The sequence below is a fragment of the Rutidosis leptorrhynchoides genome, chromosome 3, assembly GCF_046630445.1.
Source record: "Rutidosis leptorrhynchoides isolate AG116_Rl617_1_P2 chromosome 3, CSIRO_AGI_Rlap_v1, whole genome shotgun sequence".
Classification (NCBI taxonomy): domain Eukaryota; kingdom Viridiplantae; phylum Streptophyta; class Magnoliopsida; order Asterales; family Asteraceae; genus Rutidosis; species Rutidosis leptorrhynchoides.
The window spans coordinates 323,778,469-323,850,557 of NC_092335.1; the positions used below are offsets into that span (position 1 = coordinate 323,778,469).

General features: G+C 36.2%; 1 long non-coding RNA gene and 1 other non-coding gene across 6 annotated transcripts; both read right to left on the reverse strand.

Annotated features, from left to right (window-relative positions):
* Positions 1 to 17,131: 17,131 nt before the first annotated feature.
* On the reverse strand, positions 17,132 to 17,238 carry LOC139903061 (small nucleolar RNA R71). Its single transcript, XR_011777908.1, has one exon. It is a non-coding gene; the product is annotated as a small nucleolar RNA R71 (small nucleolar RNA).
* Positions 17,239 to 38,325: 21,087 nt separating this feature from the next.
* LOC139897485 (uncharacterized) lies at positions 38,326 to 42,129 on the reverse strand. Of its 5 annotated transcripts, none has more exons than XR_011776589.1 (9): positions 41,422 to 42,129; positions 41,194 to 41,315; positions 41,039 to 41,110; positions 40,287 to 40,416; positions 40,047 to 40,111; positions 39,491 to 39,576; positions 39,249 to 39,340; positions 39,013 to 39,090; positions 38,326 to 38,573 (listed from the first exon to the last, which is right to left on the reverse strand). It is a non-coding gene; the product is annotated as an uncharacterized lncRNA (long non-coding RNA). The 5 variants fall into 5 exon arrangements; XR_011776590.1 differs by having other exon boundaries at positions 40,287 to 40,459; XR_011776591.1 differs by having other exon boundaries at positions 39,013 to 39,085; positions 41,039 to 41,315.
* Between the last annotated feature and the right edge of the window lie 29,960 nt (positions 42,130 to 72,089).

Genomic DNA, 72,089 nt, shown 5'->3' on the forward strand with positions numbered 1-72,089 from the left:
CAACACCACAGCTAACTAAGTGTGGGGAGAATCAAGTCTTTAAAGGATAATATGTATTTCTCTTAGAGTTAGATTTTCTGTTTTTGTATAGTTCTCGGAAATGGAACCCGAATGGTCTTTCCCTAGCAGACCCTAAAGAACTAGTCTTCTCCCCTCATTCTGAATTTTTATTTTTTTAGGTTTTTCGAAATGAAGACTTCCTGTGAATTAAACCATGGTCTAATGCTACACGCTTTGATTACTAAACGTAATAATGACACCCTTCCAAGTGAAATAGTATCATTAATCAGAAGTAAATTGGACGGAGTAAGAAAAGAATCCAGATGTGAAAATAATAAGTTACAATTTGGTAAAGGAAAATCAAAATTCGCAGCGAAAAGAAGAGCACGACACCTTGAAAGATGTCACAAATGCGGAAAATGGTCACACGAAGGTAAATGTTCAAATAATCAAACCTATTCAGACACCGAATTTGTTACTTTATGCAGAGACGGACCGTTCATATGTTTAGAAGAAAAATCGATAAATGCTCGAGGTTACACCTATGTAGCTATGGAAAACCAATTAGTCCGACTATCTTATGAGTGGGCTAGAGCATATCACTAAGAAATCTCTTTCACAGGTAAGTTTGTACAGTTTTCATTTTTATTTTTATTTTTATTTTTAACCTTTTGATAATAAACGCTAATTTGTTCGCTATAAAGTATTAAATTGGTATTCGATAAAATTAGGTCTTGCGACCGAAATTATTGATATCATACAAAAATTTATTACATCACTGTGAAATTTAACGTTTATTCTTAAGGTATAAATATCTTTAATCAATCAACCAAAAATATTTCAAAAATTCGTCATGAGTTAAATTAGGTCATGGAACCGAAATTACTTTACCGAAAAGAGGGGCGCATATTTTTGATAATATTTGATTGATTAAAGTGGGATAAAAGCCAAAAAGATTTTCAATTTTTTTTTACCATGTTTTTAAAATTAATATATAAATATTAAATTAATATTGTAAACTTCTTTAAAATTGTAAATATCTGAAAAATTAATATTTTTAATATAAGTTTGTATGTATAAAAACAAAAATATAATTTAAGTTTGGTGTGAATTTTTAATATGAATTTTTAATTTTATGAATTTTAAATTTAAGTTTGGTGTGAATTTAAAAACAAAAATTTACTTTATTTCGCTAAGTTAAAAATATGATTTTTAAAAATTCGCCGTGAGTTGAAGACTAGGTCTTTGAACTTGATGTGCGTAGAGGCATATATGAAATAGCTTATATTTTACTAGGAAAAACTATTATATACGATACAATTTTACACAAGATATTTATTTATTTATAGAATGGATATACTTAAACCTTGCTACAACACTTATAGGCAGTGTACCTAATCGTACAGTAGTGTAGTTTTTAGTAAGTCCGGTTCGTTCCACAGGGAGATCTTTAAACAAAGCTTAAGGCTATATTAGTTTTATTTTATAAAAATACAAATATATATAAGTAATATTATTATTATAAAAAGGGGGGTTTTTACCGTTTAATGACCGGTTTGTCGATTTTTAAAACTTTAGTCGCAGTTAAAACCTAATGTAAAATATTAAATAAATAAAAGACTTAATTTAAAGCGTAAAGTAAATAACGATAATGAAATTGCGATAAATAAAAGTGCGATAAAATAAAATTACGATAATTAAAGAGTACGAAAATTAAAAGTGTAATTAAATACAATGACAATAAATAAAAGTGCAATTAAATACAATAACAATAAATAAAAGTGAAATAATTAGAAGTGCAATTAAATATGAAAATAAAAAATTATGCTTATTTAAACTTCCATAATCATGATGTTTGACGTGTTGATTTTAGTTTTATGCCCATGGATTAATTGTCCTTTGTCCTGGATTATTTAATATGTCGGTCTGGTTTTTGTCCATAACAGTCCATCAGTCATAAATATAAAGCGCGAGTATCCTCGTCAAATTATCCTTATACCCGAAGTCAAATATTCCAACTAATTGGGGACTTAAACTGTAACAAGGTCTTAATACTTTGTTTAATAATTACACCAGGATATCGACTGCGTGTAACCCAAGGTTTTAATACTTTGTTATCAATTATGCCAAGTGTCCTTGTACATAATTTCACCCCTGTTTTAATAATTCCATAGACTATTAATCCATTCCCGTATCCGGTTAAATGAACGATTATTCGTACATATAAATATACCGCCCATCGTGTCCGATCGAGTGTATGTGGTTATTTATAGGTACATCCAATTGTAAATCTTTATATTAAAATTAACAAACTATCATTTAGTTAAACAAATATAAAGCCCATTAATAGCCCATAGTCTAATTTCCAAAAGTGTCGTTCTTTTGTCCAAACCCCAATTATGGTACAAAGCCCAATTACCCAATTTTAGTATTTTAGCCCAACATCATGATTACTTCGTTTTAAATAAGCATAATAATAACTTAGCTACGAGACATTAAATTAAAAAGGTTGAACATAATTTACAATGATTAAAAATAGTGTAGCGTTACACGGACAGAATTTCGACTTACACCCTTACAATATTCGCTAACATACCCTTATTATTGGAAATTAAAATTAAAATTAAAATATATATACATATACGTTGATGAATGAGGAGAAAAAGATGTCCAATAATAAGGGTATGTTAGCGCATATAGTAAGGGTGTAAGTCGAAATTCTGTCGGTGTAACGCTACGCTATTTTTAATCATTGTAAGTTATGTTCAACCTTTTTACATTAATGTCTCGTAGCTAAATTATTATTATGCTTATTTAAAACAAAGTAATCATGATGTTAGGCTAAATACTAAAATTGGGTAATTGGGCTTTGTACCATAATTGGGGTTTGGACAAAAGAACGACACTTGTGGAAATTAGACTATGGGCTATTAATGGGCTTTATATTTGTTTAACTAAATGATAGTTTTTTAATTTTAATATAAAGATTTACAATTGGACGTACCTATAAATAACCATATACACTCGATCGGACACGATGGGCGGGATATTTATATGTACGAATAATCGTTCATTTAACCGGACACGGGAATGGATTAATAGTCACTAGAATTATTAAAACAGGGGTGAAATTATGTACAAGGACACTTGGCATAATTGATAACAAAGTATCCAGAACCGGGACCAGAGTCAACTCTCAACGCTCGACGCAACGGACTAAAAATTACAAGTCAACTATGCACATGAATATAATATAATATATAATTAATTCTTAAAATTAATATATATATTATATTATATTATAAAACCATCGGCAGAAGAAAATAATCACATGTGAGCTTCCCCAGCTGGCCATGCGATCGCATGGCCTTGAAGGGCAAAGCTCATGCGATCGCATGAGCCCCTTTTTCTGGTCACAGGCCTATAAAACTCGCGTTTTTGGTGATCATAAAACACATCTTTTTCCTTCTTCATTCATCAACGTATTATATATATATATTATAATTTTAATTTTAATTTTAATTTTAGTTTCCAATAATAAGGGTATGTTAGCGCATATTGTAAGGGTGTAAGTCGAAATTCTGTCCGTGTAACGCTACGCTATTTTTAATCATTGTAAGTTATGTTCAACCTTTTTACATTAATGTCTCGTAGCTAAATTATTATTATGCTTATTTAAAACAAAGTAATCATGATGTTGGGCTAAATACTAAAATTGGGTAATTGGGCTTTTTACCATAATTGAGGTTTGGACAAAAGAACGACACTTGTGGAAATTAGACTATGGGCTATTAATGGCTTTATATTTGTTTAACTAAATGATATATAGTTAATTTTAATATAAAGATTTACAATTGGACATACCTATAAATAACCATATACACTCGATCGGACACGATGGGCGGGATATTTATATGTACGAATAATCGTTCATTTAACCGGACACGGGAATGGATTAATAGTCTATGGAATTATTAAAACAGGGGTGAAATTATGTACAAGGATACTTGGCATAATTGATAACAAAGTATTAAAACCTTGGGTTACACGCAGTCGATATCCTGGTGTAATTATTAAACAAAGTATTAAGACCTTGTTACAGTTTAAGTCCTCAATTAGTTAGAATATTTGACTTCGGGTATAAGGATAATTTGACGAGGATACTCGCACTTTAAATTTATGACTGATGGACTGTTATGGACAAAAACCAGACGGACATATTAAATAATACAGGACAAAGGACAATTAACCCATGGGCATAAAACTAAAATCAACACGTCAAACATCATGATTATGGAAGTTTAAATAAGCATAATTTCTTTATTTTCATATTTAATTGCACTTCTAATTATTGCACTTTTATTTATTTTTATTGTATTTAATTGCACTTTTATTTATTGTCATTGTATTTAATTGCACTTTTAATTTTCGTACTCTTTAATTATCGTAACTTTATTTTATCGCACTTTTATTTATCGCAATTTCATTATCGTTATTTACTTTACGCTTTAAATTAAGTCTTTTATTTATTTAATATTTTACATTAGGTTTTAACTGCGACTAAAGTTTTAAAAATCGACAAACCGGTCATTAAACGGTAAAAAACCCCCTTTTATAATAATAATATTACTTATATATATTTGTATTTTTATAAATTAAAACTAATATAGCGTTAAGCTTGTTTAAGTGTATCCCTGTGGAATGAACCGGACTTAGTAAAAACTACACTACTGCACGATTAGGTACACTGCCTATAAGTGTTGTAGCAAGGTTTAAGTATATCCATTCTATAAATAAATAAATATCTTGTGTAAAATTGTATCGTATTTAATAGTATTTCATTGTAAAAATAAAGCTATATCATATACACCTCTACGCACATCAAGTATTTTTGGCGCCACTGCCGGGGAACAATTTCTGCTTAAACGCCGGAAGCGCAACGCTAATATAAAAAAAAGATTTTTATTTTTAGTTACTTTTATAAAAAAATACGCTTTTGTAAAAATACGTTTTAAAACCAAAAATATAAAAAGAAAAACAAAAATTATTTTTAAGAGTTTGTTAAATATTTAAGTTTTATAAAGTTTCTTTATTTCTATTTTTAGTTTGTAAAAATATAAGTTTTATTTAATTTATATAAATATATTATAAATATAAATATAATTCAGCAAAACAGAAAAAAAAAATATTAAAACTCTCGGCTTGGTACTGTAGCAGCCCGTAACCTGGCCCAAAACCTTAGCTCATACGATCGCATGAGCCCGAAGGCAAAATCTCATGCGATCGCATGAGTGTGTCTGACACGCCAACAGGAAACCCTATTCTGCATTAATTACGGAGTATATATTATTATTATTATCTAAACCCTAATTAGGGTTGATTTTTAATATTATTATTTAGTTTAGTTTATTTATTATTTGTATTATTTAGTTTAATTAGTTTAAATAAATTACAAAATTAATACTTTTATAAAATAAATAATATAAAAATAATATTTTTATAAAAATTGTAATTTTTATAACTTTTAGTATATTTTTATATTTTGTATCTTTTTAATTGTTTTAGCGTAATATTTGTATTTTTCGCTTGTACTTAGTTTTAAACATAGTTTTTGACATAGTTATTTTTTTTTACTTCTAGATTTTTAGGCTTTGCCGTAAAATCCCTTAAGTGCTTTTTCTTTAGACTAAGATCTAGGTGCTTTAAAATTTTGCGACACCGTTTTTAAAATTTTAGTACCTTTTTAAGATATTGCCATTTGGGATATAGTTTTACTTGTAAGCTTTAATATTTTTAGACGCAACTTTTAATTCTTAGTTTTTAGTTCCTTTTTAAGTTTCAACGCGCTACTTTCTTATTTTTATTTTTCTACGCCTTTTACCTATGTATCAATTATCACTCCAATTAGTAATCTCAATTTGAAATTTTAATTTTAAGTTAGTGATAATAATAAGGTTGGGTTAGTCGAGTGTTTTAAAGTTTTATAAGTCACTCTTTTTCTTTCTTATTTCTCCAATTTTAATTTTAATTTCGACGCGCTCTTTTTCTTTCTTATTTCTCGCCATTCTAGTTTTTAGGACTTAGAATTTTTTCTATTTCTTATCTAAATTTCTTTAAATTACGAAAATTTATTTTAAGTGGTTAAATTGATAGACATCAAAATTTTCTGGTTCGTAGTAATAGTTGAATTTGTACGTGGTTAAATTACGAAAATTTATTTTGAGACGTTTCTTATCAATAATTGGAACCTCTTTGATTGTACTTTGTACTTTTGAGCTTTTTGGTCGTTTGCGTCTTCAATTCATCGAATCTGTCTTTTGTCTTCACCCTTTATTATTTAAACGAATATCACTTGTAAATAGAACAATTGCAACTAAAAGCTTGTCTTTCTAGAGGGATAATGCTATGAAATATATGTTCGTTTTTAGCATTATCAAATATTCCCACACTTGAGCGTTGCTTGTCCTCAAGTAATATAGTCTTGAAATATACTAGAATCACTTCTTTATTCTTCACACTTTGTATATCAGTGATTTCTATACGGCGGTATAAACAATGGTAGTAACGATGTGGTTTACAGTCCCACATAACTATAAAAATTTAGATAAGTTTTGGATCTTTATTAAAACATTTGATCTTTTGAAAATTAAATCTAGCTTTTACCCTAGATAAGTTTTCCGGAATAACCCTTCACCGGTGTTTGCAAATTCTTTTTGTGGGTTTGGTGGGTTTTAGATTTGAAAATTTTAGTTCAAAACTTGCGGTTTTGTGTCACCCACTTGCTAACCTTGTATTGGGAAAGCAACACGTCCAGTATACTTGCTTCGTATATTACCTTTTGGTAAACTACCGTCCGGTTGTAAAGGAAAGCGTTGAACAAGCAATTGTTAAGGCAATGTCCCCTGACATGCTTTTAATTATGGTCTATAACATGTCGGACGCAATTAATATCCTTGGTAGGAGCAATAGTAAAGCTCACCCTTATGATTTTTTGGTCTGGCACAAGTTCCTGTCTTCGACCATGCTATGCAACCACCGTTCTTACGTTTGACACCCGATTTGGTTCAGGTGACCTAATGAATTCCAGGTGAATTTCTAGGATTTTACGTTCAACGGTAATGAACGCATTGAAAATGGATTTTTAGAAAACAAATCGGTTTGTATTTTGATCAAAATATTTTCTCGTTCAAGCTCTAGTTTAGATATCATCGAATTCCATGAGTTTGTAATTCTCAATCTTTAAGGTCAATCTCTAGGATTGAGTAATATCAGTCTTAATAGCTGATTTTTGATCTTTTAAAGGAGATTATCCTTTCTGGGGATCTGATTCATTAGTCTTATCCAGCTAATTTGCACGGCGTCCTCCCCATTTTACAAGACAGATCCTCTCATGGTTAGGATAAGTCTGACCACTTGGCGACCCTGTTTAATGCTGAGGTCCGTAGATTTCCAGCTGATTTTAGAGATGACTTTTCTAGATTTTTCGTCAACCTACAGCTGGTCTGGATGACAACTTCATGACCTAAATCAAGAAGCGCGTTTCTTTTTCGGAAAACTTTACTTCCTTTTAATGATGGAATTGATTCATCGTGTAGATCCATCTTTCTTACAGTAAATCGGGTAAAACTTTTTAGAAATTGTCCAAAACAAAAGTATCTTCAGTTATTTGTACAAAAATATGTGATATATGTTTTAAATAACTTGGTAATTTTTTCCACACTTGGCTTTTTATTTTCCTTTTTATTGTCCTCTATTCCATTTTAAATGAATTCTAACATTTTGATTTGTTTCTCAATTTATGTCCTTTCCGAGGTAACAATAATTTCGGTGTTAACACCTAGTTTTATCATTCATAAATATGTATAAACATGATTTTGAATTCATTTAATTGAAAATTTTGAAAAATTTTACTAGAATTGGGTAGTCAGTATATAAGACTAGGGCTGTTCTTTATTATCAGAGAGCACTAGATTCTAATACAACTACTGCTTTACTAGTATTTTTAATGGTAACCAAGTTTCATTTGGCTTCTGTGTAAACGTAACAATTTCTCCTTGAAGTCTTACGGCTTTAGATGCCGGAAAGAATTGTTTAAGAAATTTTTCAACTAAAACGTCCCATGTATCAATCGCCCCTTCAGGTAATGATTCCAACCAATCTTTGGCTTCTCCCTTTAAAGTCCAGGGAAATAACATGAGATATATCTGTTCATCCTCCACTTCTCTTATTTTAAATAGAGTGCAGATCCTATTAAAGGTACGAAGATGTTCATTTGGATCTTCCTTCGGCGCACCACTAAATTGGCATTGATTAGTCACCATGTGTAGGATTTGTCCTTTGATTTCATAATCTGGCGTATTAATGTCTGGTTGAGTAATTGTGTGACCTTGGCCAGTGCGTTTAGCTCTCATTCGGTCTTCCATACTTAAAGGTTCCAGATTCTCCATGATTGAATTTGTTGAATCTGAATCACTATAGGATTCTGAATTAATGGTTGGTTCCTCAACAATCTCTGTTTGAATGATTGATGTTATGCGAGGTGTATATGAAATAGCTTATATTTCACTAGGAAAAACTATTAAATACGATACAATTTTACACAAGATATTTATTTATTTATATAATGGATATACTTAAACCTTGTACAACACTTATAGGCAGTGTACCTAATCGTACAGTAGTGTAGTTTTTAGTAAGTTCGGTTCGTTCCACAGGGAAATCTTTAAACAAAGCTTAACGATATATTAGTTTTAATTTATAAAAATTAAAATATATAAAAGTAATATTATTATTATAAAAAGGGGGGTTTTTACCGTTTAATGACCGGTTTGTCGATTTTTAAAACTTTAGTCGCAGTTAAAACCTAATGTAAAATATTAAATAAATAAAAGACTTAATTTAAAGCATAAAGTAAATAAAGATAATGAAATTGCGATAAATAAAAGTGCGATAAAATAAAACTACGATAATTAAAGAGTACGAAAATTAAAAGTGCAATTAAATACAATGACAATAAATAAAAGTGAAATTAAATACAATAACAATAAATAAAAGTGCAATAATTAGAAGTGCAATTAAATATGAAAATAAAGAAATTATGCTTATTTAAACTTCCATAATCATGATATTTGACGTATTGATTTTAGTTTTATGCCCATGGGTTAATTGTCTTTTGTCCTGGATTATTTAATATGTCTGTCTGGTTTTTGTCCATAACAGTCCATCAGTCATAAATATAAAGTGCGAGTATCCTCGTCAAATTATCCTTATACCCGAAGTCAAATATTCCAACTAATTGGGGACTTAAACTGTAACAAGGTCTTAATACTTTGTTTAATAATTACACCAGGATATCGACTGCGTGTAACCCAAGGTTTTAATACTTTATTATCAATTATGCCAAGTGTCCTTGTACATAATTTCACCCCTGTTTTAATAATTCCATAGACTATTAATCCATTCCCGTGTCCGATTAAATGAACGATTATTCGTACATATAAATATCCCGCCCATCGTGTCCGATCGAGTGTATATTGTTATTTATAGGTATGTCCAATTGTAAATCTTTATATTAAAATTAACAAACTATCATTTAGTTAAACAAATATAAAGCCCATTAATAGCCCATAGTCTAATTTCCACAAGTGTCGTTCTTTTGTCCAAACCCCAATTTTGGTACAAAGCTCAATTACCCAATTTTAGTATTTAGCCCAACATCATGATTACTTTGTTTTAAATAAGCATAATAATAATTTAGCTACGAGACATTAATGTAAAAAGGTTGAACATAACTTACAATGATTAAAAATAGCGTAGCGTTACACGGACAGAATTTCGACTTACACCCTTACAATATGCGCTAACATACCCTTATTATTGGAAATTAAAATTAAAATTATAATATATATATATAATACGTTGATGAATGAAGAAGGAAAAAGATGTGTTTTATGATCACCAAAAACGCGAGTTTTATAGGCCTGTGACCAGAAAAAGGGGCTCATGCGATCGCATGAGCTTTGCCCTTCAAGTCTATGCGATCGCATGGCCAGCTGGGGATGCTCACATGTGGTTGTTTTCTTCTGTCGATGGTTTTATAATATAATATAATATATATATATTAATTTTAAGAATTAATTATATATTATATTATATTCATGTGCATAGTTGACTTGTAATTTTTAGTCTGTTGCGTCGAGCGTTGAGAGTTGACTCTGGTCCCGGTTCTGGATTTTCGAACGTCCTTGCGTACAATTTATTATCTTGTCCTTTGCGTTTCGTGTCTCGTACTCTTGTAATTTTGAGACGTTTCTTATCAATAATTGGAACCTCTTTGATTGTACTTTGTACTTTTGAGCTTTTTGGTCGTTTATGTCTTCAATTCATCGAATCTGTCTTTTGTCTTCACCCTTTATTATTTAAACGAATATCACTTGTAAATAGAACAATTGCAACTAAAAGCTTGTCTTTCTTGAGGGATAATGCTATGAAATATATGTTCGTTTTTAGCATTATCAAATATTCCCACACTTGAGCGTTGCTTGTCCTCAAGCAATATAGTCTTGAAATATACTAGAATCACTTCTTTATTCTTCACACTTTGTACATCAGTTATTTCTATACGGCGGTATAAACAATCGTAGTAACGATGTGGTTTACAGTCCCACATGACTATAAAAATTTAGATCCTTTAAGGAAATTGGATCTTTATGAAAACATTTGATCTTTTGAAAATTAAATCTAGCTTTTACCCTAGATAAGTTTTTCGGAATAACCCTTCATCGGTGTTTGCAAATTCTTTTTGTGGGTTTGGTGGGTTTTAGATTTGAAAATTTTAGTTCAAAACTTGCGGTTTTGTGTCACCCACTTGCTAACCTTGTATTGGGAAAGCAACACGTCCAGTATACTTGCTCCGTATATTACCTTTTGGTAAACTACCGTCCGGTTGTAAAGGAAAGCGTTGAACAAGCAATTGTTAAGGCAATGTCCCCTGACATGCTTTTAATTATGGTCTATAACGTGTCGGACGTAATTACTATCCTTGGTAGGAGCAATAGTAAAGCTCACCCTTATGATTTTTCGGTCTGGCACAAGGTCCTGTCTTCGACCATGCTATGCAACCACCGTTCTTGCGGTTGACACCCAATTTAGTTCAGGTGACCTAATGAATTCCAGGTGAATTACTAGGATTTTACGTTCAATGGTAATGAACGCATTGAAAATGGGTTTTTAGAAAACAAATCGGTTTGTATTTTGATCAAAATATTTTCTCGTTCAAGCTCGAGTTTAGATATCATCGAATTCCATGAGTTTGTAATTCTCAATCTTTAAGGTCAATCTCTAGGATTGAGTAATATCAGTCTTAATAGCTGATTTTTGATCTTTTAAAGGAGATTATCCTTTCTGGGGATCTGATTCATTAGTCTTATCCAGCTAATTTGCACGGCGTCCTCCCCATTTTACAAGACAGATCCTCTCATAGTTAGGATAAGTCTGACCACTTGGCGACCCTGTTTAATGCTGAGGTCCGTGGATTTCCAGCTGATTTTAGAGATGACTTTTCTAGATTTTTCGTCAACCTACAGCTGGTCTGGACGACATCTTCATGACCTAAATCAAGAAGCGCGTTTCTTTTTCGGAAGACTTTACTTCCTTTTAATGATGGAATTGATTCATAGTGTAGATCCATCTTTCTTACAGTAAATCGGGTAAAACTTTTTAGAAATTGTCCAAAACAAAAGTATCTTCAGTTATTTGTACAAAAATATGTGATATATGTTTTAAATAACTTGGTAATTTTTCCCACACTTGGCTTTTTATTTTCCTTTTTATTGTCCTCTATTCCATTTTAAATGAATTCTAACATTTTGGTTTGTTTCTCAATTTATGTCCTTTCCGAGGTAACAATAATTTCGGTGTTAACACCTAGTTTTATCGTTCATAAATATGTATAAACATGATTTTGAATTCATTTAATTGAAAATTTTGAAAAATTTTACTAGAATTGGGTAGTCAGTATATAAGACTAGGGCTGTTCTTTATTATCAGAGAGCACTAGATTCTAATACAACTACTGCTTTACTAGTATTTTTAATGGTAACCAAGTGTTTAAGATAAAAATTTTAAAAATCCGAAAGAATTTAACCCCTTCCCACACTTAAGATCTTGCAATGCCCTCATTTGCAAGAAATCAGTAACAATTTAAATTATTGAGGGTGATTAGCGTAGAAAAATGATTAAATTTTACCAAAGTTTCCAAACATATTGGCGTTTGTTTGCTGAATGATAAATGGTGCACATCATTTGTTCATTTCATCTTGTTGTTTCATCATGTTTGTTTTTCGTTTTGTCGTCAAAATTAGCTTTTGCTGAACTTAATGCCAGTCTTTGAAAATGCGCTGTTTTACCCTGTTTTGTACAATTAACAATATACATACATACAAATATAAACATGCATGGCAATATGAAATGGGACTTAAAATCTCACTTTCAAATCCTAAATGTGAAATATTAGTACACAATAATAATAAAAATGATAAAAATTACATAAATATATCCAATAACATAAGTTTAAACATGAAAAAGTAGAAAGATAAAAACATAAGAATCATAAAAATAACCAATGGAACTAAATCAGTCTGGATAGGGGTTCTAGTTCATCTCGTCAGGTGGGTTCCATTGTTGGTTATAGGTGTCCTGATAGGCTTGGTTATAGTCATACCGGTTAAAGGGTGGTCGGATCTCGGGGTTGTGTGGCGGAAAATGAGCAGGTCGAGTAGGTACGTAATTATTTGGTACCTGATATGATAGCTGGCTCATGATTTGGTGCTGATGAACTAACCAGCTATCGTGTTGACATCGCCTATAATCCTCGCATACTCGCTCGGAGTTCCACTGCTCATACATACTATGTCTGGCCGCGCTCGTCATTGATTCCTCATCTATACGAACGTGGACGTCAAGAATAGCATCTCGAATGACATCCCTAATGTCTTCCGCCTCCTCCATTTCTTCATCTGAACCCCTTTCTACCTGTAGATGATTACCTTCATAGGGTAATGCCTGGTTGCGTCTACTCTTCAATACCTTAGCACCCACATAAACTCGCAATCCTATGGTCTCATCCTGTTCTCTACAAATCTGTAATTGACCCCCTTGGTTCTTATCAACACCTAAATACTCTCCAATGAGAGTAACAAAAATACATTCTCCTATTATAATCCCGTCCTGCATTCCTTCTACCATTTTAGATAAATAAAGAACAACACAGTAAGGGATATTAATAAAGCTTCTCGGGTCTCGAATACACTTTAGGTAAAATAAATCATGTAAGGTCATTTTCTCCTTATTGTGACCTCTCTGTGTAATCGAGTTAGCCAAAAATCTATGAATTACACGAAGCTCGGCTTTGTTAATATGTAAGTAGGAGTGTTTTCCTCCCAGTGTAAAAACATTATAGTTTGACATACGCCTCCAAACGGTGTTCGCGTTAAAGTTCCTATCTACCCTTTCACCATGATAAATCAAACTCATACAATCGGGTAGTAGCAATTCACTAGGAGTATAAATCTGTAATGCCCTGGCCATGTCCATCATGGACATTCTGTACATCCTACCGCCAAGGATAAATCTAAGAAAACTTCTATCATCTAACCTATCTACATCTACATTTAACGCTATAGTACTCATCAACTCAACACACCATTCCTTATATACAGGTCTACAAATGGTGAAAAGACGTTCCCAATCTGTAAAAGAAGAACTGCCATACCTTTGTACCAAATGCTGTCTAACACGGTCAGTTAGATGGACCGTTTCCAAAGGATTCTAATCAATTACCCTCGGCACCTCTACATCTTTTGTTACCAATTTAAATTTATTACTTTGATATGCCGGGTAATCTCTCCATCGTCTATCGAATCTCAGATTAGGATGTAACGTGTGTTCCAGAATTGTTGGGTATTCAACAGGCGGATGCGGGGGAAATACTATGAATTCATTAGGTAACTGTAGCTGATCATAATAAGGTACGTACTGATCAGGCTGATGTTGTGGTTCCTGTTGTGGTTGTTGTTCAGGTTCATATTGCATTTCTGGTTCTGGTTCTGGAGCTGGAGCTGGTTGTCTAGATGATGATGATCCTGAACCTCCAGTATCGGCTTTCTGCAAAACACATTAAACACAAAATTTGTGCATCCAAATATGCATTAGTGTTAGCAAAATAATAATTTAAAACAATCACAATAACATGTTAAATCAAAATTAAACTTATACACATTTTCACAATTTTTCACAATTCTACACTTTTTCAAATAAGCACATATGAAAATGTATACAAAGTTCATAAGCATTTAACTCAAATAACATGTCAAAATAGTCATTACTAATAATTAAATAAGTCTCAAATGGCAAATATATCAAATTAATCAAGTTCATGAATTTTGTACCTAAAAGTCCTCTTTAATCTTTAAAAATCATGTTTAGGATCAATGTTTGGATCATTTAACTACCTAAACATGTTACACTACTCAATTTAGCAATAATTCATGATAAAAATTGGCCATAACCTGTTTATATCAAAAAGCCCCAAATTGCTCAAGAACACAAACCCTAGATTTCTATAAATTTTGAAGTTTTTGGCTTCAAATCATGTTAAATAGCATCAATCTAGGTTATACATGCATAAAATACTAACAATTTATCACTAATTACACTAGAAATTAACAAAATTGCATTAGGTAAAATATTGGTAATTATCACAAAAACTAGGAATTTATAGAATTTAGGGGTGTAATTTTTACCTTTTTGCTGAAGAATGCGAATCTAGGCATGATTAGAGCAAGAAATTTGACGAATTACGGTGAATTTTGGTGAAATTTGGAGAGAATTTGAGTGTGTTTTCGTATGTGTTTGTGTGTTGTGGTGTTGAAGAACAGCTCGCTGCCCTTTTGTGTCTGGCCTGATTTCCAGCCTCAAGCGATCGCATGAGGTTGGAGTGTAAACCCCATGCGATCGCATGGGGTGCCGGCTACAGTGTTTTGACTTTTATAAAAAATACGCTTTTGTAAAAATACGTTTTAAAACCAAAAATATAAAAAGAAAAACAAAAATTATTTTTAAGAGTTTGTTAAATATTTAAGTTTTATAAAGTTTCTTTATTTCTATTTTTAGTTTATAAAAATATAAGTTTTATTTAATTTATATAAATATATTATAAATATAATTCAGCAAAACAGAAAAAAAAATATATTAAAACTCTCGGCCTGGTACTGTAGCAGCCCGTAACCTGGCCCAAAACCTTAGCTCATGCGATCGCATGAGCCCGAAGGCAAAATCTCATGCGATCGCATGAGTGTGTCTGACACGCCAACAGGAAACCCTATTCTGCATTAATTACGGAGTATATATTATTATTATTATCTAAACCCTAATTAGGGTTGATTTTTAATATTATTATTTAGTTTAGTTTATTTATTATTTGTATTATTTAGTTTAATTAGTTTAGATAAATTACAAAATTAATACTTTTATAAAATAAATAATATAAAAATAATATTTTTATAAAAATTGTAATTTTTACAACTTTTAGTATATTTTTATATTTTGTATCTTTTTAATTGTTTTAGCGTAATATTTGTATTTTTCGCTTGTACTTAGTTTTAAACATAGTTTTTGCCATAGTTATTTTTTTTACTTCTAGATTTTTAGGCTTTGCCGTAAAATTCCTTAAGTGCTTTTTCTTTAGACTAAGATCTAGGTGCTTTAGAATTTTGCGACACCGTTTTTAAAATTTTAGTACCTTTTTAAGATATTGCCATTTGGGATATAGTTTTACTTGTAAGCTTTAATATTTTTAGACGCAACTTTTAATTCTTAGTTTTTAGTTCCTTTTTAAGTTTTAACGCGCTACTTTCTTATTTTTATTTTTCGACGCCTTTTACCTATGTATCAATTATCACTCCAATTAGTAATCTCAATTTGCAATTTTAATTTTAAGTTAGTGATAATAATAAGGTTGGGTTAGTCGAGTGTTTTAAAGTTTTATAAGTCACTCTTTTTCTTTCTTATTTCTCCAATTTTAATTTTAATTTCGACGCGCTCTTTTTCTTTGTTATTTCTCGCCATTCTAGTTTTTAGGACTTAGAATTTTCTCTATTTCTTATCTAAATTTCTTTAAATTACGAAAATTTATTTTAAGTGGTTAAATTGATAGACATCAAAATTTTCTGGTTCGTAGTAATAGTTGGATTTGTACGTAGACCGGGTTATTGGAGCCAAACAGTACTCAATTATATTGAGACCAAACGAATCCTGCCCCTCTGTTGCATCTTTTGGCTATTCGAAACGTGGGCAAAATCAGAAAAGTCTATTAATTGGATAACTTATATAATTTTTCTTTCTTTTTAAAAACTAATAGGATATTCAGTGAATGCACCGAGCAAAACGTTCACCATCGTTTGTACGTTCACCACCTGTAACTCGATCAAGACATCTAGCAAATATTGTTGCCGTTGATTTTTCTTTAAAATCGTCATCCAGTCGACCAAGTACTCCAATTCAAATTTCCGATAATCCATTTTTTGAACCCGACCTCACAATTGAGAATCCGGAGAATATTCAGGGACGATTCATAGATCCTGAACCACTAATTTTTCCTCCGGAACCACCAATCATTCAAACAGAGATTGTTGAGGAACCAACCATTAAATCAGAATCCTATAGTGATTGAGATTCAACAAATTCAATCATGGAGAATCTGGAACCTTTAAGTATAGAAGACCGAATGAGAGCTAAACGCACTGGCCAAGGTCATGCAATTACTCAACCAGACATTAATGCGCCAGATTATGAAATCAAAGGACAAATCCTACACATGGTGACTAATCAATTCCAATTTAGTGGTGCGCCGAAGGAAGATCCAAATGAACATCTTCGTACCTTTAATAGGATATGCACTCTATTTAAAATAAGAGAAGTGGAGGATGAACAGATATATCTCATGTTATTTCCCTGGACTTTAAAGGGAGAAGCCAAAGATTGGTTGGAATCGTTACCTGAAGGGGCGATTGATACATGGGACGTTTTAGTTGAAAAATTTCTTAAACAATTCTTTCCGGCATCTAAAGTCGTAAGACTTCAAGAAGAAATTGTTACGTTCACACAGAAGCCAAATGAAACTCTATATGAGGCATGGACAAGATTTGAAAAGTTATTGAGAGGATGTCCGCAACATGGTTTAGACACCTGTCAAATAGTACAAATATTCTACCAAGGATGCGACATCACTACAAGGAAAGACATCGATATAGCAGCTGGTGGTTCCATTATGAAGAAAACAGAAACTGATGCTTACAAAATTATTGATAACACTGCTTTCCCACTCACATGAGTGGCACCAAGATGTAAGACCCAAATATTTATTGTACATAATGTATTTATGGTGTACGGTGCGTGTATGAAGTGTACGTGTTGCTTGCTCGAACGTCGAAAGAAACTGGACGTTGTCCGAAGTGACAAGGTGTGTACGTATCTTTTCAACCCCAAATAAAGTTTGAGTTGATGTTTCAAAGCCTTACCATTGGATAGAATATCTTATTACGTTTCCAACGATATTTGATTCATCGAAAACGGAGTTACGGTCGAAAAGTTATGGCCAAAACAAGTTGCTGAAACCTGTTTTGGGCTCGACCACAATTTCCAGTTATTTGGAGCGGCGCTCCAACTTCTGGCGCGGCGCGCTGATTGCTGCAGAGGCAATTTTCAGCCTTTTTAAAAGGTTTAAATGAGGGGTACTTTGGTCTTTTCAATTAGGGTCGGTTTGGGGTCATCAATGTAGCGACCCCGACAAATCGTCAAGTGACGGCGTCGACTACGTAGGTCCCATTACATGGTCATAAGTCTTTAAGACAACGTTTGACCAAAATATGTCGCATTCATTTCAATGTAAAAGGGTGTTTCAAGTTTACAAAAAGAAGTTCGACGGCTAGTTACATTACAATGTTAAACGTACAATTGAAACCTATGCGACACAATTTAAAAGTAGCCAAAAAGATGCTCCAAATATGCATGTATACTCGACATCCAAGCAAGTATCAAAAGAGTGCGGAAGCATGTATCACTTAAGCATTCAAAACCTGAGAAAAACATAGAAGAATCTGTCAACGAAAACGTTGGTGAAATCATAGGTTTAGTAAATGAGTATGTAAGTAAAATAAGTTGAACCACAAGTTATAGTATAAGTCGATTTTCCGAATCGTTTGAATTCCATAAGTATTGTTGTTTACCGAGCACCCAATTATCAAAGCTTAACTGTATCATTTACCTCAGCATAAAAGTGTTAGAACATACACCGTACCAGAATATATTTCATTCGCTTAACGGTAGCGAGCCGTCCGAATGAGGGTTAGTCAAACCCGTATGGATCCACACAACATAGTCTCGCTTACACCATCTGATGTAACTAATGATAATTGAATTGAGGATTTTCGTTCAAACTCATCCGTATCTTTGTATTCACAATTGTGTTCAATGTATAAAAGTATGAAAAATATATATACGTGTGAAATGTATATAAGTACGTAATGTATATGTTTCTCAGCCCACGATTTAAAAGTATAAAAGTTGTTGAAAAGTGGGACTATGATCTCACCTCGAGTGCACGAGTATAAAAGTACTTCACAAAGTAAACGTGTGCATGAAAGTTGCTTAGCCTTGACCTAAACAAGTAAGTTGTATCAATTTACCGGTTACGACACAAGGTCGGGTGAAATGTGCTCAATTAGTCCTATGGCTCGTTACGACTCGATTATGTAGCATGTGAATCAAATTGTCAAGTTTCATGCAAGATACAAGTACAGAAACAAGTTAGGAAGGTTGCATAATCATTTGGTTAAGTTTGACAAAAAGTCAAACTTTGGTCGGTCAAAGTCAACGAAAGTCAACACATTCGGGTCGGGTCCCGAACTATTTTTCTGAGGTTTTTATTCATATATAAGCATGTTAGAACAAATCTCATGTGAATCGGAGGTCTAGAACGGGCCAAACATTTTTCACATTTGGGACAAGGAGGTCAGAACCTGGCCCCCTTATATGTCGCGCCGCGACAGAAAAGGGCCGCGCCGCGGCAAAGGCCGGGTGCTGGTGCCTGGCCAGTCCCAAATGTTCAAGTCTCAATCCAAAACCTTTTTGTGCATAAAACACAAACCGCTAACACTTAGGACTCGCACCTTATATCGTTGGAAAGCTCTTTTGACGTAGAATGCAACTAAACACAATTCATCAATCAAAAACCTCATTTGTAACAACCGAGTTTTCAAACCAAGTGATCATTCAAGGTCCATTTTCAAAGTTTCAAGTTCTTGAAATGCATTTCATGATTCGGGAATCCAATCCACACATATGATATGCCGTTTCGAAGGTAATTACTCATGCAATACAACTAAACACTTACTAACAACATTTCATGGCATCCAAAGTATCAAAAGTTCATTTCAAGTTCATCAAACCCTAATCAAAATTCACAAAAATCACGAATCATGTATTTGAAGTTTTCTTAATCAACCTACGCATCAAAACGAAGCTAGTGATACTAGTAACACAATTAAAACATGAACTTTAACAATTTAACAACATTTAATCTTCCAAAATCAAAGATTAAGCAAACCCATTTTCAAGTGTTCAAACTAGTTACTCAAATCAACAAATCGAACAAACAAAACATATATTCATGTTATACACGAGCCATAGACACTAATTAACACTTTTATAATTCAAAAACATCAAGAACACAAAATCTAGTGATTTTAGAAAGTTACCCAAATGAGATGAAATTGGTATCAAGTCGAAGAGGATGAAGAGAGGATTCCAAATATGTAATTTGTTTTGATGTTAGCCTCCAAATCCGAAATTAGATGATGAATCTTGTTTGAGTTCTTGAGAGGAAAAATGGAAGTATGAAAAGAGAGAAAGGGAGAAAATGAGAGGAGGAGGTTGAAGGTTTGACTAGTTGACCTAGTCAAATCTTTGGCCTCTTTGCAAGTTTAGTCCCTCTAGTTCGGGTGCGGGTGCGTGAATTAACCAAACGAATTATTTTGAATTACACGAGAGTACGAGAGATGTTATAATCCAATAACGAAAATATTTTAAGAATGTTAGCTAATGGAGGATACGAATCGAGATACTGAGGATATTATTAAAATAAAAAGACGGGCGTTAAAATAATTTAATGGAAAAATGCGGGATGTTACATTACCCACACCTTAAAAGAAATTTCGTCCCGAAATTTAGTTGGAAGCAATAGTCGTGGTTTCTTACTCGAGACCTAGTGTTGTCAATGCTGTGAATAAGTGAAGATACGTCCTCGGACATTCCCACAAATTTTGACAGTCGAGATCTCAGTTTGTATTAAGACTTGGTTTTACGATCCACAATTTCAACCAGTTTCCCATGAAGGGGAGTTTGCCATCAATAGTAAGTTTATCTAGGAGAGTAGCACGTTCCTGTTCCGTAGGACACGTCTCTAAGTTTGTTGCATGGAACGTAGGGTAAACGGAAACTTAATTGAGTCGAAAGTTCTAAACGGTAGGAAGCGGTTCCAATACGCCCCAAGGGTTCAATAGGATCTATATTGCGGGTATAACATTCCTCAATTTCCCGAAATGGATTACACCTTTCCAAGGTGCGGTTTCTCAATATTATGCGGTTACACACTGGTATTTTGTGAGGTTTTCATCTAAGTTTGGTATAACTCTTTTGGCGACTACGGGTCGTCTCGAGCCCTGCTCGGACTTGAATGATCTCAGTTGTTGTTTCTTAAATGGGTTAGGATTCGGTGTTTGTTTGCCACATGCGTTGGTCCAACGAATAGGGGTATGACATTTGCGGTCATATAAGATTTCGGAAGTGCGTCGTTAGTATACGAATGGTATTACCGTGGTGAGAGGAATCAACTAAAAGCGACCATACAAGTTTGAAACATGTCTTTCCAAGATGTAAATCGTTCGTTTGCTCGGTTCATCAGTTTGTGGAAGATACGCTGTACACATGTCTAAGCGGGTTCCCAAGGTTTCTTGCAAAACCAGAAACGATACGAGTATTTTGATCCGAGGTAATTGGCAATGGTACACCGTGTTAGAATAGGATTCCTTAAGATGTGTTTGAACAAGTTAGTTAGGGTTCGAAAATGTTCGTTAGGACTATTCACCCTCGTGGCGAATACTAATGTAATATGAAGGGTTTTCTCTATCCACTGAGAAATGTTACAAGAAGTTTCCTTATACGGAAGCGCGAGCGATAAAGATAGGAGTGAAATGAGAACTTAGAGTAGAGTGAGTTTACACCTCGAGGTTGCCATATCGAGCATCTAGTTGTTAAAGGGCGAGGTTTGAATAAGAAATGAGATAGTATACGTAGTTGTATAGTTCGGGGTTGAGTAGCAGTCGGCCGATTATCCGAAACGCAAGGACGTTAAGTCAAAGAAGAGTGAAGTATCCTTGGATTGTGTGTTATCTTAAGTTCCAGTAATATCAGATGGTAACGGTGAAATAACAGAGGTATGTGATGGGGTATGTGATGACAAGAAAACTGATCGGGTCCACAATTTAAGTATTCGAATTCGTCGTGCAAAATAACGAATTTCAGTTACGTCGATTTTGAGTCGAGAGAGTATGCCTTTCAGCGTTCAAGTAGAAATATTTCCATATTTAAGTTCCATCTGGCGCTATACGAATTTAGCTAGTAATGTTGGTGTGAAAAATCACGCTTAAGGTCCGGGCACGGAGAGGTTTAAATTTCTAACTTAATGAGTTATCGAGGGTAAAGGACGAGCATCACGAGAAAAAGTCGGAAATTAACTTTCGGTAAGGATCTAAGATTTTACGAACACAAGTCGGAGTTGTGAGGGTTTCCCGATTACGTATGGCTTGATTTCGAGATTGATTGTAATGCCTTGACCATTAACATCATGGTCTAGAAAATTGGACTTCATTTAACTAAAATTCTCACTTGGGGACTTTCGCATAGTGTTGCTCTTTTTCTCAACATTTCGAGCGTAAGACGGTGATGTTGTTCGTTTTCCTTCTTTACCGGAATAGGCTAAGATATCATCTATAAATACGATAACGGATTCGTCTATATAAATTTGCATACGCGGTTCAGGAGGTTTATGAATACGGACGGAGCCTTAGATTAACTGGACGGTACTAAGAGAGATTCACAACTATTGTAGCGAGTTCGGAAAATGGTTTAGGAGACATCGTCTCCCTCAATCCGCAAGTGATGATAACAAGGATGGAGATCGATTTGGTATACACACGAGATACTCGTACTTGATCAAGAGGTCGTTGGTAAGGGGAAAAAGAATATCGGTCCTTAACCGGAAGTTATTTAGTTCACAATAATCAATACATATGTGGGGAAAACATTTCCTTCCTAACGATTAGGTTTTGGGCTCTCTATTATCCACCCAATAAGTTTAACGTATATCCTCCGATAAAATTTATAGGTACACACTATTATTCCGTTGGTCACTTGAATGGCACAAGTAATGTCTAGGGAGGGGTGGTGGAGTGCATAGAGTACGAGTCAAAGTCTCGGTTATAAAGCGTCTAACGGTACCCGCATCGAATAAACATGAAATATAAGGTTGTTGAGAAGAAACGTACCCGTGACTAGTTGTCATCTCGGGCTCCCTCGATGTTAATGTTGAAATTTCGGCCGCGTGCATTGGGGTTGGTCTTCTTCTCTGGGCACGCATTCTTAAAATGACCCGGTTGGCCACATTCGAAACAAACGCCCGTCCGGTGTGCATTGGGCGCCTTTTGGGCGACGGGGGCGGCACTCCTACAATCGTTGGCCGTATGACCACTTCCTTGGCAACGGTGGCAAATTAACTTACCACATTCACCATAATGACGGTTGCGGCACTTGTTGCAAAATGGTTTGCTACATTCGCCATAATGATGTTTGTGGCACTTGTTGCAAGATGGTAGACTACCGGCATAGCCTTTCTTGTTGTTGGAGGTGAAAGGTTTCTTGGCGGGATTGTTGTTGTAGTTGCTCGATTGGGGGACCTCCCATTTTCTTTTGTTGTCACCCGACTCATCCTCGGTTTTAGATGCCGGCACTTCAATTTCGTCTACCGTTTCGATCAATTGACGGGCCATATTCAAGGCCTCTTGGTGAGTAGTGGGTTTGGATGACATTACTCCTTGTTTGATGCTCTTGGGGAGACCATCCATGTAAAGTTCCACTCTTAATGATTCGGTACTCACGAGGTTTGGGCACATCAAGGCTAGCTCATAAAATCGTTGATTATAGGCCTTTAGGTCATTCCCGACCGCTTTTAAAGTTCTTAGTTCGTGTTCAAGCTTACGGGTCTCTTCACGCGGGAAGTATTCGGTGATCATCTTTTTCTTTAAGTCGGCCCATGAGAGAGTGTGGGCTTCATCGATACCCACCGATAGCACATACGTATTCCACCATGTGAGGGCGATACCAGAGAAAGTGTGGGTGGAGTATTTGACCTTGTCTTGGTCCCGACAACCGCTTATGCTAAAAACGGCTTCTGTTTGCTCAAACCATCGGGTGAGCAAACCGGTCCTCCGGTCCCATCAAAAGTGTGAGGTTTGCACCCCATGAAGTTCTTATAGGAGCACCCTTCATTTGAATTACCGGCTCCATTGTTGTTGTTGTTGTTGTGATTGTTGTTATTGTTGTTGTTGTTGGATAAGTGACCGGCCATGGCCGCATCCACGGCGGTGGCTATCATACGTTGGAGGGCTTGTTCAGGAGTTTCGATAGGAGCGCATCGACGAGCCATTGTTCCTTCCAAAACACAAGAATATCGTTGGTTAGTATTCTCAATAATACTAACCGTGATATGGAATAAGGATAGAGAGACAATTTTTGCTTGACTCGCCTTAAATTCTTTATGTCATAACGTCAGAACGTCCATGTGAATCACCGTAATATAATCCCGGAAATTATATTACCCTGATTTACATGTGCATTTAACATTACATCATAAAGTCAAGGTGGCGCGTCAACAAAATTTATCAACGTAAGATCAAGATCGAATACGAGTTAGATATGATGGAAGAGTTCGAGTATAACGCACAAATAGTCAAGTAATTCCTACTCCAGTCTATATGCCGGTTGTAGTCTAGATTCACCTATGTACCCTATGACTCGGGGTGGACACAAATGAACTCTAAATCCCTACAACCAATGCTCTGATACCACTTGTAGCGACCCCGACAAATCGTCAAGTGACGGCGTCGACTACGTAGGTCCCATTACATGGTCATAAGTCTTTAAGACAACGTTTGACCAAAATATGTCGCATTCATTTCAATGTAAAAGGGTGTTTCAAGTTTACAAAAAGAAGTTCGACGGCTAGTTACATTACAATGTTAAACGTACAATTGAAACCTATGCGACACAATTTAAAAGTAGCCAAAAAGATGCTCCAAATATGCATGTATACTCGACATCCAAGCAAGTATCAAAAGAGTGCGGAAGCATGTATCACTTAAGCATTCAAAACCTGAGAAAAACATAGAAGAATCTGTCAACGAAAACGTTGGTGAAATCATAGGTTTAGTAAATGAGTATGTAAGTAAAATAAGTTGAACCACAAGTTATAGTATAAGTCGATTTTCCGAATCGTTTGAATTCCATAAGTATTGTTGTTTACCGAGCACCCAATTATCAAAGCTTAACTGTATCATTTACCTCAGCATAAAAGTGTTAGAACATACACCGTACCAGAATATATTTCATTCGCTTAACGGTAGCGAGCCGTCCGAATGAGGGTTAGTCAAACCCGTATGGATCCACACAACATAGTCTCGCTTACACCATCTGATGTAACTAATGATAATTGAATTAAGGATTTTCGTTCAAACTCGTCCGTATCTTTGTATTCACAATTGTGTTCAATGTATAAAAGTATGAAAAATATATATACGTGTGAAATGTATATAAGTACGTAATGTATATGTTTCTCAGCCCACGATTTAAAAGTATAAAAGTTGTTGAAAAGTGGGACTATGATCTCACCTCGAGTGCACGAGTATAAAAGTACTTCACAAAGTAAACGTGTGCATGAAAGTTGCTTAGCCTTGACCTAAACAAGTAAGTTGTATCAATTTACCGGTTACGACACAAGGTCGGGTGAAATGTGCTCAATTAGTCCTATGGCTCGTTACGACTCGATTATGTAGCATGTGAATCAAATTGTCAAGTTTCATGCAAGATACAAGTACAGAAACAAGTTAGGAAGGTTGCATAATCATTTGGTTAAGTTTGACAAAAAGTCAAACTTTGGTCGGTCAAAGTCAACAAAAGTCAACACGTTCGGGTCGGGTCCCGAACTATTTTTCTGAGGTTTTTATTCATATATAAGCATGTTAGAACAAATCTCATGTGAATCGGAGGTCTAGAACGGGCCAAACATTTTTCACATTTGGGACAAGGAGGTCAGAACCTGGCCCCCTTATATGTCGCGCCGCGACAGAAAAGGGCCGCGCCGCGGCAAAGGCCGGGTGCTGGTGCCTGGCTAGTCCCAAATGTTCAAGTCTCAATCCAAAACCTTTTTGTGCATAAAACACAAACCGCTAACACTTAGGACTCGCACCTTATATCGTTGGAAAGCTCTTTTGACGTAGAATGCAACTAAACACAATTCATCAATCAAAAACCTCATTTTTTAACAACCAAGTTTTCAAACCAAGTGATCATTCAAGGTCCATTTTCAAAGTTTCAAGTTCTTGAAATGCATTTCATGATTCGGGAATCCAATCCACACATATGATATGCCGTTTCGAAGGTAATTACTCATGCAATACAACTAAACACTTACTAACAACATTTCATGGCATCCAAAGTATCAAAAGTTCATTTCAAGTTCATCAAACCCTAATCAAAATTCACAAAAATCACGAATCATGTATTTAAAGTTTTCTTAATCAATCTACGCATCAAAACGAAGCTAGTGATACTAGTAACACAATTAAAACATGAACTTTAACAATTTAACAACATTTAATCTTCCAAAATCAAAGATTAAGCAAACCCATTTTCAAGTGTTCAAACTAGTTACTCAAATCAACAAATCGAACAAACAAAACATATATTCATGTTATACACGAGCCATAGACACTAATTAACACTTTTATAATTCAAAAACATCAAGAACACAAAATCTAGTGATTTTAGAAAGTTACCCAAATGAGATGAAATTGGTATCAAGTCGAAGAGGATGAAGAGAGGATTCCAAATATGTAATTTGTTTTGATGTTAGCCTCCAAATCCGAAATTAGATGATGAATCTTGTTTGAGTTCTTGAGAGAAAAAATGGAAGTATGAAAAGAGAGAAAGGGAGAAAATGAGAGGAGGAGGTTGAAGGTTTGACTAGTTGACCTAGTCAAATCTTTGGCCTCTTTGCAAGTTTAGTCCCTCTAGTTCGGGTGCGGGTGCGTGAATTAACCAAACGAATTATTTTGAATTACACGAGAGTACGAGAGATGTTATAATCCAATAACGAAAATATTTTAAGAATGTTAGCTAATGGAGGATACGAATCGAGATACTGAGGATATTATTAAAATAAAAAGACGGGCGTTAAAATAATTTAATGGAAAAATGCGGGATGTTACAATCAAGACTGACCTAGAACTCCATTGGAGCTCATTTCTCACCCACAAACACTCCCATCCTCAAACCCTAGAGAAAGATTGAGTTCTAGTGAAAGAGAACTCCATTTGGAGAAGAAGGAGGTTGTTTCGGGTCAAACCTCAAGCATTAAAGTTGTTCTACTCGTCAACGGCATCATTTTGGCGGTATTGGTAAGTTCTAACTCCGAATTTCATTGTTGATTTTGCTATTCAAAGTTAGGGTTTGAACTTGATTTGTTGATAAACCCATTTAGACTCATGAAGTGGGTTTAGTGATGCTAGTAATCGGGTTTATTGTTAGTGTTGGTAGATTTTAGGTTGGTGAACAAATTGGTTATGTTTAGAACTTGAATTTGGGTTTAATCACTAGGTTTAGTGATTATGGAAGTATTGGAACCCATTTAGGGTTATTTGGTTGACTAATTTTGACTATGGGTCAAAATTAGGGTTTGGTGACGGTTATGACCCAATTGTCGATTTAGTAAGGTTTATAAACTTAAAATGGATTAAGTTGAAGTATAAAACCGAGTTAAATATGTTTTGGTGTCAAAACTTGCTAATGGCGTGTTATTGACTTCTTATGGGTTAAATTAGGGTTTAAGTGTCTTTATGGGAAAGATAGGTGTTTAACACCTATGATTGGGTTTAATTGGCGTATTAAGACCATTCTCACTTGTGTTAGTGATTATTGGTTAATTTTGGGCGCGGTTTGTACTTGGAAGTGCATTTGGGTCAAATTTGCACTAAGTGTCAAATTGGGTTGGTTTGTAAATCGAATCTAAGTGTGTTGTTGAATTTGTGATAATGGAATAGGTACTTTCCATTGACGAGTTGCAGATTATTCGGTAGCATTCTTCAAGGCGACAAGGTGAGTGGAATAATTATATATGTAGGTATATAATGTATCTATTTGTTGTAGCGTGAAATGTGTAGTGTCGAGGTGTTAAGACACCACGTTTCACGTGAAGGGTGTAGCATCGAGGTGTTAAGATGCCACCTAGGAGTGTAGTGTCGAGGTGTTAAGACACCACTCCGTAAAAATAATGAGTGATGCATCGAGGTGTTAAGATGCCACTCAGGGTGATGTGCCGAGGTGTTAAGGTGCCACCCTAGGGGTTAGTGGTGCGAGGTGTTAAGTGCCCTAACGGATGTTATGAACACCGATGGCGTTTTCGCGAGTGCCGTTCCCTTGTACTATTGGTTAACCATGGTTATTTGTGTTGTAAGCGTATTATATTATTCGAGTTATATTCATATGCGGTTGTTATGCTAGCTTGTGGTATTGGAGATTTATAGCTTGTTATTGTGACGATAAGCTAAATGTGTATGCTAGCGTGTTTGCGGTTTGGTGTGTAAGTGTATGCAAGTAGGTATAATTATATATGTATTCGTATAATTATTGCATTCACTAAGCTTTGCTTACCCTCTCGTTGTTTACTATTTTTATAGGTTCGATTTTGGACAAGGGTAAGGGCATTGTTTTGGACTAGAGATCCCGCTTGATGCTAGGGGACGCTTTTGGCTTTAGTAGCTCTTGGAGTTTGACCGATAGTTGGGTAGTTTAATCCCAAACGCCATGCTCATTGTGTAGTTTGGAACTTAAACTTTTTGGTGGTCGAAACTCGTAAATTGTATTAAACTCGTAAAACGGCCGATGTGGGCCCCGCTTGTAAAACATTGATTTTATATTTGAAACAGGTTAGTTTTACATATTTGGAGGTATGGTAAAAAGCGTTTCGTCTAAAAGTGTCCGGAACTAGTCAATCTTTTTCGCATTTTGAGACTTTCCGGACAGACCCGAATGGCGCGCCGCGCGACCATCCTAGCGCGCCGCGCCAGTTCACTGTGCAGCAATTTTTTTTTTATTTTGTATTTTCACGTGGTTTGTTCGCGGGTTGGTTTGGGTTGTTACAAGTGGTATCAGAGCATGGTCTAAGGGATTTAGGTGACTTGAGATAGGCGCCTAGACTTAGACTTTTTGTGTGCGCGTTATGCGGAACTTGTAGGACTTTGAGTCGGAACGGGATTGGTTAGTGCATAGGTTAATGTGAACTAATCATGTACTAATTGTTTGTGTTGTGTTTAGTAATCATCAAGCGAGATAGACGTTGTACTAGCGAGTTAACGCGACATGCTAGCGTAACAACGACTAGCTACCGTTGTTACGGGTGCAAATCATGTCAAACAAGCAATGTACAACGATTGTTGAGCAAGATGGGGTAGTGTGGTATATGTATATATATATATATACATACGTGTTATATCTTTTCGTTCCATTGGTTAATCTATTTCATTTCTTAAGAATGAAGACGGAAGATGAATACGGAACGGAAGGGCCTACTCATGAAAGGAAGGGCGAGTTAGCGGTAATGGTTGACGCCGCGATTGAGCAATGCGTCTTGGGTTTCGCCAACGGAGTTGGTCAAGTAGTCAAAGAGTCAATCGAAGGACGAGTAACCGAAATGGTCCGAGACCAAGTGACTAAGGTTATAAGGGAAGAGTTTGAGAAGAGGTTTTCTAAACCTCGAGGTAGTAGTAATGAGGATGTACTTGCAAGATTGGAGCCAAGTGCTATTGGTAAGAGGACAAGAAGTGCGCCTGAAGGCGTCAGAAACGTGAAGAAGAGGAGTAAGGGAGGTCATGTACCTACGTGTTATAATTGTGCTGAAAAGGGTCACCTGTCGCGTGATTGCACGCTTGCGCCTCCTAAAGACGACATATGCTTCAAGTGTCGAAGAAAGGGACACCGGAAGTCGGAGTGTCCCGAGTTGTTTAATAATCAAAGTAGAGGTGTAATTGAGGCGGCTAGTAGCATGAAGAAGGGAGCGTCGGGCCCCTGTGGGTTGAAGTGTTACAAATGTGGGCAAAGGGGACATAAGGCTCGCGAGTGCCCGTCGGGAAAGAAGTTATGTTTTTACTGTTGGAAGGAAGGGCACCAAAAGCCAAAGTGTCCTAAATTGATTGCTAAAAGAGATTGTAAGTTGGGGGATTTCGCGCCTACGGGTTATGATCATCTACAACGAGGTTATATGACACGCGATTGTGCAAATATGCCTTCAAGTACGATCATGTGCTTTAATTGCCGGAAGGAGGGACACAAAAGGTCGGAGTGTTCCGAATCGTTCGCCGATCGAGTTAAGAGGTTAGAGCGCGAGTATTCGATGGATAGTGAAGCACAGAAGTCCAACGATGATGTTTCAGATATTTTCGTCTTTGGTACAAATATGCCTTATTATTGTTTATTGTGTGCCGATGGATTCATGTATGTATTAGAGACTTAAACTTTGTTTCGTGGTCTAATTAGTCTCAAGTGAGTGTATGTTTCAAAGGTACCCATAAGGGTGCGGGATTAGTGAACTCGGAGAAGATTCGGTTTGTTAGCGATTTTGATGATAGTGCACCGGGGTAGCTTTTGAGTCGTTGACTCGTGGAAATGCGCCCTGGGGACGAATGCATGGCAGTAATATGTAGTATTAGTATGGGTGGCATTCCTAATGGAAACACCCTATGATGACGTTTGGTTGTTGGGCGAAGGGCGTAAGACTTGGTGCAACCAAGCATTCTTTAGTGTTAGGAAATGTTTCTACCAAGCCATAGGTATGTGCATTGGTGTTTGATTATTAGAACGTTTTGCTTTCGTGTTGAAGTTGTTGAACCATGAGGTTCGACGGGTGGATAGAACCCTTGAGATAGAGTGTTTTGGGTCTCGATGTATGTTGGAAATGGAGTCTACGGGACGCAACGTTTGGTGCGTCTTTCATACCTACTAGTGTGGTATTCGACTCCGATGGTGTTGCGGTTACATTGTACTTAGGGTACCGGATAGAAACCCTTAGGTACATGAATGACTAGGTGGAAATTTGACAAACTATAGCAATTGGATTATTGCAAGTGTAAGGTTTGTGTAAATTGTGGTAGACTCTTCGTTCAAAGAGTTTAAGGATAGGTTAAATTCCTTCGTATGCTCAAGGTTGGAGCAAGATTATGGTAACGTGCGTATTAAGAGATGCAAGACGGGTGAACCTCGTCTCTCTCATAGGAGTTACGGTAATGCGATTTGGCGCATTAGTTGTTAGGTTAGTGGTCATTCTTTCTGCGAAAGTGAGCATGTGTTTATCGTCGGAATTTATTGTTAAGGACGAATTCGCGAGAATTCAAGGACTATGACCAATGAGGATATTGGTTGTGTATGTTGATAAGTGGTCATTCCACGGGATGCTATTGTTCGATGATGTGGTTACGAAGCAGAGTTCTAAGTGGGGGAGTTTGTACTCTTGCACGAAGGTGTTCTATTGTAGTGATATTTAGATGATGCTCGTAGGGATTCGAAGCTAGTGTTGAGACCTACATTGGTCGATTGTGGTAAAAGTACGATTTGGAATAAATTGTACTTATGGTTTTTGGATTTAAATTATCACCGAGGTGGTAAGGTGGTAAATCTCATTGGGAGATAAGTTACGTGTTCGACGAGCAAAGTAAGATCCCTCGGTTAAGGGATGTGTATGCCGGATTCTCTTCTAGGGAATTATTGTTGTGTCTATGAGTAATATGGGTGGTTCTTGGCTCGATTGTGATAGCCGTGTGGTTACCTTTGGGAATAGAGTAATGGGACTTTGAGAAAGGTTACGATGCCTCATTATCATATACTTTGGGTGGTAGTTACACAATAGCCATTTTGTGAACTACAAGGTGATTATGTGGTGTTTATTTGGGGTTATCTCTATGTTGACCGTGTTTGACTTATGATAGGTGACGAGGGATATCCGGAAGGATTAGCTCTTCGTTAACCACTCGTGGTTGTGAGTGATAGCCGATTTTTACTCACACGTTGATAAATAGTGATGCGATAGCCGTGTTTCGCTCACATATGGTTGGTAGTGTTGCAATAGCCGTTTTTGCACACTACGGATATATCACGATAGCCGTTTTTGTACACCATGGGTTTCGTGTGAACTAACCTTCGCGTTGTTGGACTTGAGAACCACTGGTTGTTTTAAGCTCTGATGGTTCGGTCGTAAGGACCATGTTGTGTGATTAGTGATGTAATAGCCGTATTTTGCTCACGTAATTGGGTAGTTGCGTATTAGCTATGTTTGCGCACTACTAAGGGTGTTAGATGGTAAGTGTTATCCGTAAGGATTCGTCTTTACTTGGTCTTCATCGTTTGGGTTGTTGACCTTAGGTCGATATTTGGTTGTTTTTAGCATTGTACGTGGAAAGGGTACACTATAGGGTTGATATCTCGGTACGAGATCGGTTGAGTTTTCCTGATGTATGGGGGATTGAGCAGGTTTTAGTGCTCGGATTTTAGTTTCGATAAAATCGCGGGTGACGATTTTAGTTGTTAAAGGCGATTCATTGGGAAGAATTGCTTAGAAAAGTCGGATTGGGACTTATAATTGAGGACCGTTGAGTAGTTCCGAACTGGTTAAGTGGAGAAGATCACGAGGACGTGATCGAGTTTAAGTGGGGGAGAGTTGTAAGACCCAAATATTTATTGTACATAATGTATTTATGGTGTACGATGCGTGTATGAAGTGTACGTGTTGCTTGCTCGAACGTCGAAGGAAACTGGACGTTGTCCGAAGTGACAAGGTGTGTACGTATCTTTTCAACCCCAAATAAAGTTTGAGTTGATGTTTCAAAGCCTTACCATTGGATAGAATATCTTATTACGTTTCCAACAATATTTGATTCATCGAAAACGGAGTTACGGTCGAAAAGTTATGGCCAAAACAAGTTGCTGAAACCTGTTTTGGGCTCGACCACAATTTCCAGTTATTTGGAGCGGCGCTCCACCTTCTGGCGCGGCGCGCTGATTGGTGCAGAGGCAATTTTCAGCCTTTTTAAAAGGTTTAAATGAGGGGTACTTTGGTCTTTTCAATTAGGGTCGGTTTGGGGTCATCAAGACTGACCTAGAACTCCATTGGAGCTCATTTCTCACCCACAAACACTCCCATCCTCAAACCCTAGAGAGAGATTGAGTTCTAGTGAGAGAGAACTCCATTTGGAGAAGAAGGAGGTTGTTTCGGGTCAAACCTCAAGCATTAAAGTTGTTTTACTCGTCAACGGCATCATTTTGGCGGTATTGGTAAGTTCTAACTCCGAATTTCATTGTTGATTTTGCTATTCAAATTTAGGGTTTGAACTTGATTTGTTGATAAACCCATTTAGACTCATGAAGTGGGTTTAGTGATGCTAGTAATCGGGTTTATTGTTAGTGTTGGTGGATTTTGGGTTGGTGAACAAATTGGTTATGTTTAGAACTTGAATTTGGGTTTAATCACTAGGTTTAGTGATTATGGAAGTATTGGAACCCATTTAGGGTTATTTGGTTGACTAATTTTGACTATGGGTCAAAATTAGGGTTTGGTGACGGTTATGACCCAATTGTCGATTTAGTAAGGTTTATAAACTTAAAATGGATTAAGTTGAAGTATAAAACCGAGTTAAATATGTTTTGGTGTCAAAACTTGCTAATGGCGTGTTATTGACTTCTTATGGGTCAAATTAGGGTTTAAGTGTCTTTATGGGAAAGATAGGTGTTTAACACCTATGATTGGGTTTAATTGGCGTATTAAGACCATTCTCACTTGTGTTAGTGATTATTGGTTAATTTTGGGCGCGGTTTGTACTTGGAAGTGCATTTGGGTCAAATTTGCACTAAGTGTCAAATTGGATTGGTTTGTCAATCCAATCTAAGTGTGTTGTTGAATTTGTGATAATGGAATAGGTACTTTCCATTGACGAGTTGCAGATTATTCGGTAGCATTCTTCAAGGCGACAAGGTGAGTGGAATAATTATATATGTAGGTATATAATGTATCTATTTGTTGTAGCGTGAAATGTGTAGTGTCGAGGTGTTAAGACACCACGTTTCACGTGAAGGGTGTAGCATCGAGGTGTTAAGATGCCACCTAGGAGTGTAGTGTCGAGGTGTTAAGACACCACTCCGTAAAAATAATGAGTGATGCATCGAGGTGTTAAGATGCCACTCAGGGTGATGTGCCGAGGTGTTAAGGTGCCACCCTAGGGGTTAGTGGTGCGAGGTGTTAAGTGCCCTAACGGATGTTATGAACACCGATGGCGTTTTCGCGAGCGCCGTTCCCTTGTACTATTGGTTAACCATGGTTATTTTTGTTGTAAGCGTATTATATTATTCGAGTTATATTCATATGCGGTTGTTATGCTAGCTTGTGGTATTGGAGATTTATAGTTTTTTATTGTGACGATAAGCTAAATGTGTATGCTAGCGTGTTTGCGGTTTGGTGTGTAAGTGTATGCAAGTAGGTATAATTATATATGTATTCGTATAATTATTGCATTCACTAAGCTTTGCTTACCCTCTCGTTGTTTACTATTTTTATAGGTTCGGTTTTGGACAAGGGTAAGGGCATTGTTTTGGACTAGAGATCCCGCTTGATGCTAGGGGACGCTTTTGGCTTTAGTAGCTCTTGGAGTTTGACCGATAGTTGGGTAGTTTAATCCCAAACGCCATGCTCATTGTGTAGTTTGGAACTTAAACTTTTTGGTGGTCGAAACTCGTAAATTGTATTAAACTCGTAAAACGGCCGATGTGGGCCCCGCTTGTAAAACATTGATTTTATATTTGAAACAGGTTAGTTTTACATATTTGGAGGTATGGTAAAAAGCGTTTCGTCTAAAAGTGTCGGAAACTAGTCAATCTTTTTCGCATTTTGAGACTTTCCGGACAGACCCGAATGGCGCGCCGCGCGGCCATCCTGGCGCGCCGCTCCAGTTCACTGTGCAGCAATTTTTTTTATTTTGTATTTTCACGTGGTTTGTTCGCGGGTTGGTTTGGGTTGTTACACAAGAAAAAGATATCGTTAGATCATCTAAAGCAGCTAGAGCCGATTCTAGTCATGACTTAGATTCAATTTCCGCAAAGATAGATGATGTCGAGAGACGAATGGAAAAGATGACTAAAGATATACACTCAATACGAATTAGTTGTGAGCAGTGTGGAGGACCACATTTGATAAAAGATTGTCTCAGTATTGAACTAACAATGGAAGAAAGAGAGAATGTTTCATACATAAACCAAAGGCCTGGAAATAATTATCAGAATAATTATCAACCGCCAAGATCGATTTACAACCAAAACCAGAATTATAACCGAAATGTGCCATACAACAACCAACAAGGTCCTAACAATCAACAAGTATCCAACAATACTTACAACCAGCAAAGACCTAATTTTCAAAACAAACCACCACAAACTGATGATAAAAAGCCGAATTTAGAAGATATGATGACGAAGCTAGTTGAATCTCAAACACAGTTTTTCACATCTCAGAAACAAACGAATGAACAAAATGCTCAAGCATTTAGAAATCAACAAGCTTCTATTCAAAATCTGGAACAAGAAGTGAGCAACCTAGCAAGGTTAATAGGTGAAAGAAAACCGGGAAGTCTACCTAGTGATACAAATGCTAACCCCCATAATGAAACAGCTAAAGCTATTACCACAAGAAGTGGTATTACACTTAAACCACCTGAAATACCTGTAATTTCTAATGAAGATATTCCTACTCCACAAGAACCACAACCTGATCAAGATAAGGAAAAAGAACCGGTAGTTGAAAAGGTTAATGAAGATAACACAGTTAAGGCTAAACCTTATGTTAAACCATACCAACCACCACTTCCTTACCCGAGTAAAATGAGAAAAGAGAGACTCGAAGCCGAGCAATCCAAATTCTTGGATATGTTTAAACAGATAAATGTAAATCTTCCTTTCATTGATGTGATTTCAGGAATGCCTAGAAATACTGTAAACCACATCGTTACTACCATTGTTTATACCGCCGTATAGAAATCACTGATGTACAAAGTGTGAAGAATAAAGAAGTGATTCTAGTATATTTCAAGACTATATTGCTTGAGGACAAGCAACGCTCAAGTGTGGGAATATTTGATAATGCTAAAAACGAACATATATTTCATAGCATTATCCCTCAAGAAAGACAAGCTTTTAGTTGCAATTGTTCTATTTACAAGTGATATTCGTTTAAATAATAAAGGGTGAAGACAAAAGACAGATTCGATGAATTGAAGACGCAAACGACCAAAAAGCTCAAAAGTACAAAGTACAATCAAAGAGGTTCCAATTATTGATAAGAAACGTCTCAAAATTACAAGAGTACAAGACACGAAACGCAAAGTACAAGATATTAAATTGTACGCAAGGACGTTCGAAAATCCGGAACCGGGACCAGAGTCAACTCTCAACGCTCGACGCAACGGACTAAAAATTACAAGTCAACTATGCACATGAATATAATATAATATATAATTAATTCTTAAAATTAATATATATATTATATTATATTATAAAACCGTCGGCAGAAGAAAACAACCACATGTGAGCTTCCCCAGCTGGCCATGCGATCGCATGGCCTTGAAGGGCAAAGCTCATGCGATCACATGAGCCCCTTTTTCTGGTCACAGGCCTATAAAACTCGCGTTTTTGGTGATCATAAAACACATCTTTTTCCTTGTTCATTCATCAACGTATTATATATATATATATTATAATTTTAATTTTAATTTTAATTTTAATTTCCAATAATAAGGGTATTTTAGCGCATATTGTAAGGGTGTAAGTCGAAATTCTGTCCGTGTAACGCTACGCTATTTTTAATCATTGTAAGTTATGTTCAACCTTTTTACATTAATGTCTCGTAGCTAAATTATTATTATGCTTATTTAAAATAAAGTAATCATGATGTTGGGCTAAATACTAAAATTGGGTAATTGAGCTTTGTACCATAATTGGGGTTTGGACAAAAGAACGACACTTGTGGAAATTAGACTATGGGCTATTAATGGGCTTTATATTTGTTTAACTAAATGATATATAGTTAATTTTAATATAAAGATTTACAATTGGACATACCTATAAATAACCATATACACTCGATCGGACACGATGGGCGGGATATTTATATGTACGAATAATCGTTCATTTAACCGGACACGGGAATGGATTAATAGTCTATGAAATTATTAAAACAGGGGTGAAATTATGTACAAGGACACTTGGCATAATTGATAACAAAGTATTAAAACCTTGGGTTACACGCAGTCGATATCCTGGTGTAATTATTAAACAAAGTATTAAGACCTTGTTACAGTTTAAGTCCCCAATTAGTTGGAATATTTGACTTCGGGTATAAGGATAATTTGACGAGGATACTCGCACTTTATATTTATGACTGATGGACTGTTATGGACAAAAACCAGACGGACAAATTAAATAATCCAGGACAAAGGACAATTAACCCATGGGCATAAAACTAAAATCAACACGTCAAACATCATGATTATGGAAGTTTAAATAAGCATAATTTCTTTATTTTCATATTTAATTGCACTTCTAATTATTGCACTTTTATTTATTGTTATTGTATTTAATTGCACTTTTATTTATTGTCATTGTATTTAATTGCACTTTTAATTTTCGTACTCTTTAATTATCGTAATTTTATTTTATCGCACTTTTATTTATCGCAATTTCATTATCGTTATTTACTTTACGCTTTAAATTAAGTCTTTTATTTATTTAATATTTTACATTAGGTTTTAACTGCGACTAAAGTTTTAAAAATCGAAAAACCGATCATTAAACGGTAAAAAACCCCCCTTTTATAATAATAATATTACTTATATATATTTGTATTTTTATAAATTAAAACTAATATAGCGTTAAGCTTGTTTAAGTGTATCCCTGTGGAACGAACCAGACTTACTAAAAACTACACTACTGTACGATTAGGTACACTGCCTATAAGTGTTGTAGCAAGGTTTAAGTATATCCATTCTATAAATAAATAAATACCCCACACTTTTGTGGTTGCTTTTAAATTTTTTGTCTTTTTGTGGTTGCTTTTATTTTTTCTTTGGGCAGATTTTAAAACCTTAGTGTACCTAACCAACCACCTAAGTTAACAAATATACTAATTAATAAAAACATGAAATAAATATTTTTTAATACAAAATTATCATTATCTGTCTTAAATTGTTTTCTTATTAATTGTTTTCTTTTTAAGTTTTACTTATTTATCACTAATGATTTCCCACAATAACGTGTGATTTTACTCGCTGCAATGCGGGTTTTGTTAATGTAAATAGCTAAAGCTGCGTAGCCAAAAAACACTGACAATATCAAACAGTATTAACTTACCGTGCCCATTTTGTTACTGTGATGTAAGTAGCTAAAGCTACGTAGCAATAATAGCATAAAATAATATTAGCTAATTTTCAAAATTAGCAAACCAAAATGGAACCGTAACAACGTTAGCCATTCCGAAATATAGTTTTATACAATAACATGATATTATATCAACAAACAAACCATGTTTAAATAAATACAAATATAATAAATTATAAATATAAATAAGTTATAAATATGAATATAAATAAAAACGGTTGAATTTTGACGTATAATTGGCCCGCCTTCTATTTGGCGATTTGGATTTAAAGAAACAAGGTCGTGTTTTATAGGAAACTAGATTTAAGAGCTCGTGCACTGCACGGGGACTCTTCCGCAAAGGATTGAGAGTTTTAAAATGATATAGCATTAACCATATCATATATTCATTAGCACAAGTAATTTTGTGGGTGAATTCGTTAAGTACGCTTTTTTAAACTAAACACATAACCAAGAGTTGGATAACATAGACTTTAGCTTAGTAATTACATATACCTGAAGAAAATAGAATAGAACATGTTCATTACTTTTTTCTGAAAGAAATTTGAAAATTGCATAATAACATTTTGAAAAGTGACCAGTAGTTTCATGTTCTAAGTGACAAAATGGGCAATTAGTCGTATTGACTGCAACTCCTCGAGATGCAAGGTTAATCCTTGTAATACCTGCCATATGAAAACATTTATTTTTTAGAAACTAACTTTAACCATTTGAAGCTAAGAAGGGTCCCACCAGCTTCAACAGTTTTTCTTCTAGAAGAGATGATAATTTTGATACCATGAACTTACCATTTTGACACACAATCTATGACCAACTATCGGGCCTATCATTTAAAGTTGTTTCTACCATTGTATATAAAAATCTCCCTTCTATGTAATATTTATAGAACTGCATCATTCAATTCATTTCATGTTCACTTAAAAATTTGGCCAAATTCCAAACTAATAATTAAGATGAAACACAAATTGTACCATAATGACATGTTTAGTACGCAAGTCAATTTTTTTTTTTAAATATTAGTATGTTCTTTATCTGTGTTTGCAGTGTGTTTGAGAGTAGCAAAACCTCTTATTAAATATCACTTTCGAAGCAAAAATAAACAACCTGAACCGTGGAGCCCGAAGTATTAAACGGCAACCGAATCACTCACGATGCAAACTTCACGAAAAACCCACATCTGTTCTGTGGGCAGTCAAGAAATTAACGGTTAAATATGAAAACACTTGAGGGAATTTAAAATACAAAATCCTAATGGTTCTTTCAGTATGTGTGTCCAAGCTAATTATTAGGTACTACCAAATGTGTATTCAATAGTTAAAATAGTAATTAAATGTTTATACCTATTTCGGGTTCAACAGGTACTCATATTGGGGTATTTTCTTAGCCCTTGTTACCAGCAGAATAGGATTATCCAGCGGTAGTTCCAAATAGTCTCAATATGAAAGATGTAATAAAAAATAAATACAAATAAGTTGAAAGGATAAATGATTTGTTCCATGTTGTGCATATTGAAAAGTAACTTCTTAGATAAACACCATCAGTTAAGGTAAGAACTTTTAAATACGAAAACGAAAACACTTACATTGGGCAATCAAAGCACACAAATGGAAAAGCATGATCAATGTATGCAGTTGAGTTTTCAGGAATGTTTTTCCTGCTTTCTTCATCCTAACATAAAAGAATCAAGTTAATGGGTTTTAGTAGAAAAAAATGATCAATTAAGGTCCAGAGCTCGGTACAAATAGAGCAATTAAGTCCATCTTGATATAATACTCTTTCAAACTTTTTGAATTCTTGTTTTCATCTTGTTGTTGTATACCTCCTATAACAGTTAGATATAATTGTCATCTAACTAAAATACAACCCAAATCAACTAATCCCACGAGAACTCTAAGATAACCTCACTACCCTCGACATTATACGTAGTACTACACTTCTAAAAAAAGAGAGACGACCGAATGAAAATACATGAGAATTACCATTTGCACAAATACAATAAAATCAAATTGCACGTTGACGTTGAACTATTTGTGCATACTAGCTTCCAAGTACACATGTTAAACTTAATGCTAATTGAAACCAAATTGAATGAATAAAAAAATTGCTCGATTGTGAGTTATATGTTGTATATAAGTGACCTTCACAACTCAACAAGCGTTTCAATTGCTGCCTCTCCAACGTTACACCATTTTTTAAGCTCAACCTACAAATTAGAAACATATATGATCATTGTGGAAGTTTCAATCCACCCATTTTTTCATCTACACAACATAAAAACGTACGTAAAAACATAAAAATAAATTGTACCTTACCTACCATTGAGTTCAAAGAGAGATCGTCAAGTTGACTTAATACATTCAAACATAAAGAAAACATACCCATGTGCACCACCATTTGAAGTCAAAGAACAGACATTCTGTAGTTAGGATGGAAGATTCCCTCCATTGTCTTGATATATACATAGAGATGAAGCAAACCCCATGGATGAGAGTATCTCTATAGACTCATCTGCAGTTTGACGCAATCTCTTAATTTTCAAGTCAATGATGATCTACAGAATAATCAAAGAATATAAGAATTCTTAGATCTGTTCAAGAAGTTTAAGTGTATTCAATTATACCCGAAATGTATGTGTATTAGTTTTATTTTAGAATTCAAATAAGAAAGAACCGTTATTCTAATAAAGAAAACTAATCATCATTGAATCATTAATTTACATCAAACCCTAAATCAAATTCACGAATTTAAGAACATGTTTTTAAATACACATTCAATCAATCAAGAAAATTTATAAAATCAGCTACAATCATCATTATAGTAAAATACATAAACAAACATCAATTCAATGCCATGATTGTGCAGAACTAAAAAATAATGATCTTTAAATGGAGAGTATCAAAATGCCTTATACTTTTAGTAGTTGAAATAACTAAAACCACAAATTAATGAATAACATTATACTAGTGACATAAACAAAAGCATACATGTCTTACACAGGGTCAGAATTAGCAACAATATTTCTAATCGAAAAAGGAAGTTTCTACATCAATAACTCGGCTCAATACAACGCGAAAATTTCCAAATGCGGAAGGTAAGATGAGATTGAGTAGAAGAAAGTTAAGATTCTTACTTGTACGATTTCATGACGTATTATGTATATCACTGTATATGACGGCCGTAATTCTTTCCCCTTTGGAAAGGCCTGCATTATTCTCAAATTAGAAATTAAAATTAATTCATAAAGTACAGGTGGTCTAATAGTGTTAACTACACATCACAACTTACATAAACTAAATTAGAAATCGAAAAAGGCACTTCCCAATTGCAAAATCAAAACAGCGAAAGTAGATTCAAACAGATGCATTGCACTTATAGTTCCAGATGACATTTCTTTTTATCGAACAGCCCTATTGGGAATTCGACAAAAAAATTAAAAATCCAGCCAACTTAATACCAAAAGACACTACTGTTAGAGAAATGTAACCATTAACATTTACATTTGATTGCACTTACATAAATCGTCCTTGTAAGCAGCTCTGCAGTATCTTTGTTAGTGCTTATTCATCAAGATGTTTTCAAAAAACAATGCAGCCAACTTAATACCAAAAGACACAGCTTTACCATATTCGACATAAAATTAAAATCAATGAAAGGGGTCAGAGAGACAAACAGGGATTTACTATCAAGAAAATAAATTAAACAGAAGAAAGATAGAAATAACAGAACCCCTATTTTCTGACAATTTAACATTAACAGAAGCAAAGAAAACCCAGTTTTGAAGAACTCAACAACAAACAAAAAAAAAATTAAAGAATCCTAAAATCTAAGAATATTTAAACAAAAACCCCTAGTTTTTTTTTATATATTCTAACACTATCAAAAGCAGAAACCCTAATTTGGTGTGAGAAGATAACGAAGTCAAAAGAAACAAAAAATCCCAAAATTTAAGGAAAAAAAAAACAATATTTCAACAAAATCAAAACAACAAACCCTAGGTTTTTATACTTTAACACTATCACAAGAAAACAAACCCTAATTTGATGCGAGAACTTAACAATATCAAAATAAATTTTTGATATAAAAAGAAAGAGAGTACATATCAGTGGAATGAGGGCGGTTTCGTGAAGAATTTCTGCCATCGGTAGTCTATAAGAAAAAATTATGAGAGACCGATGAAACTTGGTAACAAAAACTAAAGAATCCTAAAAGATAAAAATGAAAAGAAAAAAAACGAACGACCTGTAGCGTAAACCACCAGAGATTGAGATAACACTGGTAACTTCACCTAATATAACCGCATAACAACCATCTAGAAAGTTAAAAAAACAGAAAAAGTGAATATCAAATTGCTCTTCTCCTAAGTATGATTAATATATCTACTTTGAATTTGCACAATCAGAATTAACTATCAGTAGCGTACAAAGTGTACATTTTTAACGGTAAATATATGTATGATAGAAGTAGCACGACCTAACCGGTAAGTCAATAAAAGTAATACCTAAATCAATAGTTTATGGTATATGATTATGATGTAACAATAATGCAGAGTAAAGGTTTAATTCACTATAATTGCTGGAAAGTGCCACATTAGCTGCTTACGAAAAAGTCCAGCTGCAAAAGAACATGACTCAGGGCCTGTTTACTTGCAGCTTAATAAGCTTAATTGTCTGGAGGGATTATTCGGTCAGTTTTTTTCTTGTTTACTTAGGACTCATTAATTAATCAAAACTTAATAAAAGGCTTTGTGACTCACCCCAAAAACCTATCTATATATTTTTTTTTCTTGACTTTATCTTTAAAAAACAACAAAATACATAAACCAAATCATTTCCCCCAAAATTGCTTCATCTGATGCTCCGACACACCATTTCCATCAAAAATTGATCTCCAACTTTAACTCGAAATCACCATCGATCCGGCAAACGCCAACCCAAATCAAACACCGATGCAGGTCCGTTTATTGTTAACCTTCTGTTACTCTGGCGACATCACCCCAACCCACTCAAACCCCTTCTGTTACTCCGGTGACGACATGCCGCCCCTCTATTACTCCAGCGATGGCACCCGACACCCCATCTTCTGCTATTAACAATCGTTTGGATTAATTTTGAAAGTTGCTTCTTTGGCTTCTATTTGCAAAGCAATTGTTAGAATTATATTCAACTTGTAAGTCCTCATTTCTGTAGATATAAATAATGGTTCATAATATTTGTTAGGTGTAATAGCTGTAAAGTAATTGTGTCGATTTATATTTTATTTGCACGTCATTTATTTATATTTTATATTAGGTGTAATAGATTTTAATGGAAACAATCTTTGAGCAGTTGTTTGATTTGTTAATATATGTGAATATTATTGATTGATTTTATTTTGGTTCATGGGTAAATTTGTAATTTACATTATTAAGATACTTTATTAAGCAAAAAAAAGTAAACACCATTTTATTAGTATTGGATTATTTCATATTGTCATCCATATCCATATGTCCATCCATATGGATAACATGTCTTAATGAAGAAAATAGTAAACAGGCCCTTAGTCCCATTATTTATAATATAAAATTTATTCTCAATTATCATCAACTATAAATATTCGAATAAATTTATTAAAAAATGTAGCGGTTTCATATGACCGTGATGTGTCGCACCAAATACTCTTAATTATAACTAGATTCAAATTCTACGAATAAGCAAACAACTAACGAGCAACTAAAACCCGATCATTATAGCACTTTCCATGTAAGCATTAAAGTCAAGTTCGTCCTAAGAGAGTAGGTCAACTGAATATCGAGACTAATAATCGTCCTAGTTTAATTGGGGTTTTGATTGATTTTAGACTAATAACTAAAACTTCGTAACAACAAAGAAATAACTAAATATCGAAATGTAAATCAGGTAACTAATTAGTGTCTGCTTATCTAATCCACACTGATGCTTGGATTGCCCCATTTTATCCCAATTGCTATCACATTCGTTGTTGAACTATAAGATGTTTAATATCACTACTAAACCTTAATCAAGTTATACTTTGCAAACTCACATAAGCATTGAATTACAAGATCAAGTTGAACCATGAGAAGTCATTGAGATTATGCTTGGATTAAAACCACTTAAAATCCCTTTGTAATTAAAATTACTTAAGAAAACTAAGCACCACTAGCTTTGACTAAGAATACTCTGACAACCAATTCAATTAGAGGACACAATCACTTGTAATCATTTCCTTAATTGTCTAGATCATGCAAACATGTTGAAGTATATATTGAATCTCATTTGAAATCACTTAGAAATGATCAACAACTCATATAATCAAAGTTAGGTTCAAAACAATAACTAGCAATGAATCATTAGCTAATTCAACAACATTTACTCAAGTATTTCACTCAAACAACAATTATCCATTTGATTTGGGGCAAATCCTTACATTAGAGTTTCATAGATAAGCAAACACAATCAAATTAGCCAAGCATGGCTAAGCTAGCACTAATCAAAGAAAAAATATCACTAATAAACTTCATGTTCCAAATATGTAAGACCCTAATATTTATTGTACATAGAGTAGAAATGATGTACTTAAGGTGTGTGAAGAGTGGTGCAGGTTTAAAAGCTGACAGATTGTTCAGAGCATCGTGCACGCTGCGCACAATGAGGGGTGCGCACCGCGCACACTACCTGGCGACAGATTCCTGCTTTTTCTAATTAGAGTTAAATGAGGGGCTTTTTGGTTATTTCACTTGAGGACGGATCTCAGGCCATATCAGCTGGATCATATTTCACATCCACAAACACTCTCAACTATCTTAGAGAGAGAGAGAGATTTCTAGAGAGAGATTTGGGGTTTTGGAGAAGAAGAAGCTTGAATCGATCAAAAGCTCAAGTGTTAAAGTTATTCATCTCGTTCCTAGCTACGTTTTGGTTGTTTTGGTAAGTTCTAACTCCGAATTTCAATGTTTGATTTGATATTCAAAGTTAGGGTTTGAACTTGAATTATAGAGAAACCCATTTAAACTCTTGAAGTGAGTCCATTGATGCTTGTAATCGGGTTTCTTGTTGTTGTTGGCGGGTTTTGGGTTGGTTGATGACTTAGCCATGATTAGGGCATTAATTTGGGTGTAATCACTATGATTAGTGATTTTGTTGTTGAAAGAACCCAAATGGGTGTTATTGGAAGCTTGATTTTGAATTGGGTCAAAATTAGGGTTTAGATGTCATCTTGGGCAAGATAGGTGTTTACCACTTATGATTGTGTTTGATTGGCGTTATTAGAACCATTATCACTCTAGTTAGTGGTTATTGGTGAAATGTCCCGTTCTTATTGATTAAAAACGTTCCATATTAATTGATTTCGTTACGAGGTTTTGACCTCTATATGAGACGTTTTTCAAAGACTGCATTCATTTTTAAAACAAACCATAACCTTTATTTCATAAATAAAGGTTTAAAAAGCTTTACGTAGATTATCAAATAATGATAATCTAAAATATCCTGTTTACACACGACCATTACATAATGGTTTACAATACAAATATGTTACATCGAAATCAGTTTCTTGAATGCAGTTTTTACACAATATCATACAAACATGGACTCCAAATCTTGTCCTTATTTTAGTATGCAACAGCGGAAGCTCTTAATATTCACCTGAGAATAAACATGCTTTAAACGTCAACAAAAATGTTGGTGAGTTGTAGGTTTAACCTATATATATCAAATCGTAACAATAGACCACAAGATTTCATATTTCAATACACATCCCATACATAGAGATAAAAATCATTCATATGGTGAACACCTGGTAACCGACAATAACAAGATGCATATATAAGAATATCCCCATCATTCCGGGACACCCTTCGGATATGATATAAATTTCGAAGTACTAAAGCATCTGGTACTTTGGATGGGGTTTGTTAGGCCCAATAGATCTATCTTTAGGATTCGCGTCAATTAGGGTGTCTGTTCCCTAATTCTTAGATTACCAGACTTAATAAAAAGGGGCATATTCGATTTTGATAATTCAACCATAGAATGTAATTTCACGTACTTGTGTCTATTTTGTAAATCATTTATAAAACCTGCATGTATTCTCATCCCAAAAATATTAGATTTTAAAAGTGGGACTATAACTCACTTTCACAGATTTTTACTTCGTCGGGAAGTAAGACTTGGCCACTGTTGATTCACGAACCTATAATAATATATACATATACATATATATTAAAGTATGTTCAAAATATATTTACAACACTTTTAATATATTTTGATGTTTTAAGTTTATTAAGTCAGCTGTCCTCGTTAGTAACCTATAACTAGTTGTCCACAGTTAGATGTACAGAAATAAATCGATAAATATTATCTTGAATCAATCCACGACCCAGTGTATACGTATCTCAGTATTGATCACAACTCAAACTATATATATTTTGGAATCAACCTCAACCCTGTATAGCTAACTCCAACATTCACATATAGAGTGTCTATGGTTGTTCCGAAATATATATAGATGTGTCGACATGATAGGTCGAAACATTGTATACGTGTCTATGGTATCTCAAGATTACATAATATACAATACAAGTTAATTAAGTTATGGTTGGAATAGATTTGTTACCAATTTTCACGTAGCTAAAATGAGAAAAATTATCCAATCTTGTTTTACCCATAACTTCTTCATTTTAAATCCGTTTTGAGTGAATCAAATTGCTATGATTTCATATTGAACTCTATTTTATGAATCTAAACAGAAAAAGTATAGGTTTATAGTCGGAAAAATAAGTTACAAGTCGTTTTTGTAAAGGTAGTCATTTCAGTCGAAAGAACGACGTCTAGATGACCATTTTAGAAAACATACTTCCACTTTGAGTTTAACCATAATTTTTGGATATAGTTTCATGTTCATAATAAAAATCATTTTCTCAGAATAACAACTTTTAAATCAAAGTTTATCATAGTTTTTAATTAACTAACCCAAAACAGCCCGCGGTGTTACTACGACGACGTAAATCCGGTTTTACGGTGTTTTTCGTGTTTCCAGGTTTTAAATCATTAAGTTAGCATATCATATAGATATAGAACATGTGTTTAGTTGATTTTAAAAGTCAAGTTAGAAGGATTAATTTTTTTTGCGAACAAGTTTAGAATTAACTAAACTATGTTCTAGTGATTACAAGTTTAAACCTTCGAATAAGATAGCTTTATATGTATGAATCGAATGATGTTATGAACATCATTACTACCTTAATTTCCTTGGATAAACCTACTGGAAAAGAGAAAAATGGATCTAGCTTCAATGGATCCTTGGATGGCTCGAAGTTCTTGAAACAGAATCATGACACGAAAACAAGTTCAAGTAAGATCATCACTTGAAATAAGATTGTTATAGTTATAGAAATTGAACCAAAGTTTGAATATGATTATTACCTTGTATTAGAATGATAACCTACTGTAAGAAACAAAGATTTCTTGAGGTTGGATGATCACCTTACAAGATTGGAAGTGAGCTAGCAAACTTGAAAGTATTCTTGATTTTATGAAACTAGAACTTTTGGAATTTATGAAGAACACTTAGAACTTGAAGATAGAACTTGAGAGAGATCAATTAGATGAAGAAAATTGAAGAATGAAAGTGTTTGTAGGTGTTTTTGGTCGTTGGTGTGTGGATTAGATATAAAGGATATGTAATTTTGTTTTCATGTAAATAAGTCATGAATGATTACTCATATTTTTGTAATTTTATGAGATATTTCATGCTAGTTGCCAAATGATGGTTCCCACATGTGTTAGGTGACTCACATGGGATGCTAAGAGCTGATCATTGTAGTGTATATACCAATAGTACATACATCTAAAAGCTGTGTATTGTACGAGTACGAATACGGGTGCATACGAGTAGAATTGTTGATGAAACTGAACGAGGATGTAATTGTAAGCATTTTTGTTAAGTAGAAGTATTTTGATAAGTGTATTGAAGTCTTTCAAAAGTGTATAAATACATATTAAAACACTACATGTATATACATTTTAACTGAGTCGTTAAGTCATCGTTAGTCGTTACATGTAAGTGTTGTTTTGAAACCTTTAGGTTAACGATCTTGTTAAATGTTGTTAACTCAATGTTTATAATATCAAATGAGATTTTAAATTATTATATTATCATGATATTATCATGTATGAATATCTCTTAATATGATATATATACATTAAATGTCTTTACAACGATAATCGTTACATATATGTCTCGTTTAAAAATCATTAAGTTAGTAGTCTTGTTTTTACATATGTAGTTCATTGTTAATATACTTTATTATATGTTTTCTTATCATAGTATCATGTTAACTATATATATATATCCATATATATGTCATCATATAGTTTTTACAAGTTTTAACGTTCGTGAATCACCGATCAACTTGGGTGGTCAATTGTCTATATGAAACATATTTCAATTAATCAAGTCTTAACAAGTTTGATTGCTTAACATGTTGGAAACATTTAATCATGTAAATATCAATCTCAATTAATATATATAAACATGGAAAAGTTCGGGTCACTACAGTACCTACCCGTTAAATAAATTTCGTCCCGAAATTTTAAGCTGTTGAAGGTGTTGACGAATCTTCTGGAAATAGATGCGGGTATTTCTTCTTCATCTGATCTTCACGCTCCCAGGTGAACTCGGGTCCTCTACGAGCATTCCATCGAACCTTAACAATTGGTATCTTGTTTTGCTTAAGTCTTTTAACCTCACGATCCATTATTTCGACGGGTTCTTCGATGAATTGGAGTTTTTCGTTGATTTGGATTTCATCTAACGGAATAGTGAGATCTTCTTTAGCAAAACATTTCTTCAAATTCGAGACGTGGAAAGTGTTATGTACAGCCGCGAGTTGTTGAGGTAACTCAAGTCGGTAAGCTACTGGTCCGACACGATCAATAATCTTGAATGGTCCAATATACCTTGGATTTAATTTCCCTCGTTTACCAAATCGAACAACGCCTTTCCAAGGTGAAACTTTAAGCATGACCATCTCTCCAATTTCAAATTCTATATCTTTTCTTTTAATGTCAGCGTAGCTCTTTTGTCGACTTTGGGCGGTTTTCAACCGTTGTTGAATTTGGATGATCTTCTCGGTAGTTTCTTGTATAATCTCCGGACCCGTAATCTGTCTATCCCCCACTTCACTCCAACAAATCGGAGACCTGCACTTTCTACCATAAAGTGCTTCAAACGGCGCCATCTCAATGCTTGAATGGTAGCTGTTGTTGTAGGAAAATTCTGCTAACGGTAGATGTCGATCCCAACTGTTTCCGAAATCAATAACACATGCTCGTAGCATGTCTTCAAGCGTTTGTATCGTCCTTTCGCTCTGCCCATCAGTTTGTGGATGATAGGCAGTACTCATGTCTAGACGAGTTCCTAATGCTTGCTGTAATGTCTGCCAGAATCTTGAAATAAATCTGCCATCCCTATCAGAGATAATAGAGATTGGTATTCCATGTCTGGAGACGACTTCCTTCAAATACAGTCGTGCTAACTTCTCCATCTTGTCATCTTCTCTTATTGGTAGGAAGTGTGCTGATTTGGTGAGACGATCAACTATTACCCAAATAGTATCAAAACCACTTGCAGTCCTTGGCAATTTAGTGATGAAATCCATGGTAATGTTTTCCCATTTCCATTCCGGGATTTCGGGTTGTTGAAGTAGACCTGATGGTTTATGATGCTCAGCTTTGACCTTAGAACACGTCAAACATTCTCCTACGTATTTAGCAACATCGGCTTTCATACCCGGCCACCAAAAATGTTTCTTGAGATCCTTGTACATCTTCCCCGTTCCAGGATGTATTGAGTATCTGGTTTTATGAGCTTCTCTAAGTACCATTTCTCTCATATCTCCAAATTTTGGTACCCAAATCCTTTCAGCCCTATACCGGGTTCCGTCTTCCCGAATATTAAGATGCTTCTCCGATCCTTTGGGTATTTCATCCTTTAAATTTCCCTCTTTTAAAACTCCTTGTTGCGCCTCCTTTATTTGAGTAGTAATGTTATTATGAATCATTATATTCATAGATTTTACTCGAATGGGTTCTCTATCCTTCCTGCTCAAGGCATCGGCTACCACATTTGCCTTCCCCGGGTGGTAACGAATCTCAAAATCGTAATCATTCAATAATTCAATCCACCTACGCTGCCTCATATTCAGTTGTTTCTGATTAAATATGTGTTGAAGACTTTTGTGGTCGGTATATATAATACTTTTGACCCCATATAAGTAGTGCCTCCAAGTCTTTAATGCAAAAACAACCGCGCCTAATTCCAAATCATGCGTCGTATAATTTTGTTCGTGAATCTTCAATTGTCTAGACGCATAAGCAATCACCTTCGTTCGTTGCATTAATACACAACCGAGACCTTGCTTTGATGCATCACAATAAATCACAAAATCATCATTCCCTTCAGGCAATGACAATATAGGTGCCGTAGTTAGCTTTTTCTTCAATAACTGAAACGCTTTCTCTTGTTCATCATTCCATTCAAATTTCTTCCCTTTATGCGTTAATGCAGTCAAGGGTTTTGCTATTCTGGAAAAGTCTTGGATGAACCTTCTGTAGTAACCAGCTAGTCCTAAAAACTGGCGTATGTGTTTCGGAGTTTTCGGGGTTTCCCACTTTTCAACAGTTTCTATCTTTGCCGGATCCACCTTAATACCTTCTTTGTTCACTATGTGACCGAGGAATTGAACTTCTTCCAACCAAAATGCACACTTTTGAAAACTTAGCGTACAATTCTTCCTTCCTCAATACTTCTAACACCTTTCTCAAATGTTCACCGTGTTCTTGGTCATTCTTTGAGTAAATAAGTATGTCATCAATGAAAACAATGACAAACTTGTCAAGGTATGGTCCACACACTCGGTTCATAAGGTCCATGAACACAGCTGGTGCATTAGTTAAACCAAACGGCATGACCATAAACTCGTAATGACCGTAACGTGTTCTGAAAGCAGTCTTTGGAATATCATCTTCTTTCACCGGCATTTGATGATACCCGGAACGTAAGTCAATCTTTGAATAAACAGACGAGCCTTGTAGTTGATCAAATAAGTCGTCGATTCTCGGTAGTAGGTAGCGGTGCTTGATGGTAAGTTTGTTCAACTCTCGGTAGTCGATACACAACCTGAATGTACCATCTTTCTTCTTGACAAACAAAACAGGAGCTCCCCACGGTGATGTGCTTGGTCGAATGAAACCACGCTCTAAAAGTTCTTGTAATTGGCTTTGCAGTTCTTTCATCTCGCTGGGTGCGAGTCTGTAAGGAGCACGAGCTATTGGTGCAGCTCCTGGTACAAGATCTATTTGAAATTCAACGGATCGATGTGGGGGTAATCCCGGTAATTCTTTCGGAAATACATCGGGAAATTCTTTTGCAATGGGAACATCATTGATGCTCTTTTCTTCAGTTTGTACTTTCTCGACGTGTGCTAGAACAGCATAGCAACCTTTTCTTATTAGTTTTTGTGCCTTCAAATTACTAATAAGATGTAGCTTCGTGTTGCCCTTTTCTCCGTACACCATTAAGGGTTTTCCTTTTTCTCGTATAATGCGAATTGCATTTTTGTAACAAACGATCTCCGCTTTCACTTCTTTCAACCAGTCCATACCGATTATCACATCAAAACTCCCTAACTCTACTGGTATCAAATCAATCTTAAATGTTTCGCTAACCAGTTTAATTTCTCGATTCCGACATATATTATCTGCTGAAATTAATTTACCATTTGCTAATTCGAGTAAAAATTTACTATCCAAAGGCGTCAATGGACAACTTAATTTAGCACAAAAATCTCTACTCATATAGCTTCTATCCGCACCCGAATCAAATAAAACGTAAGCAGATTTATTGTCAATAAGAAACGTACCCGTAACAAGCTCCGGGTCTTCCTGTGCCTCTACCGCATTAATATTGAAAACTCTTCCACGGCCTTGTCCATTCGTGTTCTCCTGGTTCGGGCAATTTCTAATAATGTGGCCTGGTTTTCCACATTTATAACAAACTACATTGGCATAACTTGCTCCGACACTACTTGCTCCGCCATTACTCGTTCCGACACCATTTGTTCCTTTCGTTCTATTAACCCCTGGTCCGTAGACTTCACACTTCGCCGCGCTATGACCATTTCTTTTACACTTGTTGTAAAATTTGGTGCAGAACCCCGAGTGATTCTTTTCACACCTTTGGCATAGTTGCTTCTGATTGTTGTTATTGTTGCGGTTATTATTGTTGTTGGGATGATTGTTGTAGTTGCTGTTGTTGTTGTTGTTGTTGGGTCGTTTGTTGTAGTTGCGATTGATGTTGCGATTGTTGGGATAATTGTTGCGATTATTGTTGTAATTGCTGTTGTTGTTGTATTGGTGATTCTTATCACCGTTTTCCTCCCACTTTCTTTTGACTTGCTTCACATTGGCCTCTTTAGCAGTCTGTTCTTTAATTCTTTCTTCAATCTGGTTCACTAGTTTGTGAGCCATTCTACATGCCTGTTGTATGGAGGCGGGCTCGTGTGAACTTATATCTTCTTGGATTCTTTCCGGTAATCCTTTCACAAACGCGTCGATCTTCTCTTCCTCATCTTCGAATGCTCCCGGACACAATAGGCACAATTCTGTGAATCGTCTTTCGTACGTGGTAATATCAAATCCTTGGGTTCGTAACCCTCTAAGTTCTGTCTTGAGCTTATTGACCTCGGTTCTGGGACGGTACTTCTCGTTCATCAAGTGCTTAAATGCTGACCACGGTAGTGCGTACGCATCATCTTGTCCCACTTGCTCTAGATAGGTATTCCACCATGTTAACGCAGAACCTGTGAAGGTATGCGTAGCGTACTTCACTTTGTCCTCTTCAGTACACTTACTTATGGCAAACACCGATTCAACCTTCTCGGTCCACCGTTTCAATCCGATCGGTCCTTCGGTTCCATCAAATTCCAAAGGTTTGCAGGCAGTGAATTCTTTGTAGGTGCATCCTACACGATTTCCTGTACTGCTAGATCCAAGGTTATTGTTGGTATGTAGCGCAGCCTGTACTGCGGCTATGTTTGAAGCTAGAAAAGTACGGAATTCCTCTTCATTCATATTCACGGTGTGTCGAGTAGTCGGTGCCATTTCCTTCAAAATAGTTAAATGGAACAAGTTAATCATACAGAATATTAAGAGTAGTTAATAGTATTTCGTAGCATAATATGAACTCATTTATAAAAGCTTTTTCTTCATATTAGCGTTTTATAAGTTTAAATTCGGGTAGTACCTACCCGTTAAGTTCATACTTAGTAGCTAATATACAATTCAACTACTACAATTCTATATGAAAAACTGATTATAATAATATTTCGCGTTCAAACTTTTATACAATATTTTACAAACTTACAATACCGCTTATTTTACATAAAGCATGAAATATAACACACAATAACTTTGATACAAGATAGTTGTGAAGACAATTCTAGCTAGTACACAAGTCGTTCGGCAAAGGCAATAAAGACACGTAATTCATACGTCCAGAAACAAGTCATGCATTCTGGTTTTACTAGGACTACTTCCCATCCTTGGTCTTGTGCAACATAACCGTTATGGCCGTTGATAAGACAGCGTGTTGTAACGTCATCAAAGGGACGAGGGTTACGTAATGTCCAACAGTCCCGTAATAATCTAAAAACCTCATTTCTTACCCCAATTACCGACTCCGTCACTTGTGGAAACGTTTTGTTTAATAGTTGTAGCCCGATGTTCTTGTTCTCACTTTGGTGAGAAGCGAACATTACTAATCCGTAAGCATAACATGCTTCTTTATGTTGCATGTTAGCCGCTTTTTCTAAATCACGAAGTCCAATATTCGGATATATTGAGTCAAAATAATTTCTTAACCCGTTGCGTAAAATAGCATTTGGGTTCCCCGCAATATATGCGTCAAAGTAAACACATCGTAATTTATGGGTTTCCCAATGTGATATCCCCTATCTTTCAAACGAAAGTCTCTTATAAACCAAGACATTCTTGGAACGTTCTTCGAATGTCTTACAAACTGATCTCGCCTTAAATAGTTGTGCCGAAGAATTCTGGCCGACTCTAGACAAGATTTCATCAATCATGTCTCCGGGTAGGTCTCTTAAAATATTGGGTTGTCTATCCATTTTGTGTTTTTAAACTGTAAAATAGACAAGAGTTAGTTTCATAAAAAAATACTTATTAATACAAGCATTTTTTACATATATCATAAAGCATAAGAACACTATATTACATATATTACACCACACGAATACAACTATCTTATTCTGACTCGCTCGTTTCTTCTTCTTCGGTTTTGGTTCGTTTTGCCAAGTTTCTAGGGATATATGATGTTCCCCTAATACGAGCCGTCGTTGTCCACATTGGTTTAGAAAAACCTGGTGGTTTAGAGGTTCCCGGGTCATTGTTACAACTTAAGGACTTCGGGGGTTGACGATACATATAAAGTTCATCGGGGTTGGAATTAGATTTCTCTATTTTTATGCCCTTTCCCTTATTATTTTCTTTTGCCTTTTTAAATTCAGTTGGGGTAATTTCTATAACATCATCGGAATTCTCGTCGGAATCCGATTCATCGGAGAATTGGTAATCCTCCCAATATTTTGCTTCCTTGGCGGAAACACCATTGACCATAATTAACTTTGGTCGGTTGGTTGAGGATTTTCTTTTACTTAACCGTTTTATTATTTCCCCCACCGGTTCTATTTCTTCATCCGGTTCCGATTCTTCTTCCGGTTCCGATTCTTCTTCCGGTTCCGACTCTTCTTCCGGTTCCTCTTCGGGAACTTGTGAATCAGTCCACAAATCATTCCAATTTACATTTGACTCTTCATTATTATTAGGTGAGTCAATGGGACTTGTTCTAGAGGTAGACATCTATCACATAATATCAAACACGTTAAGAGATTAATATATCACATAATATTCATATGTTAAAAATATATAGTTTCCAACAAAAATGTTAAGCAATCATTTTTAAAGAAAACACGGTCGAAGTCCAGACTCACTAATGCATCCTAACAAACTCGATAAGACACACTAATGCAAATTTTCTGGTTCTCTAAGACCAACGCTCGGATACCAACTGAAATGTCCCGTTCTTATTGATTAAAAACGTTCCATATTAATTGATTTCGTTGCGAGGTTTTGACCTCTATATGAGACGTTTTTCAAAGACTGCATTCATTTTTAAAACAAACCATAACCTTTATTTCATAAATAAAGGTTTAAAAAGCTTTACGTAGATTATCAAATAATGATAATCTAAAATATCCTGTTTACACACGACCATTACATAATGGTTTACAATACAAATATGTTACATCGAAATCAGTTTCTTGAATGCAGTTTTTACACAATATCATACAAACATGGACTCCAAATCTTGTCCTTATTTTAGTATGCAACAGCGGAAGCTCTTAATATTCACCTGAGAATAAACATGCTTTAAACGTCAACAAAAATGTTGGTGAGTTGTAGGTTTAACCTATATATATCAAATCGTAACAATAGACCACAAGATTTCATATTTCAATACACATCCCATACATAGAGATAAAAATCATTCATATGGTGAACACCTGGTAACCGACAATAACAAGATGCATATATAAGAATATCCCCATCATTCCGGGACACCCTTCGGATATGATATAAATTTCGAAGTACTAAAGCATCCGGTACTTTGGATGGGGTTTGTTAGGCCCAATAGATCTATCTTTAGGATTCGCGTCAATTAGGGTGTCTGTTCCCTAATTCTTAGATTACCAGACTTAATAAAAAGGGGCATATTCGATTTTGATAATTCAACCATAGAATGTAATTTCACGTACTTGTGTCTATTTTGTAAATCATTTATAAAACCTGCATGTATTCTCATCCCAAAAATATTAGATTTTAAAAGTGGGACTATAACTCACTTTCACAGATTTTTACTTCGTCGGGAAGTAAGACTTGGCCACTGTTGATTCACGAACCTATAATAATATATACATATATATTAAAGTATGTTCAAAATATATTTACAACACTTTTAATATATTTTGATGTTTTAAGTTTATTAAGTCAGCTGTCCTCGTTAGTAACCTATAACTAGTTGTCCACAGTTAGATGTACAGAAATAAATCGATAAATATTATCTTGAATCAATCCACGACCCAGTGTATACGTATCTCAGTATTGATCACAACTCAAACTATATATATTTTGGAATCAACCTCAACCCTGTATAGCTAACTCCAACATTCACATATAGAGTGTCTATGGTTGTTCCGAAATATATATAGATGTGTCGACATGATAGGTCGAAACATTGTATACGTGTCTATGGTATCTCAAGATTACATAATATACAATACAAGTTAATTAAGTTATGGTTGGAATAGATTTGTTACCAATTTTCACGTAGCTAAAATGAGAAAAATTATCCAATCTTGTTTTACCCATAACTTCTTCATTTTAAATCCGTTTTGAGTGAATCAAATTGCTATGATTTCATATTGAACTCTATTTTATGAATCTAAACAGAAAAAGTATAGGTTTATAGTCGGAAAAATAAGTTACAAGTCGTTTTTGTAAAGGTAGTCATTTCAGTCGAAAGAACGACGTCTAGATGACCATTTTAGAAAACATACTTCCACTTTGAGTTTAACCATAATTTTTGGATATAGTTTCATGTTCATAATAAAAATCATTTTCTCAGAATAACAACTTTTAAATCAAAGTTTATCATAGTTTTTAATTAACTAACCCAAAACAGCCCGCGGTGTTACTACGACGACGTAAATCCGGTTTTACGGTGTTTTTCGTGTTTCCAGGTTTTAAATCATTAAGTTAGCATATCATATAGATATAGAACATGTGTTTAGTTGATTTTAAAAGTCAAGTTAGAAGGATTAACTTTTGTTTGCGAACAAGTTTAGAATTAACTAAACTATGTTCTAGTGATTACAAGTTTAAACCTTCGAATAAGATAGCTTTATATGTATGAATTGAATGATGTTATGAACATCATTACTACCTTAATTTCCTTGGATAAACCTACTGGAAAAGAGAAAAATGGATCTAGCTTCAATGGATCCTTGGATGGCTCGAAGTTCTTGAAGCAGAATCATGACACGAAAACAAGTTCAAGTAAGATCATCACTTGAAATAAGATTGTTATAGTTATAGAAATTGAACCAAAGTTTGAATATGATTATTACCTTGTATTAGAATGATAACCTACTGTAAGAAACAAAGATTTCTTGAGGTTGGATGATCACCTTACAAGATTGGAAGTGAGCTAGCAAACTTGAAAGTATTCTTGATTTTATGAAACTAGAACTTTTGGAATTTATGAAGAACACTTAGAACTTGAAGATAGAACTTGAGAGAGATCAATTAGATGAAGAAAATTGAAGAATGAAAGTGTTTGTAGGTGTTTTTGGTCGTTGGTGTGTGGATTAGATATAAAGGATATGTAATTTTGTTTTCATGTAAATAAGTCATGAATGATTACTCATATTTTTGTAATTTTATGAGATATTTCATGCTAGTTGCCAAATGATGGTTCCCACATGTGTTAGGTGACTCACATGGGCTGCTAAGAGCTGATCATTGGAGTGTATATACCAATAGTACATACATCTAAAAGCTGTGTATTGTACGAGTACGAATACGGGTGCATACGAGTAGAATTGTTGATGAAACTGAACGAGGATGTAATTGTAAGCATTTTTGTTAAGTAGAAGTATTTTGATAAGTGTATTGAAGTCTTTCAAAAGTGTATAAATACATATTAAAACACTACATGTATATACATTTTAACTGAGTCGTTAAGTCATCGTTAGTCGTTACATGTAAGTGTTGTTTTGAAACCTTTAGGTTAACGATCTTGTTAAATGTTGTTAACTCAATGTTTATAATATCAAATGAGATTTTAAATTATTATATTATCATGATATTATCATGTATGAATATCTCTTAATATGATATATATACATTAAATGTCTTTACAACGATAATCGTTACATATATGTCTCGTTTAAAAATCATTAAGTTAGTAGTCTTGTTTTTACATATGTAGTTCATTGTTAATATACTTTATTATATGTTTTCTTATCATAGTATCATGTTAACTATATATATATATCCATATATATGTCATCATATAGTTTTTACAAGTTTTAACGTTCGTGAATCACCGATCAACTTGGGTGGTCAATTTTCTATATGAAACATATTTCAATTAATCAAGTCTTAACAAGTTTGATTGCTTAACATGTTGGAAACATTTAATCATGTAAATATCAATCTCAATTAATATATATAAACATGGAAAAGTTCGGGTCACTACAATTGGTGAGTTTGGACTTTGGTTGGGCTTGGAAGTACAATTGGGTCAAGATTTGCACTTGGTGTCTGATGTCATGCGAGGTGTATACGAAATAGTTATAACTTCACTGCGAAATACTATTAAATATGATACAATTTTACACAAGTTATTTATTTATTTATAGAGTGGATATACCTAAACCTTGCTACAACACTTATAGGCAGTGTACCTAATTGTACAGTAGTGTAGTTTTTAGTAAGTCCGGTTCGTTCCACAGGGAGACGGCTTATTGCGTACACTATATTTTTAAACAATTATATTCATATAAATAATACTACTATATTACTAATATATATATATATATATATATATATATATATATATATATATATATATATATTAGTAATATAGTAGTATTATTATTATTATAAAAGGGGGGTTTTACCGTTTAATGACCGGTTTGTCGATTTTAATTAAAGCGTAAAGATAAATGACGATAATATAAATGACAGAATTTAAATTGCGATAAAGTAAATTGCGGTAATTAAAACGACAGTAAATAAAGGTATGATGAAATATGAAATAAAAGTATTATGCTTATTTAAACTTCCGTAATCATGATGTTTGACGTTTTGATTTTAATTTATTACCCTGGGTTAATTGTCCTTTGTCTTGGATTATTTGATACCTATTTGGTTTTTGTCCATGTAACACCCTAGTTATTATCGTACAGAAGTGTATATAGTGTACATAAAGCGAGGGGAACTGTGTGTAATTAAACTGTGATTAGAATCTGTTCAGACCATAGTGCGCGCCGCACACCCTTAAAGGAGCGCGCCGCGCACCACTACTGTAGCCGGGTTCTTTTTCTTTTAATCAGATATTTTGGAAGGGTATTGAGGTAATTTCACTTAGGGACGAGTTAAGGTCACAGATCAGTGGTTTGGGTGAGTCATAACTCCACTTTCAACAACCATTTTCATCCTACTTTAATTCTAGTAAGAGAAACCCAAAATTTAGAGAGAGAAAGCTCAAGTAAAGGAAGAAGGAGCTAGTTTCGGGTCTTAGCTTGGGTTATAAAGTTGTTCATCTCCTCGCTAGCTACAATTTGGTTGTGTTGGTAAGTTCTAATTTTGATTTCCTTGATTTAATTTGTTTAAAGGTTAGAACTTGGGTTAGTGATGAACACAAAACCCATTAATGGTGATTTTGGGGGTTTTGGGTTGGATTGAGTCATTAGGACTCAAGGATGACTAACCTAGGGTTTCAAGGTAATAATTGGTGTTATTGAGTCTATAATGGTTAGTTATTCACTAGCTTATTTGTGTTGTTAATAAAATTGGTTCTAGGGTTCATGGTGGACTTGAAATGGGTCAAATGGGTAGGTTTGACCTAGTGGGTTAAATTATGTATGAAAACACCCTATTTATGTGTTGATGGAAGTCTTAGAACCTTAATCGCTAGCTTTTAGTGATTAGTTGGGAGTATTGACCTCTAATGAGTGTTTATAGTGCAAATGGGTCATAAATACACTAGTGGGTCTAGTTGGTGGAAAGTCCAACTTATTATGTGAATTAATTGAGAATTAATTGTGTTAAGTGACTCGCTTTGAAGTTACAAGTGTTATTGGAAATCTCGCCAAGTCGACAAGGTGAGTGGAATGATTATACATGTGTGTATATAATGTATCTATTTGTAGGGCGGGGAAGGGGCCGGGGTATATGTTGTTTATACCACCAAGAGTTAGTGATATATTTCGTTGTACACTAACGATGGATATTTTGTTGTCCAAATTGCCCAAGAGTTAGTGATATATTTCGTTGTACACTAACGATTGCTTGAACTGATATTTCGCTGTCCGTGTCACCTCGGAGTTAGTGATATATTTCGTTGTACACTAACGGTTGTTATGAACACCGATGAGAAATTCGAAGTACCATTCCCTTGTGTGTTGGTTAACCTTAATTATGCGTTGTATTGTATTATATTATATCATTCAGGTTATATATATGCTATTGTGGTGCTAGCTTGTGATCTTGAAGGGTTTAGAGTTATACTTGCGATGGTATGCTATGTAAATTGCTAGCGTGTATGAGGTAATTGTGTAAGTGCTTGCAAGTAGGTGTATTATATATGTATATGTATAATTATTGCATTCACTAAGCGTTAGCTTACCCTCTCGTTGTTTACCTTTTTAGGATCCGGCTTGGTTAAAGGAAAGGTATTCGCTTGGACTAGTGGCGCCTCGGGGGTTTTAGCTTTTTTGGAAGTTCGAACAAGATTTGGGTAGTTTAACCCCAAACACCATGCTCTAGTGACGTTTGGCAATTAAACTTTTTTGTGGTCGAAACTCGTATTTCGTACTTAATGGCATTTTGGGCATATGTGGGCCCCGCAATGTAAAACTCGTTTTATCATTGATTCGCGCTTGTTTTACTTATACTAATATGATGTGAAAAGCATTTGGCCTAAAAATGATGGGAAGTGTTAGATCTTTTTACGAAAACGGAACATTTTGGACAGCGGGCTGCCAGGCCCTGTGCGCGCAGTGCACAGGTAGGGGTGCGCGCCGCGCACCCAGCCTGGGCAGCCCTGCTTCGAATTTTTTTTTATTTCGCAGTTTTGGTTGGTTAACGGGTTGGGTCGTTACAAGTGGTATCAGAGCATGGTCTAAGGGATTTAGGTGACTTGAGATAGGCGCCTAGACTTAGACTTTTGTGTTGTGGAATTATATGCGGGACTTGTAGGACTACGGGTCAGTGCGGGGTTTGGCTAGTTCTTTGATGCATAAGTGGACAACTATGCTATGTTATGATGTTACTAATCGTGTGATATCGTTTTGAACATCGAGCAAGATGATTGTGATACGTTTGAGCATGGCACGGCATGTGAGCGTAATAGTGAGTCGCGACCACTATTACGGTTGCAAGTCAAGTCAAGCAAGGATGTGCGACAAGTATCGAGCTAGATGTGGTGTGTGTGCGGTCATATGCATAGGTATATATGTGTATTAAATTGTTGGTGATGTCTAATCCGTTTTTAATCTTTAGAATGACGACGAGAAAAGGAACGAATACGAATGGCAATGGTGGTCCCTCTCATGTAGAGGAAGATGAGATGACTACCAAGATCGAGACCGCTTTAGAAAACTATGTTTCGGTTTTCTCACGAAGGGTTAAACAAATATTCGAAGAGTCGGTTTCGGAACAAATTGTTGATATGATTCAAGAACAGATGACTAATGCCGTTAAAGAAGAAGTTGAAAAGAGGTTTCCTAGACCTCAAAATGTGGGCGAGTTGGAGTTTAGCTATAAGAACTTCTTGGCGACTAAGCCTCCTCACTTTCACGGGGATCCCGACCCCATGAAAAGTGCGGCTTGGATCTCCGATGTTGAAGGTTGTTTTCGCACGACCGAGTGCCCACCCGAGAAGAAGACTAGACTTGCTACTAGTTTGTTGAGGGGTCATGCTAAAGATTGGCTCGATGGTAAAATTGATATGGTGGGTGATGCGGATTTTGTAGGGTTATCTTGGGCGGATTTCAAGAAAGAGTTTTTCCTTGAATATCGTACGCAAGCGGATCTTTCCAAATTGCGCAATGAGTTAAGGAACATGCGTCAAGGGTCTTTGGACCTAAACAATCTCAAAACCAACTTTCTCGCTAAGGCACGTTTTTGCCCCGAGTATGCGGGAAATGATCAAATACTAATGGAAGACTTTCATGCAACCCTTAGAGATGATTTGAAGGGTAAAATTAGTATCGGTCATGTTGAGACTTTTGCTAAGCTTTTGGCGGTGGCGAAGGGGTTTGAAGCGCAAGCTCCGAGTCCGGTTAGTTATGCGCCAAGTAAAAGAAAGTTTGAAGCTTCTAGTTTTTCGAACAAGAAGAGTAAAGGAGTATCCGAAAGTGTTGGTAGCATGAAGAAAGGTTCTCCTAGTGTTCACGTGACCACATGTTACAATTGTGGGCAAAAAGGTCACTACTCTCGTGATTGCCCAAAACCGCGTACTAATGTGATCACATGTTTTAATTGTCTACAAGAAGGGCACCGAAAGTCGGAGTGTCCCGAACTCCGAAATGATCAAGTTAAGAGAATAGAGAAGGCGGCGGGGTCGGCTAGGGGACGTAATTATTTGATGACCAATGATGAAGCCAAGCAATCCAATGAAGTCGTTTCAGGTACTTTCATGGTTAACTCTAATCCGGCAAGGATTCTATTTGATTGTGGTGCAAATTTATCGTTTGTGTCTCCAAAATTTGTGCCTAAACTTAATAAACTGTTAGCTAAGTTAAGTCGTCCAGTAGAAGTCGAAATAGCGGATGGAAAGACGGTGCTAGTGGTTGATGTGTGTAAGAATTGTAATGTTCTGTTTGGTTCCGAGAACTTTAATATTGATCTCATTCCGATGACGTTGGGTGATTTTGATATCGTGGTTGGTATGGATTGGCTCGATCATAATAGAGCCGATATTGCGTGCCATGAAAAATCTATTCGTGTGAAAACCCCAAGTGGGGGAGAGTTAATTATTCATGGTGATAAACGAAGGAGACCGGTGCCGATATGCACTTTTGCACGGGCACGTCGTCTCGTTGTTACCGGTGGCTTGGCTTTCCTTGCTCATGTTTTTGATACTCATGATGAGCCACCACCTATTCGTGAAATTCCGGTGGTAAGTGAATTTGAAGATGTTTTTCCGGATGAGTTACCGGGTGTTCCGGCGGAAAGACAAGTCCAATTTCGCATTGAGTTGGTTCCGGGAGCTACTCCCATTGCTAAAACTCCTTATCGTTTAGCACCAACGGAAATGCAAGAATTGTTGAATCAAATTCAAGAGTTACTTGAGAAGGGTTTTATTCGACCGAGTGCTTCGCCATGGGGTGCTCCGGTCTTGTTCGTGAAGAAGAAAGATGGTAGTATGCGTATGTGCATCGACTATCGGGAGTTAAATAAAGTGACGATCAAAAATCGTTATCCGTTGCCTAGGATTGACGATTTATTCGACCAACTTCAAGGCGCTACGTACTTCTCAAAATTGACCTACGGTTCGACTATCATCAAATGCGAGTCCGTGAGGAAGATATCGAGAAAACGGCCTTTCGTACTCGTTATGGGCATTTCGAATTTGTGGTTATGCCTTTCAGTCTTACGAATGCACCGGCGGAGTTCATGGATCTTATGAACCGAGTGTGCCAACCTATGTTGGACAAGTCGGTAATTGTGTTCATTGACGATATTCTTGTCTATTCTAAGAGCATGACGGAGCATGAACACCACTTGCGTGAAGTATTGAAGATGTTGAGAAGAGAGAAGTTGTATGCTAAATTCTCAAAATGTGAATTTTGGCTAAGGGAGGTTCAATTCCTTGGCCATATTATGAACAAGAATGGTATTCAAGTGGATCCGGGGAAGATAGAGATGGTAAAGGATTGGGGACGACCGACTACGCCTACGGAAATCCGAAGTTTTCTCGGATTGGCCGGTTACTATCGTCGGTTTATCCAAGACTTTTCTAAAATTGCTTCTCCATTGACGAGATTGACGAGGAAGAACGCGAGTTTTAATTGGGAAAACGAGCAAGAAATCGCTTTTCAATTATTGAAGGAGAAATTGTGTAAAGCTCCGGTCTTAGTATTGCCGGAAGGTGTAGATGATATGACGGTCTATTGTGATGCTTCTTTGAATGGGCTCGGGTGTGTTCTAATGCAACGAGGTAAAGTCATTGCTTACGCCTCTCGCCAATTAAAGGAACATGAAAAGAGATACCCGACTCATGATCTCGAATTAGCGGCGGTGGTCCATGCTTTGAAAATTTGGCGCCATTACTTGTATGGTGTCAAGTGTACGATTTATTCGGATCATAAGAGTTTGAAACATCTTTTTGATCAACGGGATTTGAATTATCGTCAACGTAGATGGATGGATGTGGTGAAGGACTATGATTGTGAGATACTCTATCATCCGGGCAAAGCGAATGTGGTCGCGGATGCGTTAAGCCGAAAGAATCACCACCCGGCGTTACGATTGGGATTGTTACGTATGATTATTACTAACGATTTTCTCGAAAAGCTTGGTGAAGTTCAAATAGAGGCTTACGTTCACAACAAGCATGCAGAACGAATCGTGGGGCAATCGAAATCCATTACTATGGGTTCGTGCGGGTTGTTATCTTTTCAAGAAAGAGTATGGGTGCCAAAGATGGGTGACTTCCGAAAGGTGCTTCTTGATGAAGCGCATAAGTCTAAATATTCTATTCATCCGGGTGCGACGAAGATGTACCTCGATTTGAAGAAAGATTATTGGTGGCCGAGCATGAAACGCGACGTTGTTAAGTATGTTGAGCAATGCGTCATGTGTTTGCAAGTTAAAGCCGAACACCAAAAGCCGTATGGTAAGTTGCAACCGCTAGAAATTCCAATGTGGAAGTGGGAGCATATTACCATGGATTTTATTACCAAGTTGCCGAAAACGGCAAGAACCCAATTTGACACTATTTGGGTGATTGTCGATAGATTGACGAAGAGTGCGTTGTTTCTTCCTATTAAAGAAGCAATATCGTCAGAGGCACTCGCGAAGATGTTCATTAAAGAGGTGATATCGAGACATGGCGTTCCCGCGTCTATTGTTTCGGATCGGGACACGCGTTTTACTTCTCGATTTTGGAAGAAGTTTCATGAAGACATGGGTACGAGGGTGAATATGAGTACGGCGTATCATCCTCAAACGGATGGTCAAACCGAACGTACGAATCAAACATTGGAGGATATGTCACGTGCGTGTATTATTGATTTTGGCGGTAGTTGGGACGAACATTTACCATTGGTGGAATTCTCGTACAATAATAGTTTTCACTCTAGTATTGGAATGCCACCATATGAGATGTTATACGGTAGGAGGTGTCGAACCCCGATTTGTTGGGGCGAAGTGGGTCAAAGGGAAGTCGGGAGCACCGACTTGGTATTGGAGACAAATAGCAAAATCGATATGATTCGGGCTCGTTTAAAGGCGGCGCAAGATAGACAGAAGTCTTACGTCGATAAACGTAGGCGACCGATCGAATTTGAAGAAGGCGATATGGTGATGCTTAAGGTTTCGCCATGGAAGGGTATTATTCGGTTTCGAAAACGGGGAAAGTTAGCTCCTCGGTTTATTGGGCCATTTAAGGTTTTAGCTCGTGTTGGTGAAGTTGCGTATCGTTTGGAATTACCCGAAGAGCTTGCGGGGATCCACAATACATTTCATGTTTCCCATCTCCGTAAGTGTCTTGCGGATGATTCATCATGGATGCCATTAGATGAGATCGAATTAAACAACAAGTTAGAGTATGTTGAGGAGCCGATAGCTATACTTGATGAGAAGGTGAAAATGTTGCGTAACAAAGAGGTGAGGACCTTCAAGGTCCAATGGCGTCGTATTAAAGGTTCCGAATTTACATGGGAACCCGAAAAATTTGTGTTGGTTTATCTTCCTGCTTGTCATGCAGCTTGGATCGCGAGGACGCGCTCCGATTCAAGTGGGGGAGAGTTGTAACACCCTAGTTATTATCGTACAGAAGTGTATATAGTGTACATAAAGCGAGGGGAACTGTGTGTAATTAAACTGTGATCAGAATCTGTTCAGACCATAGTGCGCGCCGCGCACCCTTAAAGGAGCGCGCCGCGCACCACTACTGTAGCCGGGTTCTTTTTCTTTTAATCAGATATTTTGGAAGGGTATTGAGGTAATTTCACTTGGGGATGAGTTAAGGTCACAGATCAGTGGTTTGGGTGAGTCATAACTCCAATTTCAACAACCATTTTCATCCTACTTTAATTCTAGTAAGAGAAACCCAAAATTTAGAGAGAGAAAGCTCAAGTAAAGGAAGAAGGAGCTGGTTTCGGGTCTTAGCTTGGGTTATAAAGTTGTTCGTCTCCTCGCTAGCTACAATTTGGTTGTGTTGGTAAGTTCTAATTTTGATTTCCTTGATTTAATTTGTTTAAAGGTTAGAACTTCGGTTAGTGATGAACACAAAACCCATTACAGCAAGCATTAGGAACTCGTCTAGACATGAGTACTGTGTAACAACCCAAACCATACCGCGTATAAAACCCCGTTAAATTTCATGACAAAAAAAAAATTTTGCTGTTGGCTGAGTTGCGCGGCGCGCCAACAGGTTGCGCGGCGCGCAGAACCTGTCTGGCAGCCCGCTGTCCGGTTTTCCTTGAAATGTGAAAATGTTTGACCCGTTCCCGACGTTTTTAGCCAAAACGCTTTTAACCATGAATTCATACATATAAAACTAACACGTTTAATTAATAAAATTAAGTTTACGAAGCGGGTCCCACATCGACCCATTTTACCACCTTAAGTACCAAAATACCATTTTCGACTTTAAGACTTTAATACAACACAAAGCCGAGCATGGCGATCGGGGATACGCTACCAAATCCTAAACGATCCAAAAGCAAGTCTCTAAAGCAAGCTATGAAAGTCTTCTAGTCCTCGCACTTACCCGAGCCACCGTCCGCATGAAATCTATAAAAATAGTCAACAACGAGAGGGTAAGCTAATGCTTAGTGAATGATAATATACTACATACATATATATGTATAAAATGAATACGCCACACAAAACAAATACCGCATACCGAAGCATCCAAGTATAAAGCATCTACACTAAGCATACCGTACGATCTAAGCAACGAGCTAAAGATACAACACAAAAGATAGTCCACCAACGACAAAGTAAACATCGCCAAATAGCTACACCCGGAGGGTTAACTACAACATAACAACACATTAATATAATACAATAATAATAATACACAAGGTTAACCCCTTAACCTCAATCACACGAACATTGGCCGAACAACCCGAGCCTTGTGAATTCGCACAACCCGAAATTCACTTCTCAACCATAAGATGACCGAACAACCCGAGTCATCATGAATCCGCACGACCCGAGATTCATTACCTCAAATAAGGTGACCGAACAACTCGAGTCACCATGAATCCGCACTACCCGAGATTCATTTCTCAATACTAAAACCCATGGTCACGGGATTATAAAATCCACCAAATCGGGGTCTTCCACAACACAACCATATCAACCCTTCGCCATTAGGGTTACAACAACCAAATCACAACCAAGTGTGATAATGTGCACACAAAATGTGCATCTCGCCAAAGATGGTCAACCAAAACGCACAACGTGCCGATTGGACTTATACACAAGTCCATCAAAACCACCTATATGTGAAGTGAGCTCTATAACCGAGAATCACTTCACCCGACCCGCACCCATCCTACACATACATATGCATATAGGATATTATCACTCACCTTGAAGTCTTGAAGAAAGCTTCCAAGTAAACCGCAACTCGCCAATGGAAAATACCTATTCCATTATCACAAATACCACAACACAATTAGATTGGATTCACAAATTAACCCAATTCGTCACTTAGTGCCATTTCGACCCAAATGCACTTCCAAGCACAAACCGTACCCAAACCAACCAATAATCACTAACACAAGTGAGAATGGTCATAATATGCCAATTAAACCCGAACTCAAGTGTTAAACACGTGTCATACCCATTTTGACACTTAAACCCTAATTTTGACCCATAAAGGCCAAAATCTCATCCTTTACAAGTTTTGACACCAAAACACATTTAACTCGGTTCTATACTTCAACTTAATCCATTTTAAGTTTATAAACCTCATTAAATCGCCAATCGGGTCATAGTCACCACCAAACCCTAATTTGACCCAAAGTCAAAGTTAGTCAACCAAACAATCTCCAATGGGTTCCAATACTTCCATAATCGCTAACTAAAGTGATTAAACTAAATTTCAAGTTCTAAACATGGCCAATTTGTTCACCAACCCAAAATCCACCAACAATTAGCAATAAACCCGATTACTAGCATCACTAAACCCATTTCATCACCTAAAAGGGTATTACAACAAATTAACTCAAAACCCTAACTTGAATATCAAATTAAATAGATGAAATTCGGAGTTTGAGCTTACCAATACTATCACCGCGTAGCCGAGAACGAAAGGAACAACTTTAAAACCCGAGACTTTGATCGATTCGAGCTTCTTCTTCCCCAAAACCTCAAATCTCTCTCTAGACCTCTCTCTCTCTAAGAATGGATGAGGATGATGAATGGATGTGAAATGATCCAAAGTTGGATCTAAACCAACTGATAATGCCCACAAATCCGGCCCCATGTGAAATTACCCAAATACCCTTCATTTAAAATAAATAAAACAAGATAGGTTCTGTCAGCGCGTTTGCGCGGCGCGCGGCCGCTTTGCGCGGCGCGCAGATTGACAGATTCAGCTCTTTTCCAATTTTAATATATATAAATATTCAACGAAGCCCGATCTCATATGCCTTTAATAAACAAGTATACAAAATAAATATTCGGGTCTTACAACTCTCCCCCACTTAAACTCGATCACGTCCTCGTGATCCTCATCACTTGACCAAACGGACTCCACTTTACGGTCCTCAACATAAGTCCAATCCGACTTTCCTAAGCAATTTTTTCCAACGAATCGCCTTCCACAACTAAATCGTCACCCGCGATTTATCAAAACCACAATCCGAGCACTACAACCATGCTCCTTCCCTAACATCGGGAAAACTCAACCAATCTCGTACCGAGATATAACTCCCTTAGCGTACTATTACCGAGTACGACGCTAAAAGCAACCAAGTCTCAACCTAAGGTCAACAACCCGAAACGATGAAACCGAACCAAACGAATCCTTACGGATATCACCTAATCATTAAACATCCCTTGTAGTGCGCAATACGACCAATACGCAACTACCGTAACAATACAATCCAACGGTTAGAAACCGATAGCGCCCAAAACGGCTATGGGAACGCAAATCCCAAGGGTACGAAATCATCTATCGTCACACCCGTAACAAACATGTGATCGAAATACGGCTATCGCACCACTAATCATACCACATGGTCCTCACGACCCCACCATCGACGCATAAAATGACCGATAGTTCCCACAACATGGTCCTCACGACCCCACCATTGGTGTATCAAACAACCAATAGATTACAACTCAACATGGCCGAAACAACCCGAGCCAAAACACATATGGAGGATGGTCGAAACAACCCGAACCTTAGTGAATTCGCACAACCCGAAATCCACCAACCCAATCCATATATCTCACAACGACATGACCGCAAAACCCGAGTCATCGTGAATACGCGCAAACCGATATTCACTACTACCGCCACATAGTATAACCGAGGATGGCCGTACAACCCGAACCTTAGTGAATCCGAACTACCCGACATTCACTACCTCAAACTATGAGCCCAACCAACAGGGACATTCGTACTACCCGAAATATTGTGAATACGAACAACCCGATATTCACGTCCCACAACACAACCCTCTTGATGAAGTCAGCGGACCCCGAAGGTCATGCTCCACCAATCTCAATATCGGATGAAGTCAGCGGACCCGAAGATCATGCTTCACCGATCTCAATACCGGATGAAGTCAGCGGACCCGAAGATCATGCTTCACCGATCTCAACACCACGCTCATGACGAAGTCAGCGGACCCTAAAGATCATGCTCCATCAATCACGTACTCCCATGATGAAGTCAGCGGACCCTAAAGATCATGCTCCATCAAGCAACCATACTATAATGAAGTCAGCGGACCCCGAAAGTCATGCTTCATTAATCATCAATACCACGATGAAGTCAGCGGACCCCGAAGGTCATGCTTCATCAACTACATACCATAATCGAGCAAGAACCACCTATATCAAACATAGGTACCGAACAAGAATTCTCCAAAAGAGAACCCGACACACACCTTCCTTAACCGAAGGATTTCACCTTGCTCACCAAACACGTCCATTATCTCTCAACGAGATTTACCACATTACCGCCTCGGTGGGATTCCAATCCAAACCATAAGTACAATTTATCCGAAATCGCACTCTACCACGAATCGACCCAAAACTAGGTCTCGGTAAAAATTCCAGATCTACCAAAATCATCATCCGAAATATCACACTAACACTTTCCTCGCGCAGGAGTGCGACTCCCCCACTTGGAAACACGTTCCTATATCACAACTCGTACACCCGTACGATGCTACCAAAGGTAGACTTTTCCAACAATTGGGTACACACGACCCATCACCACACCTTGCTCTAACCTTGAGCATACGAAGGATTTCAATCAATCCTTAAACACTTCGAACGAAAAGTGTACCACGATTACACAAACCATACCCTCGCAATTATCCAATTGCTTTAGTTTGTCAAGTTTCACCTAGTCACTCATGTACCTACGGGTTTCTCCCGGTACCCTAAGTACAATGTAACCACAACACAATCGGAGTCGACACCACGCTAGTAGGTATAAAAGAGGCACCTAATGTCGCGTCGTAAAGACTCCATTACCAACACACATCGAGATTTTAAACACTCGGCCTCAAAGGTTCCAATCACCCGACGAACCTCATGGTTCATCACTTCAACACCAAAAGCGAACACGCGCTAAACAATCGAACACCAAAACCATTTCCGTGGCTTGGTAGTAACATTCCCCAAATACTAAGGAATGCTTGGTTACACCAAGTCTTACGCCCTTCGTCCAACAACCAAACATCACCATAGGGTACTTCCGTTAGGAACGTCACCCTTAACCATAACATGCAAATCACTATGCAATTAACAAGTCCGAACATAAACGCCACATAAATAAATATTCAAAGACATATTTATCAAAACGAAAAGTACCTCAACGTCTCCTTGCGGCATTCGCCGCCGCCAACTTGGGACAATCCGGCTTGCGATGTCCCTCTTTATGACAATAGTAGCACATTCCGCCTTCACTTCTCGGCATCGTGCATTCCCACAACTTGTGACCCCTAACGCCACAATTGAAACATCTAGGCACACGAGATTCCACCGCGCCCTTTACCACTTTACTCGTACTCGCACTCGGACCCTTAGTCCTCTTACTCGGAGCACCATAAGAAACAACCCTTCCCTCACTTGAAGGTTCGCCCTTTTTTGATCGCGTATAAGACTCGAAACCTCTAGCCACCGCAAATAACTCCGCAAACGACTTCGCGTAACCCCGGCTAATTTTGCTTTTCAAGTCATCGCTCAAAGTTCGATAGAAATCCTCCATCAACAAACGATCGTTCCCCAAATATTCCGGGCAAAAACGAGCCTTCGACATAAAAGTCGTCTTTAAAGTATTCAAGTCCATAGAACCCTGTTGCAAATTTCGCAACTCACAACGCAATTCCGATAAATCGGCTGAAGTTCGGAACTCCTCGAAGAATTCCTCCTTAAATTCGTCCCACGATAACGTCATAAACGTTTCACCACCGACAAGATCAATCTTGCCATCCAACCAATCCTTCGCCCTACCCCGCAACAAACTAGTAGCGAGTCTCGTCTTTTTCTCGGGAGGGCATTCCATAGTACGAAAACACCCTTCGACATCCGAAACCCAAGTCGTACTCACCAAAGGATCCGGTTTCCCATCATACATCGGGGGTCTAGTCCTCATGAAGCTCTTAAGACAACGCTCCATTTCACCCCTATTTTGGAATTCGGAATACTTCCCATCCATTTCTTCTCGAAACGCTCTCATTTGCTCCGTAACGGCGGCCGCAAATCTAGCGTTAAATTCCGTGTCGTTCATCTCGGTCTCGTTTCGCGTCGTCATTCTAAAGAATGCAAAACGATTAGTCCACGCACGTATAAAACGACACGCACAACACCCTCCTATCTTGCTAAACACTCGTC